General features: G+C 42.3%; 1 protein-coding gene across 1 annotated transcript; it reads left to right on the top strand.

Annotated features, from left to right (window-relative positions):
• Positions 1-13,974: 13,974 nt before the first annotated feature.
• On the top strand, positions 13,975-44,114 carry LOC307154256 (cytosolic phospholipase A2 gamma-like; the record flags this gene model as incomplete). The annotated part of the gene is made up of 14 exons (XM_079899027.1): positions 13,975-14,209; positions 14,902-15,032; positions 15,132-15,155; positions 15,354-15,421; positions 36,995-37,106; positions 37,185-37,327; positions 39,355-39,568; positions 40,216-40,318; positions 40,473-40,613; positions 41,134-41,199; positions 41,823-41,894; positions 41,984-42,138; positions 43,704-43,869; positions 43,951-44,114. The coding sequence occupies 14 exons, from the start codon at positions 13,975-13,977 to the stop codon at positions 44,112-44,114; spliced, it is 1,794 nt and encodes a 597-aa protein (XP_079755153.1).
• Between the last annotated feature and the right edge of the window lie 27,975 nt (positions 44,115-72,089).

The following is a 72,089-nucleotide window of genomic DNA, read 5'->3' as shown; positions in this document are numbered from 1 at the left end:
CTACTTCACTTTGCTTCGTAGAGAGAGTCTGGAATGGCATAATAGAGAAGTGTTTTCTCTCGCGCGGGGGGGCGCTTGTCTGAAGTTTAAAATCATTGGTTACCCGTAAGCCAATCACATAACGTTTGGTTATGGCGTGTGTTATGCGCATGCTCAGCCGCATCTAACTTCCACTGTAAACACATGTATGATGCAAAAACTAAACCATCAAGCGAAATACCGGAGTGAACATGGCTGTGAACGACTTTTGCAGATTATGTGAAGTAAATCTACGCATCCACCATGGTACAATCAGCGTCTACGTCACGGCTCTCAGCCCGCCCTCTGTTCGTTGATTGGCCCGGCTGTTTTCAGGCCGGTGGAAAACTGAAAGATACGCTGCTATCTCAGACTGACTACAGGAGCGAAATGAAATTAGCGGAAGTAGGAAGTCTGACGTAGTCAGGCTAGTGAAAATCAAGCTGACTGCTCATTCAGATAAGACAATATATTGATTTAAAATTTGTAAGACGTGTTTTGTGTGAGAAAGCTTTATGCAGGGAGGCGTAAACGCATCCTGAATATGTATGGTTTTCACACCTGAGAAAGACAAAGACCCTCCCCTAATGGCCCTATTAGGAGCTATCAGGCCCTGTCATTCTGAGCAACCTTGCACAAAGAATGAGATGATTTAAAAAAAATGGCTTTTTGATTGTTTGGATTTATTTAGTCGCTTTGGATAAAAGCGTCTGCTAAATGACAATGTAAATGTAATGTAAATGTATTTACAACACAACATAATCCAAAGATACACAATAAATGACAAAAAAGCACATTATTGAAAACAATGATCCAAAGACAGAGATCTTTGTGCCATTCCTAAAAACATTGTACATACCTTTCATTTCCAAGGTGTTTGATTTTCACTTTACCATGTTCATGTACAGAGACTCATGTGAATGTTGAAGTCAGCAGGACTCCTCAACTCCTCAGTGGGGCATCTGATCCCTGTAAAAAAAAACAAAAAAAAAACAACAACAACCTGTGAACATGCTGATATCAAGATAAACTATAGGGCTGCACAATTTTGGGAATAGATTTGAGATTTTTCTGGTAAAATTGCTTTTTAAAATTCACAGAATACACACAAATGTTTCCAACAATAATGAACACCAGGTTTGTTGTGCCTTGTAGGCATAGGCTACGCACAGTGCTGCATAAAATAATAATAATAACAATAACCTATAGCAGCCTATAAATCTTTCAAAGGAACACTTCAGTAACACTACACTAGAGAAAAATATATTGATTCAAATGTTTCCATTCGTTATGATGTTATGAAATTAGATTGGAGTAAAAAAAAAAGCCTAATGTTTGGTACATTTAGCTTTTCAAAAGCACAGCGCGTTTTGAATATGAAACATTCAAATGCACAGCGCTTTAAAATATGATACATTATGGTTACTATAGTATAGCCTACATATCTACGTTTGAGCAGATATCCACACAGTATTTAACAGTAAACACGGGTCTAAATATTATAATATTCACCATATATCTAGCAACAGTTCAACTGCAATGTAAAGTTTATGCAACAATAACATTAAAGGTATAGCGGAGGATTTTCCCGAATTTTAAAAAAAGAACCGCCCTCTCCACTTTTTGAAAAAATGCACATGCGCAACACTCTACCAGCTCCCGAGAGGGAACGCCTATTAAACGTGTGCACGAGAGAGCATGCACGAGCCTAGTTCTCCTCGTGCATGCTCTGTTTACAAGTTGCTGTTGGCATGGCTCATACAAGCCTACTTTTCTTTACCTGTCGAGTAGAAACTTCGTGACTGAGGCATCAGTGGGAAGCCCAACCTGTGCTTTTAGCGCATGCCAGCATGTTAAATATTCTCCCAAAAACACTCTGGTCTTGTTTCTTTCTTCAGAGGCCTTTCTCTTCTTGTCATACAATTTGTAGACACTTTTTCTCTTGCGACCCTCAGACATTTAAAAAAAAACACGGTGAGAACGGGTGAGCTTCAATGAATGGCTGAAACCGTAGCTCACCACACACATACACCCGAAAGTGCGCATGTGCAGAAAGCGAAAACTACCTAGGGACGAGCGCGTACGACGGCCTTATGTAAACATATCACCAGAATGATTGACAACTAAGAGGACCAATAGTCTTGATGATCCACCTGGAAAAAGAAAATCCTCCGCAATACCTTTAACTAATATAATTAAGAATTTCTTACCTTACATCTTTCGCATTCTTCTTCTTCTTCTGAGGTAAATCCAGTGTAAGCTTACTGCGTGTCTTCCAAACTCGACGAAAAGCAGAGACTTATGAATTTTGGTGCTTTGTTTTTGAGGTAACGAGCACATTCGTGTGAGGCATGGACGATTTGCATGTCAATCTCTTTTGCGCGCGTGGTCGTGGTCAAATTAAAAATAATGAGCAAGCGCTTGAGAAACTGGACATCTTGTTGGTTTTATACAAATTACTTAAGCAGAGAATATTTGTTTTCAGTTTGAATCCGATAATTTAAAAGTACACACTTAAATGTTTATAAAGATATATGGCTCATAAATGATTAGAGAATACTGTTATGACCCTCAGTCATTTGTCATTTGCTCATTGATTCCATTCTGTCCTGTATTATTGTCTCTGTGTATGTGCTTGATTTGTGTTACAGGTGGGCGGAATCTGGTGATAATTTGTTTGAGGCTGCGATTGACGCATGCACAAAATTCATTTGCGCATGCATCACGACTAAGCGTTTGTCTGTGTTTGGAGCTCCGTCGAATTGATTCCTAATCCTTGATTTTCTTTTCACATTTATTTATAAATCAAAAGTTTCTCATTTAACAAGCGTGTGAACATATCTCCGATACTACTCTTTATAAAAAACAATCAGATTGCTTTAATATCGCTACTTATATCCAACTTTCCGAATTTCCTCTACTAGCCTTAGCCCGCTAGCATTGCACGCGTGGTCTCGCTTATCGATCGTCTTATTTACACCCGTATCACTGAAAGCTATAATTCGGATATAATAATATATAATATATATAATATATAGGATGTGTGTCTAACGTTACCTTTGAGTGCAGGTGAGGACAAGTTCGAGCTGCATTCGGTGCAGTTAGAGCTTGAGTCCGTCGAGAAGCAGATCCGCGACCTACTAGAGAGGCAGGCCGAGCTGCGAGATCGGCGATCCGCGCTTGAAACATCACGTGCCGATGCTCACAAGTCAGTGGTTAGTATTTTTTTGACTCCGTCCTCATCTACTCTGTGTGTTTCTCTGCACAGGACCCGAGCACCTAGGACGTGATCATCCCTGGTTTCATTCACTCCGGCACCGACACAACACCACGGACCCTGGGTGATTCCACAGCGGAAGACGCGAGCCAGGACCAGAGCAAGGACCTCTCCGCCCCTCCCGGTCTTCGAGATCTCCACCTGGAACCGCTTCTCCCCTCTACATGAGACAGAACGCGACGCTGTGATCATCGGCAGTTCCATTGTCCGGCATGTCCACGCTACCTCAGGTAAAGGTAAGGCGCGCACTCACTGCTTTCCTGGTGCTCGTGTTCTCGATGTAGCTGCGCAGGTTCCCAAGATCCTAAACGGTGACGAGCGCGTCGGAGCTGTCGTGCTGCACGCGGGAACGAACGACGACATCAGGCTGCGGCAGACGAGGTTCTGAAGAAGGACTACAGGAGCCTAATCGAGACGGTACGCAGCACATCGCCTGAAACAACGATCATCGTGTCTGGACCGCTTTCCATGTACCGACAAGGACATGAAAGGTTCAGTAGATTATTTGCTCTAAATGAATGGCTAATGACATGGTGTAATGAACAGAGACTGCTCTTTGTAAATAATTGGAATCTGTTCTGGGAGCGACCTATGCTCTTCCGTGCTGATGGCCTTCACCCCAGCAGAATCGGAGCAGCTCTTCTGTCGGACAACATCTCCAAGGCGTTACACACCATATGACTAGTAAGTCAAAGTTCAAATCACAGTCTTTGCTGTCCCAACTTAATTGGTATAAGTACCAATGTAGAACATTATATAGAAACTGTGTCTATTCCTCGTTTAGTGAGGTCAAACATTAAATCTACTGTAGGATCTAGGAAAAATCTAATTGTGATTAAACCAGAAAATCTCAATATTAGTGAACAAAAACAATTTATAAAGCTAGGTCTTCTAAACATTAGATCGCTCACACCTAAGGTGGTTATTGTAAATGAAATGGTCACAGATAATAGTTTCGATGTACTTTGCCTTACTGAAACCTGGCTTAAACCAAATGATTATTTCGGTCTTAATGAGTCTACTCCACCAGGATACTGTTATAAGCATGAGCCCCGTCTGATTGGTCGTGGCGGCGGTGTTGCAACAATCTATAGAGATATTCTCAATGTTACTCAGAAAACAGGTCACAGGTTTAATTCGTTTGAAGTACTTGTGCTAAATATTACGCTCTTAGATGAAAGAAAGAAATCCCTATTATCTCTAGCCTTGGCTACTGTATATAGACCTCCAGGGCCCTATGCTGATTTCCTAAAAGAGTTTGCAGACTTTCTGTCACGGTATCAAATGAGGAGAAGGATTTGCAGGTTAACAGTGTTTAATAAAAACATAAAACTCACAGCCGTACACAAAGTGATAATCCAAACAGGTGACACAGAGAAGGCAACAGAACAACCAGTGACATCAAACAATGAACCAGCAAAAGACACACACAAAGACACAGCTTATATATGCAGGTTAATGGGAAACAGCTGGTGACAAATGATCAATGATTAACAGACAGGAGTATGGGAAATGCAGTTCATGATACATATGACAGTGAGGGGAAGAGACATCTGGTGGCAACTCAGGGAACAACACTAATACAATACAATAAACACAAAACACAGTCTCACACTGTGACAGTACTCCCCCCTAAAAGGAGTGGCTTCCAGACACTCCATAAGACCAAGCACAAAAGTTCAGGTGGGTGGAGGAACGGAGGTGGATCTGGGGGAGGGATGGAGGGTCTAGAACCCCAGGGCAGGGCCGCAGGCGGTGCAGGGAGCCAGGGCGGGGCCGCAGGCGGTGCAGGGAGCCAGGGCGGGGCCGCAGGCGGTGCAGGGAGCCAGGGCGGGGCCGCAGGTGGTGCAGGGAGCCAGGGCGGGGCCGCAGGCGGGACCAGAGACCAGAACGGCGCTGGAGACCAGGGTGGTGCTGCAGGCATCTCCAGACACCAGAGCCGAGCTGCAACCCATGGTGGTGCTGGCGGTAACAGGAACCTGGGCAAAGAAGCACAAGAGGCTCTATGGGCCAGGTTAGCTAGGGCAGACAGTTCAACTAGCTTGGGGTCGGCCATCTCGGGCCAGGCAGAGAGTTCAAGGAGCTCGGGGACGGCCATCTTGGGCCGGGCAGAGAGTTCAAGGAGCTCAGGATCGGCCATCTTGGGCCAGGCAGAGAGTTCAGGGAGCTCGGAGTCATCCATCTTGGGCAGGACGGAGAGACTTTCAGTCGTGACAGGAAGTGCAGTAGACTCATGTTCAGACCTCTCAGCTGTGACAGGAAGTGCAGTAGACTCAGGTTCAGACCTCTCTGCCGTGACAGGAAGTGCAAGAGATTCAGGTTCATATTCCTCAGCCGTGACAGGAAGTGCAAGAGACTCAGGTTCATCTTCCTCAGCCGTGACAGGAAGTACAGTAGACTCAGGTTCATATTCCTCAGCCATGACAGGAAGTACAGTAGACTCAGGTTCAGACCTCTCCGTCGTGACAGGAAGTTCAAGAGACTGATTCAGACTTAACGGCCGATTCAGGTTCATGGGCTTGAGGGGCATCTTGCTGAACAGAAGAGCAGAAAGCAGACCACACACACCACAGAGCCATGGTAAACACAGGAAATACTGAGTCCAATGAACATACCTCTGGTGCCTTCCTGAGAACAGGTGCAGGCGTGATGATAGCCCTCCTTAGAACAGGTGACGCTGAGACAACAGCCATCTGGAGTGTAGGGGCAGGTATAACCCCAGCAGTCTCAAAAATAGGTGCAGGCATAGTGACAGCCATCTTGGGTACTGCTGCTGGCTTGGCGGCGGCCATTTTGAGGACGGGTGCAGGCTTGGCAGTGGCCCTCGTGAAAACCGGCACCGGGGTTGGAAGGCCAGCCCTCTGCACTGACCTTAATGGAGTCTCTGCCAGACTAGACCTCAGACGCTGGGTTCTGGCATGGATAGGAGAGAAAGGTGAGGCAGCCATCCTGTGAAGTGGCTCTGGTGCGGCAGCCATCTTGTGAAGTGGCTCTGGTGCGGCAGCCATCTTGTGAATAGGCTTGGGTCTCCTCTCCATCTCCCTCTCTCGTGGCCGACGCTCGGGAAAGAGTGAAACAATCATGTCTCTAGCACTCGCTACATCCATAATTGGCTCGGGTGTGGTAGCCATCTTGTGAAGAGGCTCAGGTGTGGCAGCCATCTTGTGATATGACTCGGGTGTGTATTCCCGCAGGCCCAGAGTCCCAACACACAACGACCGGTGCGCACTACCTCCCCTCAAAAAATTGCTTGGACGGGGTCTCCTCCCTGACCTCCGAGAAGAATTCACCTTAGTCTTGGAAAAGACCCGAATCATCTCCCCGGTAAGTGCCTTGAAAGAGGCACAGCATGGGTCCCGTCTCTCCCACACCTCTGTTCCCCATGTGGCTGCTGGACCGGTCAGCAGCAGTAGCACGAACGCTACTTTCGATTCCTCAGTTTCGAAAGTCCTGTGATGCATATCTAGATGCAGAGAACACTGATTAATAAAGTTTTCACATAACTTAGGCTCACCAGCGTATCTCTCAGGGAAGTCCGTGCTAGGCTCCGGCTGACTACTCGACTCCGTGGGGTTGGGGGAAATGGATGGTGTGGGCGACACGGAACCACTCTGCAACAACAGGAGCTGTTGTTGCAAATCCGCCACCCTGGTACTCAGTGCTTCTCTCACCCGCTCCAAGTTGCTCTCCTGTGTCAGATCCATAGCAGTGATACAAAAATAACTCCGGCTACAAATAACTCCTGTGGCTGATAACCCGCTCCTTCCTTAATGGCTGGTTCATTCTGTCACGGTATCAAATGAGGAGAAGGATTTGCAGGTTAACAGTGTTTAATAAAAACATAAAACTCACAGCCGTACACAAAGTGATAATCCAAACAGGTGACACAGAGAAGGCAACAGAACAACCAGTGACATTAAACAATGAACCAGCAAAAGACACACACAAAGACACAGCTTATATATGCAGGTTAATGGGAAACAGCTGGTGACAAATGATCAATGATTAACAGACAGGAGTATGGGAAATGCAGTTCATGATACATATGACAGTGAGGGGAAGAGACATCTGGTGGCAACTCAGGGAACAACACTAATACAATACAATAAACACAAAACACAGTCTCACACTGTGACACTTTCTCTCAGATCTATTGGTCAATGTCGATAAAGCATTAATTGTTGGAGATTTTAACATACACGTAGATAACACAAATGATGCGTTAGGAGCTGCGTTTACAGATTTATTAAACTCCTTTGGGGTCAAGCAAAACGTCACTGGTCCCACTCATCGTCTTAATCATACGCTAGATTTAATTATATCGCATGGAACCAATCCAACCGATATAGATATTATACCGCAAAGTGATGGTGTCACTGATCATTACATGGTAACTTGCATATTACGTACTGCTGAAATTTTTTCATGTTGCGCCACGTTATCGACCAGGCAGAACAATCCTTCCAACCACTATAGATAGATTCTCAAATAGCTTACCTGATCTAACTCAGATGATCAGTGAACCCAAACAAACAGATGAACTAGAGGAAATGACTAGCACTATGAGCACCATTTTCTCTAGCACATTAGACATTGTTGCACCAATTAGATTAAAAAAGGTTAGAGAGAAAACTAAAGCACCATGGTATAACAGTGCTACGCATGTTATCAAGAGAGAAACTCGTAATTTAGAGCGTAAATGGAAACAAACTAATTTAGAGGTCTTTAGAATCGCGTGGAAAGACACTGTAAAAAAACGACAACTCAAAATTGTTCACCTTACTAAGATTTTTGCATTCACTGACAATAAAATTGCTAGTTGGAACTTGAACTATCTGTTGTAAGCCACTTGAACTCACTTTCCGACGTTTCTGAGGAAAAGTTAATCTTATTTTATAAATTGAGTTGATTTTATTTTAAAGTTGTAGTTGACACCCAGTTAGAGTGAGGTCAACTTATCTACGCATGCTCATTTGAAATTTGTCATGGCAACCGTCTGCGACGGGGTTTCCAAGGATTTCCCAGGAGCTCCCTTCGAAAGTTTGAAAGTTTGTGTCCGCCATCTTTGCAAGCACACACACAAACTCGTGCACATACTCAATGAGACGCGACTCGCGAGCACACACACACACACACAAACTCTCCGCGCACATATTCATATGAGACGCGAGCACACACACACACAATACCTTAAAGATGTGGAAAAGTCGATCAAAAGTGTGGGTACATTTCTCCAGGCTCGATGCCAACAGCGCGCGGTGCAGAATTTGCGGTAAAATAATTGCTGCAAAGACCGGTAACTTACCATGACAAATATAATGAAGACCTTGACAGTGCACGGAGTAAACATAAGAGCAGAAAATTGCTCCGTCTTCGACTGGTAAATGAAGAGATACCTTGTTGATCACTCTGACAGTGTTTATATTGCAATAAATAATAACCTACTGAATGTACACTGCCGTTCAAAATGTGTTGGTTAGTCAGAATTTTTTTTTCAGTAAGGATGCATTAAAGTTATCAAAGGTGACATTAAAACATGTGTAATGTTACAAAATATTTCTTTTTTAAATAAATGCTGTTCTTTTGAATTTTTTATTCATCAAAGAATCATGAAAAAATGTACATCATAGTTTCCAAAATATTAAGCAGCAAACTGTTTTCATATTTCTGAAGGGTCATATGACACTGAAGTAATGATTTTGAAAAATCAGCTTTGACATCACAGGAATAAATTGGCTAATTTCAAAGTTCAGATAATTCAGAAAGTTCAGATAATTTGGCTTTTTCAGGTGGGGATTTACACATTTCTGAATTAATACTTAGGCACTATACAACTGTTTATCGGTCATCTTTGGCAATATTGCATTATTTGTAAGGTCTCAACAAGAGTCGGAAAGTAAAAAAAAAACTGCCCATATTACGGTTCTGAAACCTGATGTATTTGCTTTGGGTATAAGATTAGCCTACTTGTTTACATTGCCCATATTATGGTACTGAAACCTGATGTATTTGCTTTGAGCATAAGATTACTTGTTTACATTGTGGAATTGTAAAGCTGTTTGTACCAAAGTCGTTCAAATAAACATGCATAAATTAACTGGTTTACTGTCAGTGGATGATTTAATGTGGTGATGGTAATGATGGTAATCAGAACTCAAAATAGTAAGCTTTTACAGACTTGAAAGTTCCAGTAACTTGAATTAAAAAAAACGTAGTTGTCATAACTTGAAAAACTTAGCTGACGCAACTTAAAGGGCACCTATTATGCAAAATTCACTTTTACATGGTGTTTGAACATAAATGTGTGTTGGCAGTGTGTGAGCAAAACCACCCTAGAATGATAAAAATCCACCCAGTAGTTTTTTTACTATCTCAATAAATCATAAGCACTGTCTCAGAACACCCTGTTCTAGATTTTCCTCACTGTGACGTAGAAATGAGCTAAGCCCCACCGACGTGATTTGATTGACATCTGGTTTTGGCATAGACCCCCCCTCGGTGATCTGCATCCTCCATTGTTTCAACGACAGCCGGTAATGTCTCTTAAGAAGTGTGTTGTGGGATGTAAGAATGGACATACTAGTCTTCACTGACATCAGAGCCACTGAAAACGCAGCGGATGGATTTTATTTATGAAGAAAAGGCACCACTTAAACTTCCTAAATACGAGATTCATTTTCTGACTGTTTAGTGAACGAGGGTCAAAGTTAATCCTAGAGTGTGGATCGTTGCCTACAGTTCGCGATCCAACGTCACCTCCAGAAGAAGTAAGTGTATTTTATTATTTTTGAGCAAATAGTCATTTCAATCGATGTCAGCAAGTTCAACAACAAATGCGTCTAAAGCTATTTATTGTCGTCGTCATAGGATGTCTCAACAAACAACGTCAGACAGTTTTATGTCACGTAGGCATTTTTTTGCAGCATTTACAAATGTAAATAAATTAAGGTCTGCTCTATCTCCATAGACAGTAGGCTATATAAACGTCTATCTCCCTCCCCTTAAGAAATAAATAAAAAAATTCGTTTGTACTTCACACTAGTGTGTGTGTGTGTAGTTTCAAAAAATTGCGCGAACGTTATCACAGTTCGTGTGTGTGTGTGTGTGTGTGTGTGTGTGTGTGTGTGTTTTGCACATCCATAATGGCAAAAGGGACGCGATTAAAACTTTGTAAGTACATAAATGTATCAAATAACCATTCCGAGACGTTTAGTCCATTTTCATTCGTGTTTATTCTGTGCCGGACTCTCTTCATCATCTAGGTCCAGCAGCAGGGCGGGGATATGCAGCTCATTTACATTTAAAGTGGTACACGACAAAACAGCTCTTTTTAAAACAGGCCCCAAAAATGACATTTTCAAATGGTTATAATAAATTAACTGTGGCGTATTTTGTGCTGAAACTTCACAAATGCATTCTGGGGACACCCAAGACCAATATTACATCTTCTAAAAAGGGGCATAATAGGTGCCCTTTAATAATTGTAGTTCTTCAAAACTTAAATTAAGTTGATATCTTCAACTCAAAAATTCTGTGCAGTTGGGCTTTTGGGCTGAGCATCTCCGCAAACTAATAGAAAATAACCAAAATAATCCAAGGTTTTTATTTAACAGCTGTCAGAATGCAGGCACGGAGACAGAGGTAAGTGAATCCAAACACAGCTTTATTCAGGTAGACAATAGTGCAAGGTGAGTATTCAGGGAGTTCAAGTGCAGATTCGGTGAAGATCACTCGGTGCGGGGCAGACAACAGGTGAGCACGTTCTCTTCAGGTTAGTTAATGTCAAGCAGTCACAGTTCATTAATACTTGTCTCTTCTCTTTCAGATGCAGTCGCTAGCAAGCAAGCAAGCTCGGAGGAAACACAGGAATCTCGAGAGGATGCAGGATCACAGGTAACATGGAATCGAACAGGAATTCTGGAGACAGCAGAACAAAGATACAGAGGTTACTGTTTCACAGGTGAGTATACGTTACTTCTTGGAATCTTGATGCATCAGAGACTTGGGAGACAATGGATCATGGACTGTTCCTGTTGGAGGCTTGACAAAGACTGAAATCACAGTGAGCGTTTTATGAGTTGGCTGATGAGGTAATTGATGATGAACAGGTGTGTGGGATTAATATTCTGGAGAGAGTGATCTTTGAGTGGTGGATTTAAACGAGCTTGATTGATCCCTGACATTACCCCCCCCCCTCCAGAGTCCGCGCCAGCGGACCTAGGACCCCGACGTCGTGGGGGTCTACCTCGAGGTCGTGGAGCAGGTCTTTCAGGATGTTGTACATGGAATTCAGTGAGTAGAATGGGGTCGAGGATGTCCTTACGAGGTACCCAACACCTCTCCTCTGGTCCATAATCCTCCCAGTCTACCAGGTATTCGAGTTGACCACCTCGACGTCGGGAGTCCAAGATCTCCCTTACAGTATAGATGGGTTCAGATTCAATGGGGGGTACCGGGGGATTGTCATCATGAACTAGGTCTGTAGAGGGAACAGGTGACTGATGGGACTTCAGAAGAGAGACGTGAAATGAGGGGTGGATGCGATGCTGGGCCGGTAGACGGAGCTGGTAGGTAACTGGGTTAATTTGTCTTACGATGGGAAATGGACCAATGTATCTTGGACTCAGTTTGCGACAAGGTAGTCTTAAACGAATGTCTCTGGTCGAAAGCCAAACCAGTTGTCCAGGCTGATATTCAGGAGCATTACGACGATGAACATCTGCAAAGCGTTGTTGACGGTTCAGGGCTTGTTGGAGATGATGATGAGCTTGGTTCCATACCCTCTCACTTTCTTGGAACCAGGTGTTGACTGCAGGGACTTCTGATGGCTCACCGGACCATGGGAACAATGGTGGTTGGTAACCCAGTACACATTGGAACGGCATTAGATTTGTGGAGGTTTGTCGAAGAGAGTTTTGAGCGTATTCTGCCCACACAAGATATCGGCTCCAGAGATGTTGATTAGAATGGCGGTACGAAGGTACGAAGGAAACGACTGACATCTTGGATTGTCCGTTCTGCCTGACCATTTGATTGTGGGTGATACCCTGAAGTTAAACTCACGGTTACATTCATTAAAGCAAAGAATGCTCGCCACACCTTGGAGATAAACTGCGGTCTCCTGTCCGACACAATATCCTCCGGAATGCCGAAGTTCCTGAAGACGTGCTCCATCAGTAATTCTGCGGTTACAAATGCTGTAGGTAAGGTTTTCAGGGGAATTAATTTGCAAGCTTCAGAAAAGCGATCAATGGCCACCAGGATACACGTATTCTCGTCTGAGGGAGGAAGGTCTGTTACAAAGTCAACTCCAATGTGCGACCAGGGTCGTTGCGGCACAGGTAAAGGCATGAGTTTCCCAGTTGGTAAGTGACGGGGATTTTTGTTCATGGCACAAAGAATGCATCCCTGGATAAAGGTCTTGATATCTTGTAACATGCTGGGCCACCAGTAGCGAGTCTGGAGAGTGAAACAGGTTTTGTTTATTCCAGGATGACCAGTGCCAACAGATGAATGTGCTGAGGAGATTAGAGAGGTACGAAACTCTTCGGGTACGTAAATCTTCCCGACTGGACACTCTGGAGGACTGGGTTGGTGTTGGGACAATTCAAACAGTTGTTCATTTAAATCCCACTGAATGGGATTGACAAACATCTTTTCAGGTAGGATATTCTCAGGTTCTTCGTGGGAAATTTCAGGGGCATGGAGACGAGACAAGGCATCCGCTCGGACGTTCTTCGAACCAGGATGATAGGAGATCTGGAAATGGAAGCGAGTAAAGAAGAGTGCCCATCTGGCTTGGCGTGGATTAAGTCTCTTTGCTTCTTTCAAGTACTGAAGATTTCTGTGGTCTGTGAGAACCATAAATGGATGTTTGGCTCCTTCTAACCAGTGTCTCCACTCTTCTAGAGCAAGCTTAACCGCCAGGAGCTCTCGATTGCCAATATCGTATTTTACCTCTGCAGGAGATAACTTGCGGGAGAAGAATGCACAAGGCATAGGTTTGGATGAAGAAGCCGAATACTGTGACAGAACAGCTCCTACTCCTGTAGTAGAAGCATCAACTTCAACAATGAACATTTCTTCAGGATTTGGATGTTGGAGTAATGGAGCTGTGGTGAATGCTGTCTTGAGAGACTGAAAAGCATGTTCTGAACACTTCTCTGCTTTCAGGAACAGGGAGAATTTGCGTAGCCGTTGGAGTACTTGAGACATGTCGTTGATGTTCCACTGGGTTTCTGGAGAAGATTAGGATATCGTCGATGTAGATTATTACAAAGTGATTCAGGTAGTCTTGGAACACTTCATCCATGAAACTTTGGAAGACTGAAGGGTACTGTTACAACGTACTGTTGCATGGCTTCTTGTTCAGGGATAGACAGAGAGTAGATTCGACCCTTGGGAATGGACTCTCCGGGAATCAGATTGATGGCACAATCCCAAGGTCGATGAGGTGGTAACTTGGCAGCCTCGACAGGATTGAATACATCGGAATATTGAGAGTAGCAAGAAGGAATGGACACCGACAGGTTTTCTATGGGACTTTCAATGGAAGTTGAATTCACTGGGATGGTGTCGGGCAAGTTAACGATGGACGAGACTGAGAGTTCAACATCCGTGGAAGAGCACATGCAACCCCATTTCAATAACTTACCAGACTTCCAGTCGATGTTAGGTTGATGTCGTATAAGCCATGGGCGGCCAAGGATAATATCAGTCTGGCTATTCTCAAGTACGAAAGGTTCAAACAGTTCATGGTGTGTGTCTTCAATACAGATGAAACCTTTATTGATGATTTCACCAGTTACTGCATGGATGGATTATGGTTTGGCGGTGGTGGATTTCTGGAGCTGGAGCTTCTGACAGAGCTGTCCGGAGATGAAATCTCCTGCCGACCCGGAGTCCACAATGGCTGTAGCAGAGACATGGAAATTCATGGATTTTAGAATCACTGATATCGTTAACAGAGCTGATACAGAGACGGACGTAAGAACAGAACTCACAAGCATTCTAGGAGGTCCTGTAGGGCATGAACGAAGAAAATGTCCTCCCATTCCACAGTACAGGCATAATTTTAACTCTCTACGTCGAGAACGTTCAGCTTGAGACAGTCGATAGGTATCCACCTGCATCTTCTCTACAGTCGATTAGGAGGAACATTCAGTGGAATACTGAGGTGGTACAAAAGTGGGTTGTTGAGCTTCGCGATAGCAGCCTTGAGACCTTTGATGCACACGGAGAGCTTGTTGTATGAATTTCTCAAGTCCCAGACTATCATCATAAAATCGCGAGTTGGAGGCGAAGAGCAGGATTTAAACCACGTCGGTAGATGGAGAGGAGAGCTTTATCATTCCACCCACTTGCGGAGGCTAGAGTGCGGAATTCCAGTGAATAATCAGAAACTGACTTTTTGCCTTGATGTAATTGTAACAGTTTATCACTGACGGATGAATCTTCTACTGGACGCCCGAAAACTTCCTTGAAATGGTTTACAAACTCCTGTACCGAAGAAGTAACGGTAGATTCCTGCAGCCACAACGTTTCAGCCCATCTTAATGCAGCTCCTGATAACTGTTGAATAATAAAAGCAACCTTCAATTTTTCAGTGGGATATAACTGGACCTGTTGTTCCAGAGCGAGTGAACACTGTAATAGGAACCCGTTGCAATCCTCCACCCGGCCGGAGAACGGCGCTGGACGGGAAGTGGGAACCAGAGAAGAAGCGGAGTTTGTGGAAGTACTGGGTGCTGGCTGACTGGGATTCACAGTGGCGACTGTAGGTTGTGCAGGATTATCTACATCAATGGCAGATTCCATCGTTTCTTCCTTTTTGTAGGTCAAGCCTTCTGTCAGGATGCAGGTACGGAGACAGTGGTAAGTGAATCCAAACACAGCTTTATTCAGGTAGACAATATTGCAAGGTGAGTATTCAGAGAGTCCAAGTGCAGATTCGGTGAAGATCACTCGGTGCGGGGCAGACAACAAGTGAGCACGTTCTCTTCAGGTTAGTTAATGTCAAGCAGTCACAGTTCAGTAATACTTGTCTCTTCTCTTTCAGATGCAGTCGCTAGCAAGCAAGCAAGCTCGGAGGAAACACAGGAATCTCGAGAGGATGCAGGATCACAGGTAACAGCGATCAATTGCTCCTGTCTGCCTCGCTGCCTGCTGTAAGTGTGTTTGCCTTGGTGCTGTAAGCTCCGTCTTAGCCTCGTATTTCCTTGTTTTGAACCATCATTTACTACAATTTCTAGTTGTTTATACTACTACTAAATACAGCTTACCCAACATCTCAGATTAACCTGACATCGCTAGCTTCCGTTACTACGAGCACAACACGCTAGTAATTCGCTAGCCTGTTAACGCGCCACCCGTGCGCTCAGCTATTTTTATTTATTTATTTTTCTCTCGCGCACCCGCGCCTTTGAGTTCATAAAAAGCTCAGGTGAGTAAGAATCAGTCAACAAACACGGTGAGTAATGTCTTGTCCTGTTATTGTCACCTGCACTTCATGTCACATGTTTAGCATAGCCTTCTCTGTTGGCAATATAGGATTTATATATGATAAATGCAAGGAGACAGTTAGGCTGACAGAGAAGATTTCAGAACTAGAAACACGCATCCAAACTTTAATTGAGGATAAGTAAGAGTGCTAGAGCTTTAGATACTATTTTGGATGCGCCTAGCATAGTGAACTCTTTAAATGATGCGGTTCCAGCTGAATTAGAGCCTGCACAGCCGGGCAAATGCTAATCGTAAATTCTCTAAGATCATTATTCACGTCGGCACTAATGATGTTCGACTCCGCCAGTCGGAGATCACCAAAATGAATATTAAAGATGTGTGTGAACTCGCAAGTACGATGTCAGGCACTGTAATTTTCTCTGGCCCCCTTCCTGTTTGCAGGAGTGATGAGATAGTCAGTAGATTGTGTTCCCTTAACGGTTGGCTGTCTAAGTGGTGTCCGCAAAATAATATAGAATTTATAGACAATTGGAAAAGTTTTTGGGGCAAACCTGACCTGTTGAAAAGAGATGGTATTCATCCCTCCTGGGATGGTGCTGCTCTTCTCTCTAGTAATATGGCACATAGGGCCCTATCTTGCACCCAGCGCAATTGACTTTGTACACCGACGCATGTTTCATTCTTATTTTGCACCCACGCAAAGCGCGCTTTTCCCTCCACAGAAGCACGTCGCTAAACTAGGGAATGAACTTGCACTCCCTGGGCGGTTCAGCGCAAAAAAGGAGGCGTGTTCCGGCGCAAACAATCCCTGGTGCTATTTTACTGTTCCATAAAACAATTGCGCCACTGGCCAGAAAAAACCTAGTCTAAAGTCAGTGGCGCGTTGCGCGTTGTTCATTATGCTATTTTAAGGGAGCGTGCTTGACCATAATGTATAGCGTGCACAACGTGCATACACTTTGATTCTCTAATCTACACAGAAGCAGCAGTTTTCATTTTTGCAAATCATATTATTACAAACGATAGATAGATAGATAGATAGATAGATAGATAGATAGATACACTTGGGTGTGTTTCTCCATCCCCAATGTCACTTCTCTCTCTTTTACGGCCATGACAAGAGCGTTGCTCTCCTCGGCTGTGAACCGCTCCTGGCGCGCGCCTGGCAAATCCGCCGTTATAATAGCAATACGCCAAGTAAAAAGCGTGTCTGCTCTTAAAGGGAATGTGAGATGATGCTCTGATCGGTTTATTTCACGTTACGCCCAAACCACACCTATGAATAATGAAGCTACTTCAGACCAACCCCTTTTAGATTTGCGCCGGGCGCAAGATTAATTTATCCCGCCGGGAAAATAGCAACAGCGCCGAGACCCGCCCACAAAGTTACTTGCGCTTTGCGCTTTGACACTTGCGTTTCAGACCGTTAATCCTCTGGAGTCTGAGCGGTTTTCTGGGCCCTGGAGGTGTTCTGACATGCTCTGACATTTGTGCTTTTTTCAGTTATTTATAAACATGTTAATGGCAAAGGTGTAAATTCACTCTATATAGCACAAACAGGGCTACCAAAATATGTGATCATCATGCATGTATATTTTTGAATTTTTAAGAGAATAATGTTTATGCGTGGTTATTGAAAAAAATACAAATGAAAGTTGCTGAAATAAGACCACAAAACTCATAATAAATATGTGTCAATAAGACTTTTGACTAATGGATGTTGTCGCTTCGAGTTCTGGCTTCAAAATTATGTGAAAATAGTCTTGCTTTATCGTTCACATAAAACAATATATTGATTTAAATTGAAGTAAAAGGTTTTGCTTGGAAAGCCAATATGCGAGGGGAGCGTGAACGAGGAGTGGTTTACACCTGTATCCCACCCATTATGCGTAATGAGCCATTCATTCAGGTCTGACACTGACTACGTTTACATGCAGCCAATATCCGGGTTATGGTCGGGTTAAGGTCACTATTTGGGTTTCTGAAACATTCGGAATAACCCGTTTACATGCGTGAGCAGAGAGAGTTACTCCTGTATACATGGAATTTGTAATCAATTGGTTAATATCCCGATGTAAACGGCGACGCACGGTTAGCGTCTGGACGTACGGACAACCTTAAGACGCAATATGCGTCATTTCCGATTCTTCTTCATGTATCCAAAGACGACATCAACAGCAGCAGCACGCGGATAATGAATAGTTCGGGGCAGATAGCGATCGCGTTTGTTTGCGCTTTCCTCCTCGCTCCAAAAGTGTGTTGCTGTGCTGCGTCTCGCCATGTTTACCTCTACTTCTTGTTTACTTCCGGTATACTGCACACGGGTTTTTGTATGCGCTCTACTCAAAAGACCAAGATTCCTTGCGAATAGAACATGCGCAGAACACAAATCAATGTTCCTTTTGATGGGGATATGCCGATACGCGTTTACATGACCAAATATTCAGGTTAGAAAAGGGGTACCCCAGGTATAATATCCGGGTTTTTAAAAACCGGGATATGAGCATATCCGGGTTTTTGCCGGTGTTTACATGGCCGTGCGCGACCGGGTTATTTGCTGCATGTAAACGTAGTCAATGACTGAGCCACAATGCAAGGACAAAAGATATATTTAGAAGACTTATATTGACCATTTAAGATTTTGCTTACATCTGTCTTGTAAATATGTTTTGCTATTTTATTAAAAAGGTTACAATTACAACAATAATTACAATTTCAACAATATGTCAAGTGTACTCTTTCTTTGTAAAAAAAAAAAGATTATAGGCCTACATTTTATCTATGTATTCATTAGTTTGAATATAGCCAACATTGGAACAGCTAACATCTTAGTTGATGACTTTATTTTTGACAAAAATAGTATTTTATATATATAGAAATTGCTAAACAAAAGCTTATTTGATGTGGCAGTATATTCTACAGTAAAAACTGTACCCAAATCTAGTCAACAAAATGTTGTCTTTCATATTTCGCCTGACTGTAACGTTGTTTTTATGAAATATTAGGGCATATAAATGTTAATTTGCAGTTTAATACGTTGCTTATACAAATAGCCTACATTTTATTTCAACATATTTCAGTCGATTTTTACTCATCTCAGTATAGCAATACAGTTTGCTAAAACATCATTCATTCACACACGCGATTTAAATTTAAACTGTCTTTTTGCGAGCTGTGGTAAACAGCGCGCATCTCTGCCGTTCATTCATTCACAAACAGAAACCCGATTCACGTGAGAAGGAAAAAAACGTCTCGGTTACTGATGTAACCCTCGTTCCCTGAAGGAGGGAACGGGAGACGTAACGTCGACGTGACGACGTAATTGGGATCACTTCAGGGAGCCCTATCAACTTCGAGTGTCTACAGAACGAGCCAATGAAAGTTGGCATGCGTGAATCGCGTCACGCGCCCCCGCCCCGCAGCGCGGGTATAAACAGGAAGCGGGCGCACGCACACATTGTTTTTCGCTGAGGAGCCGAGATTTGTGACGGCCATGCAGCGATGGTCAGCAACGGTGGCGACGGGACGTTACGTCTCCCGTTCCCTCCTTCAGGGAACGAGGGTTACATCAGTAACCGAGACGTTCCCTTTCAGTCGCTCACGTTCGACGTAACGTCGACGTGACGACGTAATTGGGATCCCATGGAAAACGCCACGGTTGCTGCCACATCCAGCGCCCTACGCAAGACTCTCAGACCCCCAACTGCTGGGGCGGAAGACCTGCGTAGAGGGAGTTCAACTGCTGTTCCATTATACCCCACACAGCGGAACTCTTGGATAACACTGGGAAAGCGTACCTCTCCAGGGGAAAGAACGCTGCGGAGCCACATCCTGCCCGAAGGGAGGTAACATGTGGAGAATACACATATGGACTGGCCGAAGGGGCAGTGCGACATATGGAATGTCACTGGGGTGGCTCCACCCGAAGGGGGAGACACACCGGACAGTGACGGCAGAGCAGACTCTGCCAAGGGAAGACACGGGCTCACCGCAGGGAGCTGGTCGTGGAGGAATACACATATGGGATCGCCGCAGGGATCACCACATATGGAACCCAGCCTAGCACAAGTTACACAAGCATACGAGCACTAGGCCTGGCGTCGGACGCTCCGCAACCTCCGCACTCCCGAAGGGGTGCGGAGGAACTCACAGGGTTCGCCAATGGGGAACTCGACTGGAGTAAAAAGCGCACGTATCCGTTCCTAGGAAGGGAGTGGCGCAGCAAGCCGACACTAGAGCGGGAACTTCGGTGTTACCGGCTAGTAGAAGCGAGCACACAGGAAGAAACCGGCTCAACACGTAAGCTATAAAACCTAGCGAACGTGTTAGGTGTCGCCCAGCCCGCAGCTCTACAGATGTCTGTCAGCGAGGCGCCGTGAGCCAGCGCCCAGGAAGAAGCGACACTCCTAGTGGAGTGGGCTTTCAACCCAGGCGGGCAGGGCACGCCTTGGGCTTCGTAAGCCAAGGCGATGGCATCCACTATCCAGTGGGCCATCCTCTGCTTGGAGACAGCCTTCCCTTTCTGCTGGCCTCCGTAACAGACGAAGAGCTGATCTGAGGACCTGAGGCTTTGCGTTCTGTCCATGTACAGACGCAGAGCGCGAACGGGACAGAGAAAAGCCAGGGCTGGGTCTGCCTCCTTCGAAGGCAGCGCTTGCAGGTTCACTACCTGGTCCCGGAAGGGAGTGGTAGGAACCTTGGGCACGTATCCGGGCCGGGGTCTCAGGATGACGTGAGAGTTATCCGGGCCGAATTCTAGGCACGATTCGTCGACCGAAAATGCATGCAGGTCCCCTACCCTCTTGATAGAGGCCAATGCAACCAGGAGTACTGTCTTACAGGACAGAATTTTTAACTCAGCTGATTGCAGAGGCTCAAAGGGTGGTCTCTGAAGTGCCGAAAGGACCAGAGACAAGTCCCAAGAGGGTATAGAGAGTGGGCGAGGAGGATTCAGTCTCCTCGCTCCCCTCAGGAACCTGACGATCAGGTCATGCCTTCCCAAAGACTTACCATCAACAGCATCGTGATGTGCGGCAATAGCGGCAACATACACTTTAAGGGTGGAGGGAGACAGCCTTCGCTCCAGCCCTTCTTGCAGGAAGGAAAGCACGGCTCTGATCGAGCAAGATCGGGGGTTCTCCTCATGAGAGGAGCACCAGTCAACGAACAGGTTCCACTTCAAAGCATAGAGGCGCCTCGTAGAGGGGGCTCTAGCGGAAGTGATGGTGTCAACTACCGCAGGGGGTAGGTCACTTAGAACCTCCGCGTCCCGTCCAGGGACCAGACATGGAGTTTCCAGAGGTCTGGACGCGGGTGCCATAGGGTGCCCCGTCTCTGAGAGAGCAGGTCCTCTCTCAGAGGGATGGGCCAGGGAGGGGCTGTCGCGAGGAGCACTAGTTCCGGGAACCAGGTCCGGTTGGGCCAATACGGCGCAACTAACAAGACCTGCTCCTCGTCCTCTCTGACTTTGCACAAGGTCTGTGCAAGAAGGCTCACTGGGGGAAACGCATACTTGCGAAGGCCCCGGGGCCAGCTGTGTGCCAGAGCATCCGTGCCGAGGGTCCCCTCGGTCAGGGAATAGAACAACTGGCAGTGAGACGTGTCCGGGGCGGCAAACAGATCTACCTGTGCGGTCCCGAAGCGCCTGAAAATCAGCTGGACCACCTGGGGATGGAGTCGCCATTCTCCCGGTAGCACCTGCTGCCGTGAGAGCTCGTCGGCTGCACGGTTGAGCAGGCCCGGAATGTAAACGGCACGAAGCGACCTCAGATGCTTCTGACTCCAGAGGAGGAGATGGCGGGCGAGTTGTGACATGCGGCGGGAGCGTAGACCACCTTGGCGGTTGATGTACGCAACGGTCGCAGTGCTGTCCGTACGGACCAGTACGTGCTTGCCTAGTAGCAGCGTTTTGAAACGGCTCAGTGCAAGACGTACTGCTAACAACTCGAGGCAGTTGATGTGCCAATGCAGTTGAGGCCCCGTCCACAGACCTGAAGCTGCATGCCCGTTGTACGTGGCCCCCCAGCCGGTGGTAGAGGCATCCGTGGAGACCACAGAGTGCCTGGACACTTGTTCCAGGGGAACACCTGCCCGCAGGAACGAAGGGTCCGACCACAAGCTGAGAGTTTGGCGACAGTGCGGAGTCACTTGGACCCGGCACGAGCCGCTCTGCCACGCCCATCTCGGGACTCGATCGTGGAGCCAGTGTTGGAGCGGCCTCATATGAAGCAATCCGAGCGGCGTAACCGCGGCTGCAGATGCCATATGCCCCAGGAGCCTCTGAAACAGTTTCAGTGGTGCCGCTGTTCTGCGTCTGAGCGTGCTCACGCAGTTCAACACTGACTGGACACGGGCCTCGGTGAGGCGTGCTGTCATGTTGATCGAGTCCAACTCCATACCAAGAAAAGAGATCCTCTGCCCGGGGGTGAGTTTGCTCTTTTCCCAGTTGACCCGAAGCCCTAGGTGGCTGAGGTGACTGAGCACCATGCCCCTGTGTTCGCACAACTGCTCTCTCGACTGGGCCAGAATCAGCCAGTCGTCGAGGTAGTTGAGGATGCGAACACCACGCTCGCACATGGGAGCAATGGCCGCCTCCGCGACTTTCGTGAAGACGCGGGGCGACAGGGCCAGCCCGAAGGGTAAGACCTTGTACTGATATGCCCGTCCCTCAAACGCAAAGCGGAGAAACGGTCTGTGTCGAGGGAGAATCGAGACATGAAAGTACGCGTCCTTCAGGTCGATCGCTGCAAACCAATCTTGGGGACGGATGCATTTGAAAATGCGTTTCTGCGTAAGCATCTTGAACGGTAGCCTGTGAAGGGACCGGTTCAGGACGCGCAGGTCCAAGATTGGTCGTAACCCACCACCTTTCTTGGGTACAATGAAGTATGGGCTGTAGAAGCCGGTCTTCATATCGGCTGGAGGGACCGGCTCGATCGCGTCCTTCGCCAGTAGGACTGCGATCTCCGCCCTGAGCACGGGGGAATTGTCCGCCAGAACACGGGTGAACAGGATGCCCTTGAAAGCAGGGGGGCGCCGGGCGAACTGAATCGCATAGCCGAGTCTGATGGTACGGATGAGCCAGCGAGACGGGCTGGGAAGCGTTAACCAGGCTCCCAGAGACCGAGCAAGCGGGACTAACGGCACCACAGACGTACCCGGAGTGGGGCAGCGCGGCGGAATGCAGGGACCCGACTCGGACGGCACAGCGGCCCGAAGTGGGGTCTGAGTGTGTGGTGCAGCACATACCTGCTTCCGTCGAAGGGCAGAGTGAGTGTGTGGAGGCGACAGCACGTCCGGAACACAGCCACTGCTGCTCGCTGGCGATGAAAGAGGGGCTCGGGAGTGACAAGGCATGGCGGCGTCGTCGACTGCCAAGCGCGCCCTCTTGGGGCCCAGAGGTTTCAGAAATTGCTCTTTTTTTGAAAATGTGGGTACCACTGACCCGTGGGTCAGTGGCGGAACAAAAAGAAAGGAAACAAAAGATTCTCCGCCCGGCCCTCCACCGGGGGAAGGAGTGGCGCCTTCGCCATCTCCTGAAGAGCAACTTGATCCACCTCTGGGCCGCCCGTCTCAGGGTCGTTTGCACCGTCGCTTGCCTCCTGGTTTGGCAGCGGCCTGGACGGGCGGGGTCGACTTCCTGCGGCTTGCTCCGCGCTGAGGCCTGGACGATGGCTGCTGCTGCTGGGGCCTGGCGGGAGCGGAGGACGCCGCAGAAGGCCGACCTCGGCGACGAGTAGACGGAGGGTCTGCGGCCGGCGGACGGGTGGGAGCGGCAGCGGTCCGCCGGGGCAGGATGTGTCGGATGGCCTCCGTCTGCTTCTGTGCGGCCGAGAACTGTTGGGCAAAGCTCTCGACCGCGTCGCCGAACAACCCAACCTGGGAAAGAGGGGCATCCAGGAACCGATATTTATCGGTGTCCCTCATATCCGCCAGGTTGAGCCAGAGGTGGCGCTCCTGGACCACCAAGGTGGACATCGCCTGACCGACTGAACGTGCGGTTTCCTTCGTCGCCCGGAGGGCAAGGTCGGTTGCCACACGGAGCTCCCGGAGGAGCTCTGGGTCAGAACCACCCTCGTTCATGTCCATGAGCGCCTGGGCCTGGTGGACCTGCAAGAGCGCCATGGCATGGAGGGCGGAAGCAGCCTGTCCACAGGCCTTGTAAGCCCTCGCCGTTAGACCGGACGAAAACTTACAGGCCTTGGACGGGAGGCGTGGATTACCCCGCCAAGAGGAAGCGGACGCCGGACACAGTTGCATCGCGACGGCCCGCTCCACTGGGGGGATATCCACATACCCCTTAGCTGCCCCGCCGTCGAGGGTGGCGAGGGGTGAGGAGCCACTAGAACGGCTTCGGGCACTATACGGTGCCTTCCACGTCCTAGAAAGCTCCTCATGCACTTCCGGAAAGAAAGGTACCGGGGCGGCGCACTGAGAACCAGCACGGCCCGCCCCGAGAAACCAATCGTCCAACCGAGAAGGTTCGGGACGTGGTGGAGGATTCCACGCAAGCCCGACCTTCTCGGCGGCCCGGGAAAGCATAGCAGTCCATTCTGGATCTGGCTCGGACAACGCTACACACCCCGAGGGGGGCAACGCAGCCGAGTCGTCATTTCCAGAGGACAGCTCCCCCTCCGATGCTGCGATCGACATCTGATCGTCAGCTGGGGCCCCAAAGGAAACGGTTGGTCGTTCCGGGGAAGGACCAAGACGTTCACTAAGGGGCTCCAATGGCAACAGCGTATGTGAGGCATGAGGGGCCCGCGGAGAATGACTCGACGGGGAAGCCCTCACGGTAATCCTCAGATCACCCTGGTCATGCGCCAAAGTAGGTCTATTCTATGCAGGGCAGAATAGACTCTAGATCGGGGCATAGGCGAGGGGACTGCACCTCCCTTGAGGTAAGCGAGTCTCGATCTTAACGCTGTGATAGTCATATTCCCGCAATGGGAACATGAACTATCCACAAAAGCTGCCTCAGCGTGCTGAATGCCCAAACACGAGAGGCAACTCTTGTGGCCATCTGCTGGCGCCAGGGAACGACCACACCCAGAAACGCACAAGCGGAATGACATCTTGAAAAAGACGCAGGGTCACGCTTGTGTTGCTCTTTTAGTTGAAAATAAAAAAGGATTTGAAAAACTCTCTTTGTGTTGAGGCACCCAGGGGTAGCCGCAGTGTGAATGCACACACAGGGGAAACGCCCACCGAACCGACACACACACACACAGACACAAACACAGTGCTGTGAAAACAGCAGTTGAGAGCTGCAATGCTCGCGGCCACCACTGATCGCGCCGTCACACCAACACAGCAACAGAGAGATGATCCTCTTTTGAAGTCTTCAAACAGCTGATTCTGATAGACAAAAAGTCTCATAGAAGCTCGGCTCCGAAGTGAAAGACAATGTGTGCGTGCGCCCGCTTCCTGTTTATACCCGCGCTGCGGGGCGGGGGCGCGTGACGCGATTCACGCACGCCAACTTTCATTGGCTCGTTCTGTAGACACTCGAAGTTGATAGGGCTCCCTGAAGTGATCCCAATTACGTCGTCACGTCGACGTTACGTCGAACGTGAGCGACTGAAAGGGAACTTACTACAGTATTCCTCAGCTCAGTCGGATCCTTGCTCCTCGATATACCCGCACTTCTGAGGGACATTTTCCATTATTATTATTCCTCACAGCGCTGCGAGACGGTGTAAACAAGTAATGATCTGAATAAACTTGTGTTTTCTCGAGCTGATATGGGGGTGTTCACAGGTTTGCGTGGATTGCCTCAGACATTTGCGTTTGAATAGCGCGCGCTCTCCGTGGGCGTGTCACATTACATTTGAATGAGCTGTAATGAGCTCGACTGGAATCGCTCTCTTTTAATACAGATTTCACAAGATGAGAATATTTGTTTTTATATAAATTACTTCATTTAAAAGAAGAGAATTCAAGCTTCATGCCTGTGTGTCTGTATGCCTGTTTGACTGAGTATTCGCTGAGTTATTGTTCATTTTCGGACGCGTTTCAGAATGGACTTCACTGGCAGAGAGAAGGCAGAACTCGCTTCGTGTTTATTTTTCTTTATTTGGCAAAAAGCACAACACTTTGTTTTTATTGTGAGTATACACAAAAATAATACACATTTAACAGAATCGATTGATGTATGAAACTTGTTTGTAATATCAAAGTCAACAGAGCAAAATGAATTCTTTTGAACTGATAAAAAAAAAAGCGAGCTGGTATCGCCGGCGATACCGCCGACCCCAGGGGGTTAAAATAGGGCCCATAGTCTTAGAGCTCAAACATGACAATCTGGGGCTCAGGTCAGGAAGCAGACAGACTGGCTAAACCGACCGTCTGCTAGCGGCCTCGCGTCACCCAGGTCAGATAAATCCCATCACATAAAGCCTCTTTCACCTAGCTATCATCATGTAGACTGTGTCTGTTCCCCGAATTTGGAAATCCAAAAAACGTTTTAACTCATTTAAGGTTAAAAATTAATTGATGTTCAACAAATAAAAAACAGCTATAATACAGATGAGCAAATGCTAAAGCTTGGGTTGCTGAATATTCGATCGCTTACTTCAAAAGCACTCATTGTTAATGATATGATTTCAGATAATAACCTAGATGTGCTGTGTTTGACAGAAACCTGGCTAAAACCAAACGATTACATTACTTTAAATGAGTCCACCCCACAAGATTACTGTTATAAACATGAGTCTCTTCTGAAACGCAAAGGGGGAGGAGTTGCTGTAATTTATAGTAATATTTTCAAAACCACTAAGAAATCAAGTTTTAAATATACTTCTTTTGAAGTGTTGGTGCTTAATGTAAAAATATATAGTATAAATGATAAATCACGTTTGAGATTTGTGCTGGCCACTGTATACAGGCCACCAGGGCACCATACAGACTTTATCAAAGAATTTGAGGACTTTCTATCATTAATATTGACTGCAGATAAAGTACTAATTGTTGGTGATTTTAATATACACATCGATAATGAAAAAGATGCATTGGGATTGGCATTTAAAGACATTGTAAACTCAATTGGAGTTAGACAACACGTGTCAGGACCTACTCATTGTCGTAATCATACTCTAGGGGCCCTATCTTGCACCCAGCGCAATTGACTTTGTACACCGACGCATGTATCATTCCTATTTTGCAGCCGCGCAAAGCGCGCTTTTCCCTCCACAGAAGCACGTCGGTAAACTAGGGAATGAACTTGCGCTCCCTGGGCGGTTCAGCGCAAAAAAGGAGGCGTGTTCCGGCGCAAACGTTCCTTCTTGCTATTTTACAGGTTTAGAAAACAATTGCGCCACTAACCAGGAAAAAAAAGTTTAAAGTCAGTGGCGCGTTGCGCATGTTATTCATAAGATATTTTAAGGGCGCATGCTTGGCCATAATCAATGTAGCGTGTGCACAACGCGCACTTTGATTCTCTCATCTACACAGAAGCAGCAGTTTTCATTTTTGCAAATCATACATTATTACGATAGATAGATAGAGATAGATAGATAGATAGATAGATAGATAGATAGACAATTTATTATAAAAGCATACATCTAGCTTACACATTTACACAAATTATCATACGCCTTTTTAACCGAAGTTAATTTGGGTGGGTTTCTCCATCCCCAACGTCCCTGACGAGAGCGTTGCTCTCCTCGGCTGTGAACCGCTCCTGGCGCGCGCCTGGCAAATCCGCTGTTATAATAGGAATCCGCTTTAGAACAAGCGCGCCTGCTCTTAAAGGGAATGTGAGATGACGCTCTGATTGGTTTATTTCACGTTACGCCCAAACCACACCTATGAATAATGAAGCTCTTCAGACCAACACATTTTAGATTTGCGTCGGGCGCAAGAGTCATTTATCCCGCCGGTATAATAGCAACAGCGCCAAGACCCGCCCACAAAGTTACTTGCGCTTTGCGCTTTGACACTTGCATTTCAGATGGTTAAAATAGGGCCCCCTATCTAATATTATCACTCGGAATAGATGTAGATGCCGTTGAAATTAACGCATTATAGTCCTTCACGTCTATTGCGATCTCAATTCCGGCCAGTTGATAATACCTAGAATATCAATATCGACTGCTGGCGGAAGATCCTTCTCCTATTTAGCACCAAAACTTTGGAACAGTCTTCATACCATTGTCTGGGAAGCAGACACACTCTGTCAGTTCAAAGCTAGATTAAAGACACATCTCTTTGACCTAGCATTCACATAATACATTATAGACTTCTATAATTCAGTGTTAGGCTGCATAGATTAGGTCAGCTGGAACCGGGAACACTTCCCATAAATCCTGATGTACTCGTTACATCATAAAAAGAATGGCATCTATGCTAATTTTAGTGTCTGTGTTTATCCCAAGGTTTTCCCGCAGCCTGCTGGATCCAGGCCGTATACAGATCTGATGAAGGACCTTCGCCTGGACCCGATCCAACGCAGTGCTGAAGTGCCAACTAGTCTCTCCCTATGGAGGATCCCTTTTACCACTCTACAGATAAAGCGTTGTTGGGAAACTCAATTCACGTACCTACCCCGAAGTGATAAAATAAAATAAAATTCTGTATAAAAAATTATAAGGAAACGCCAGTACTTTGTTTAGGCTTGGTTTGTAGGGAATTCCAAACCTGCGCACATATATTCAAACGCACATAACTATAGAACCAGTTCTTAATGCGCATGTGAACGCCATCAGCGTTTCTCACAGGTTCGCATTTAAAGTCTGTGTAGAGAGAATGGTGTCATCTTAGCGGCCCCTAATTTAATAACAAATGATCATTGCGACGGAAGCGAACCAATCAAAACTAACTTTAGCTGGAAAATAACTTTATTAAAGAACCGCTATAAAGCCAAAACAATCTCTGTTACCTTAAATTATACGTTTATCTCTGTAAAGCTGCTTTGAAACAATCTACATTGTTAAAAGCGCTATATAAATGTCTTGATGACTTGACTTGACGTAACATGAATCGAACAGGAATTCTGGAGACAGCAGAACAAGATACAGAGGTTAGTGTTTCACAGGTGAATATACGTTACTTCTTGCAATCTTGATGCATCAGAGACTCGGGAGACAATGGATCATGGACTGTTCCTGTTGAAGGCTTGACAAAGACTGAAATCACAGTGAGCGTTTTATGAGTTGGCTAATAAGGTAATTGATGATGAACAGGTGTGTGGGATTAATATTCTGGAGAGAGTGATCTTTGAGTGGTGGATTGAAACGAGCTTGATTGATCCCTGACAACAGCGTGGCTAGACTAACAAATAAACAGATATCACCTAAGCAAAATATTCCGTTACAGTTTAGTAGTAATGATTTTATGAATTTCTTCACTGAGAAAATAGAAAGCATCAGAAACACAATTGTAAATGTACAATCTTTAATGGTGTCTTATGATTCAGCCTCAATTATCGCCCCTCAAGAACAACTACACTGCTTACAACTATAGGACAGGAAGAGCTAAATAAACTTATCATCACATCTAAACCAACAACATGTTTATTAGATCCAATACCCACTAAACTATTGAAAGAAGTGTTACCTGTAGTGGAAGAGCCTCTCCTCAATATTATTAACTCATCTTTATCTTTAGGTCATGTTCCAGGAATATTCAAGTTGGCAGTTATAAAACCTCTCATTAAGAAACCACAATTAGATCATAATAACCTAGCAAATTATAGACCCATTTAAAATCTTCCATTTATGTCTAAAATACTAGAAAAAGTGGTGTCCGCTCAATTGTGCTCTTTCTTGCAAGAAAATGATATCTATGAAAAATTTCAGTCAGGATTCAGGCCGCATAATAGCACAGAAACTTCGCTCGTTAAAATTACAAATGATTTACTACTAGCTTCTGACCAAGGCTGTATCTCAATACTAGTTTTACTCGATCTTAGCGCTGCGTTCGATACTATAGATCACAAAATACTCTTAGATCGACTACAAAACTACACTGGTGTTCAGGGACAGGCATTAAGCTGGTTTAGATCGTACTTATCAGACCGCTACCATTTTGTCTGTTTAAATGGGGAAAATCGAAGATAACGTCAGTAAACTCATAAACGCCAGAGGAGAACTGGCCCCCGACTGAGCCTGGGTTCTCCCAAGGTTTTTTTTTCTCCATTAGGTCACCTGATGGAGTTTTTCGGTTCCTTGCCACTGTTGCCTTTGGCTTGCTCAGTTGGGGATATTTGGGGATAATTGGGGATATTTAATTTAATTAATCAATCAACGATACTATTGATCAGCAATACCAAACGTGGACGTTCCACTAGAAACAAACATTGATGTATTGTTTTAATTTATTACTGTGAAGCTGCTTTGATACAACCTATGTTGTGAAAAGCGCTATATAAATAAACTTGACTTGACTTGACTTGACTTATACTATAGAGTGCCGCAAGGATCTGTGTTAGGCCCTCTGCTATTCTCAATATATATGCTGCCACTTGGAAATATTATAATTAAACATGGAATTAATTTCCACTGTTATGCTGATGACATTCAATTATATATTTCATCACGACCAGATAAAAACACTAAATTATCTAAATTGACAGAGTAAAGCTCCAATATGTAATATTTTTTCACCACAAGAGGGCGCAGTTTCCAACAATAACAAAGGCGAAGCTTGATGACGCTATGAAGGAGGTGATGATGGGAGATGTCGTTTTTAATGTGTTTTCACCATCTAGCGATGTATCTAAATGGAATTAATGAATCATGATCACGGATGAGGTAATTTATTCGTTTTTGTATTACCTGTATGTCTGATCGTATTATTTTATGTCATCATAATTAATGAACTGCAAGGAACGTGAAATGTTATGCTATATTATCCCGTTACAACTTACAGCTATTTGTCAAATGATTTGTTGGGTTAATGTTGTGCAGTTTTACGTGTTTATGGTTAATGCCGTGTTGTTTAACGTGTTCAAACCAATCGTTCTAAAAGTAAATTTGAACGAACATTTGCAAGTAATGACTAAATATATATTTTTTAACAGCACATATCCGATTGTATTTAATTGTACTGCCATAATCTCGGTCACCACAAGTGATAAAAAGCCTTACCGAAGTACAAAGAGCAATATAACTTACTTGTACAATAAAAAAAAGATTTGCTTACCTGTCTATCAATACACTTGCGAGTGTCAAGTCCAAGATTGTCGCGCAGCTCTCTCAATCTCGAAAACGCCTGGCCGATATTTATCTGGGTTTTATCCCTCCGTTTGTCACACAGTCTGCGTGTATCCGAATATGGACGCTTTCGTTTTGTTGGCACTTCAATACTCGCCAAAGAGTAATCGTGATCCATAACAGCTATAACCATACAGTCTATGGCTATAACGCTATAACCACCACTTCCGCATTTGACCATGTGATATTCCGGTGTGGTAGCGATGATGCGGCGGCACCCATATTGCGCCAGAACGCCCACCACACACCAGCTTACTGGTGGAGAGGAGACAGTGATGAAGCCAATCAGTATATGGGGATGGTTAGGACAGTGGTTCTCAACTCCAGTCCTCGGGACCCACTGCTCTGCACATTTTGTATGTCTCTCTTATCTGACACACTCAGTTCAGTTCATGGAGTCTCTCCTAAGGAGCTGATGATCTGATTCAGGTGTGTTAAATAAGGAAGACATATAAAATGTGCAGAGCAGCGGGTCCCGAGGACTGGAGTTGAGAACCACTAGGTTAGGAGGCCATGATGGACAGAGGCCAAGGGGCAAATTTGGCCAGGATGCCGGGGTTACACCCCTACTCTTTTTCGAAGGACATTTTTAGGATTTTTAATGACCACAGAGAGTCAGGACCTCGAGGCCCAGCAGTCTTTGAAATTGCTTTACAGTGATGGCCTGGCCTAGCTTTATCCCGGACACCATGGCCAGGATGGACTCGATATGCGTGGGAGACATTGTAACGCGAGCCTGGCCAACCTTGTCAAAGATAGCCAGGCGGGAGCGCAGCACTCTGATAGGGAGTGATTCATGTAAGGGTGGAATTCCTGCAGTGGTTCAGTCTGCAAGAACTGCCAAATGACTAAAGAAACGTTATTAGCAAGATGGTAGAAAACTGCACATTTCCTGTCTATTCCACCCACTGCCACTTATACGGAAATAAGCGCAGTTACAATAGCTTAATATTTGTGGGAGAGCGTTGCTATAGAGAGTGATGATATTGTATTGCAATATGTAGCACTTCAAAGTCAATACCAAATCAAAGCTAGTTAGCTCATTAGTTGTAATTGAAATGGTTTAATGACAAAATATGGTTATGGTTACACTTAAAATAGTTACAAAATAGATGTATGAGATGATGATAACTTATATTATTAATTGTACCCAGCATATATGAAAAATGTTACCTGAGAGAAAGAGAGAGAGAGAGAGAGAGAGAGACAAAGAAAAGAGGAGCCAAGAATAAGAAGAGAGCCCCAAGAAAGAGAGCCAGAGCATCAAAGAGACAGAGCAACAGTTTCCAACGTTCTTTTATGCTTTCCTAGACCATGTTACTAAAACCCAAATGTGAGACATTCAAACTGAACAATCAGATAATTACACTTCGCCCACTGTACTAAAGGTGTGACGACCCCCAAAGTACAAACATGTTAGCCTGCAGGCCTAGATCACTATCAGAAACCTCTGTGCCTTTAGGAACTCCAAATGGTCCTTGTGGTAGGAAGAGGGGGTAGAAAAACAGTCAAGCAAATATCTTTGTTCATTTAAAATATCTTGGATTATTTTCAATTCTACATTCACAATGACTGCAAGCAGCTCCCTCGAGAGCTTCCCGGGTGTGCTGCACTTCCAAAGAATAATACACACGAACAAATAAGTCATGTGTGTCCCCACCCGTAATGTAAGTTCATGTTTATCACCCCCTCCTCCCACGATGCTATCTAGACCTTCAAAGTCCTATAAAAGAGCCTCTTCAGTCTGATCTGAGAGTCGACGGCTGCTGTGCTGATATTGGTGAAGCCTCACGATTTTACAAGACTACACAAGAACAGTGAGTATATCATATATGTCTTAAAGCTTTTACAGGGCAATTAATATATTAAGTCTATAGGCTTACATTTATTATATTGTGACAACAATATATGAATGAATCCAGCCTTTTTCAAATTCTAATTTAAACTTGTCTGATACCAATGACCTGCACACAATTAATTAACTAATGATGTGAGTGCAAAGTTGTAGGGGTGAGCGGGACACAAACTAACGCGGGGCTAGTTGTAACCCATGGTTTAAAAGTTTCCACTCATGCCAGCATGACGAAACTTAGTGTATTTACTAGTTGCCATATCAACACTATACAGAGAAAAAATGTATTGCCAAAATTAAAAAATCTTTTGAAGATATCACTGAACATTTATTTAACCATAGCAAAAGTAAATGAAAAAATTAAGTTTTTCATCTCAGTTTTTTTGTGTTTATTTAAAATTAGACAAACATGATATTAATTTATTATCTTATATCCAGAGCCGGCTCTCCCTATAAGCGAACTAAGCGGCTGCTTAGGGCCCCGCCGCCACTAGAGGGCCCCCTAACTACATATGGTACTCGTCGGTGTCGCCGCGGTTTAACAGTCAACCAACCGTGTGAAATCGTTTTCTTCCCTGGACTTGGAAATTTGACCGCAAAAATACGGTGGCCCAGTAGTGCACAACACAACGAAATGTAAAAAGCAAACATAAGTTCACAACACAACGAAATAAAGCCACAACACAACGGAAATAAGCCACAACACAACGGAAAATCCACAACACAACGAAATAAAGCCACAACACAACGGAAATAAGCCACAACACAACGGGAAATCTACAACACAACGGAAAATCTACAACACAACGAAATAAAGCCACAACACAACGGAAATGCTCCCGACCACTAGAGGGCTCTTGGAGCCCAGTAAAGTTAGTTTTCCAAGCCATTGTTCTATAGAGTCAGCAGTCTTTATATACCACGATTAGTTTTAACAGTGTATATCAACATACAATATTACTTAAAAATAACCTACATGAATTATAGCTGCGTATTTGATTTATACTCGAGAATGCTTGGACGCGCTTCCACAGCGCAGGGCACGTCTGGCAATTCCACCAAGTGGTTAAAACGTATAATTTATTATAATATAATTTGATAAATAAAAATAAAAACCATTTGGTGAAATAGGAAGGAATTGGCACAATTCCACCTATAATAAGTCAGTCTGGTCACTAGGAACATGATAAAAGAAAAAAAAACTTTTACAGAAATTTCCTAAAAAAAATAATTGTTAATTACTGTGTAAAAACATGAAGGGTATTGGAAAAAAGTCATTATTAAGTCATTATAAAAGTCATATTAAGTCAGTCTACTATCAAATACAATCAAGCTTTGGATTTTGAATATGTCTGTTTTTGAATGTTAAAAGTAATTTTAATTAAAACAAATTATACGTTTTAACAACTTGGAGGAATTGGCAGACGTTCCCTCAGGGATAATGCGCTGTGGTAGCGCGTCAAAGCATTCTAGAGTATAAATATGCAGCTATAATGCACGTAGGTGATTTTGAATTAATAAATGTCGATAAACAATGGTTAGCTACATACTGTTAAAACTAATCGTGGTGTTGATATATTTTTATAGACTGCTGACTCTCTAATGAACAATGGCTTGGAAAACTAACTTTACTGGGCTCCGAGAGCCCTCTAGTGGTCAGGAGCATTTCCGTTGTGTTGTGGCTTTATTTCGTTGTGTTGTGGCTTATTTCCGTTGTGTTGTGGCTTTATTTCGTTGTGTTGTGGCTTATTTCCGTTGTGTTGTGGCTTTATTTCGTTGTGTTGTGGATTTTCCGTTGTGTTGTGGCTTGTTTCCGTTGTGTTGTGGCTTTATTTCGTTGTGTTGTGAACTTATGTTTGCTTTTTACATTTCGTTGTGTTGTGCACTACTGGGCCACCGTACAAAAATGAAATCGGGTGCAGAAAAAAGGGGAAAAAAATCCCATTATAGCAGAGCTACTACTCTAACGAAATCCACATTTTAAGAAGTTTTTACTGTAGAATTATTTTTGCATGAATTTTTGAACTTGGCACATTACACAATGCACAAAGAGCTGCCTATTGCATTTTCTGCACAATTCGCGGTGCTATTTCACAGCAGCCTCGGAGGGTGTGTTAAATTGGACATTATCCCATAGAGCTACTACTCTAACGAAATCCAAATTTTAAGCAGTTTTTACTGTAGAATTCTTTTTGTATGATTTTTTGAACTTGGCACTTTACACAATGCACAAAGAGCGGCCTATTGCATTTTCTGCACAATTCGCGGCGCTGTTTCTCGGCAACCAGACGGTGCGTTAAAGTGGACATTATCCCATTATAGTAGAGGCACTTCAACGAAATCCACATTTAAGCAGTTTTAACTGTAGAATTATTTTTGTATGAACTACATGTAATGTGCAACAATGACTCTGTAAAATGTAAAACGTGTTACCTAGAGTTTTTATTAGATTTATGTAGCCTATTTATAACTAAACATTTGATATACACATTTGGCTAATGATTGTTCGCTGAAGTAGTATTTTTGTAGTTGGAATATATAGAAAAATAAATACCAACTCAAACTAGAATCTTTTGCAGAATTTTTAATCTCTTTGATACATCAATATAGAAGAATATGTTTTTAATCACTTTAGAAAGAAGCAAAGAAATTAGCCTGGTTCAACTTCTCCTTCTTTTTAAAGTGTGGAAAAGGGAAAAGTTCAAATATCGAGACTCCAGCAACACCTGTAGTAGGCCTATATGCAACAACTTTATTGAAGATTTTTTAATACTAAAATCTGTAATCTTTACTTTTACTGTTTCAGTGAGTGTACTTTAATAAGCAGTAAAGTAATTGTGGGCAATCATGTTAAAAGAGGTACAGATGAAATGTGTAAGGGTTGTATACAGTTGCTGGTTTGCGGTGGCAATACTCCATTATTCACTGCAAGGCAGGGCCCCAAAATTATCCTGCTTAGGGCCCCCAGATTTACAGAGCCGGCCCTGCTTATATCTGTTATTTAACAGTTGAGATAGTTCTTTAATGCTGAACTAACCAGCAGAAGACACTAGTCGGGTTTAAATCCCAGTTGTGCAGACGGGGCATGTTGTCACACTGCGTTACAATGAGCCCCTATTAGAACTATTGCTATTTTACTCTATACTTGTATGAATTCTATTGAAAAACCATGAGAAAAAAAAGTGAATAAAGACTGAGAGTCAATGTTCAGAAATGATTCATTATTATTATGTTTTGAACTATGCTGTATAGCTGTGTTTTGTGGTTTTTGTTGTCAAACTCAAAAAATCAATTTATTTTAATTATTAAAAAATGCCCTTATTTTATATGAACAAGTTAATAATTAAATTTAATTGAGAAAATATTTTGGTTTGTCTTGTACACTTTTTTTTATTAGAACATTTTAATCTGTCATGTTACAGTGTACCTATGGGGCATGTTGTCACATTTCACTTCCATTCAGGGTAAATCAAGAAAAAAGTATACACTGTATTAATGAAACAAAATCACATAATTGTTCTAGACATGTGTGAAATAGGGAATAAATAAATACTCTGAACCACAATTTTTGTGATTTTACACAAACTGAGAAAGTCAAACAATGTTCTCCCCTAGTTCTTAATATAACTTATGTTTAAAAACAGTGGCTTTATAATTAACATTTGACTTAATGGAAGTTCAGGATTGACTGAATGAAATAAACAATGTTATAATATTATTGTTATTTTTAGGTTTTCCCCTTTGTGTCTTTCAAATGATAAATTAGATCTTTAATGTTGAATCTATTGTTTTAGATGGGCATATGTGGATCCTGGCCCTGCGAAAGGTATGTAATCCTGCTCTGGATAATTCTGAGAATATAGGATCAATAAAGATTTTATTGGCATTGATGGTTCCGCCTTTAACATTCATAGAACCTTTATAATGCACAAAATGTTCTTTAAAGTAGAACAATTTTCTTCAGATAATTAAAATGTTTTTCACACTAAGATTTTTAAAAAAAGACCTTAAAGGTTCTTTGGGGAACTAAAAATGGTTCTTCTGTTGCAGCGCTGCAAAAACTAAAACATTTGAAAGCTTTATTTTTAAGAGTGAAGTGAACCACAAAATATTTAAATCTAAAAAGTATATATAAGTATATATTTGTATGTGATTGTTAAATTCTGTCTGTAGTTCGGTGAGAATCGAACACTCTCTGAATAAGAAAGAGGAGAAGTTTGTAGCCAGAAGGAGAAAGAAAATTCAGAAAAGCCTGAATAAACTCAATATACCCTGCAGTGATGAGGTACTTCGTTTATTTGCCTGGATATTTACAAACTGATGAACATCAATTGCTTGCTAAATTAAACTGTGTGTGTTTCAGAACAAAGTGCCAAACATTGCATTACTGGGATCTGGAGGAGGAGAAAGAGCCATGGTGGGTTTGCTGGGATCCCTGGATCAACTCCAGAAAGCAGGTCTTCTGGACTGTGTGCTTTATCTGAGCGGAGTCTCTGGATCCACCTGGTACACACACACACATACTCACACATGCACACTTACTCACACACACACACACACACACACACACACACACACACACACACACACACACACACACACACACACACACACACACTGTCATAGGCTAGTAAGAGCTGTGTGTGTAAACCTCACTCCCCTGGGGCCTCATTTATAATATCCAAGATCATTTCTCAAATGTGCGTAGGTGTTATTCCGAAAAAAAACAAACATAAAAAAAAAACGTGCGTAAGCCTGTCTTACAGATGTGAAATCTATAAATCGCAAATGATCTTGAAACTGTGAGGAGCTGAATGGAAACTGTAAAGGGTTTTTGTTTTTGTATTTGTGTATACTCGCAATAAAAAATAAATATGGTGCTTTACAGTTTTTTTTTTACAATTGCTAGGACACATTTATCCATACTTAGTTTAGTTACTTTTTTAAACTCTTCACAGTCAAGCAACGTTCAGCTTGACACAGCAGTTCATTTTACATTCAAAAAACAATTAAAACACTTCATTCATGTCTCAGATCAACTTATCCTTCCTGCAAACACTAAAGGTTTCACCAAACAAACACACTCATAAAAAATACATTTAAAAAAACATCAGTATATTTACATTTTCTTTACAAAACAAGAATGACACTCTCTGCTGTTTAGGTCTATACTGTATGTTATGGTCAGGGGTTGCATTACAGTACAGTATTTCTTACAGTACACAAGTTTCCCCCATTTGATGGATGGTTACATCTAATTGCTTTGATAGTATTTGATTATTTAGATTCAGAATATTTTTCAATATGGTATTACTGTAGAAATGGTGCAAATTATATCTTAATAATTTTTTTGTTGTGTTAGGTTTTGAACTTATGCTTAACAGTTTTGAAGTATGTAATTATGTGCAAATTGGCCTGTACATAAAGTTTGCGTCTAAGTGAGAAATTGGAAGATGTCAGCATTGAATGCCTTTTGTGCTTAAAGCAAAGATAAATGATCCACAGTTTAGCTCACATTGACTGCTGTTGTGATCACTGTTTTTTTTAAGTGACCTAAGTATTGAGAAATGTGTCCTAGCGATTGTAAAAAAAAAAAAAAAAAAAAAATGTTATTTGTAAAATAAACAAACATGATGAACTTTCAGCCATCTCGGTTTCCTTTGATTCGTCACAAAAACTGACCTAAACTCGTAACCTACACTTGTCGCAGTTTTTTTCTTTCGTTTTGTTAGTGTTAATTATTTGAGTGAAACATTCTGTGTAAGCTTATTTATTTTATTATTTTTATAATAGTAAATTGTATGTGTCTGATAGCCTATTCTGTTGTCTGATTTTTTCACATGTAAAACGTGTAATAATAATAATAATGGTTCACAGACATTTATCTATTTGAATTAGAATATATTTATCTATCAGGAAAATTTACTGAAATGCACATCCCTAAAAATAATAATAATATTACTAATAACTATTATTATTATTATTATTATTATTATTATTGCTTATATTTCCAAATACCTGCAGTACTCCGACTCTACCACAAGGGAAAGTTTGTACACTGCTCAGTGTCTGGCGTGGCGCTAAGCACTTTTCTACGTAAAAGACTGTTTTTATAAATATGAAAGTTGATGTGTATTTAGCGTATACTCTGAGATCAAATCTGCGCGCACGCACATTTTATAAATGAGTTTCCTGATCTCAAGAGGTACATGACTGATGCTAGAGGCTGCGGTCTTTAGCCTCCTTGTTAGCGCGCGCGCCTCCCACGCCGGAGACATGGTCGAATCCCGCTCGGAGCATGTCGTGTAGAACCGGTTACACACACACTCTCTCTCTCTCTCTCTTTCTCTCTCTCTCTCTCTCTCTCTCTCTCTCTCTCTCTCTCTCTCTCTCTCTCTCTCTCTTCTCTCTCTCTCTCTCTCTCTCTCTCTCTCTCTCTCTCTTACACACACACACACTCACACAAACACACACACACAATCTCACAGATGGGTTGAATGTTATAAATGAGAGCATATGATGTTCCTCTGAAGGTGCATGGCCTCCTTATATCAGGAGCCAGACTGGTCCACCAAACTAGAGACTGTGAAAGACAAGATCGTCCAGAGACTCAGCGGTCCTGCAGTCAGCTGGGGAGATGCTTTTTACAAACTGATGCAGTATTTATTTCAGACACTTTCTGACCCCAAAAAACTCAATTTAACTTACTTCTGGGCAGCGATGGTCGTCACAACATATGTGAAAGAGGTCTGTAACAATTTATTACACAGCTCTTCATGACTTGCATGATTTATATGATATTATGTAAGATAATAATTTAATAATAATTTATTATTTTTAATAGATTGTTGATAACAGGACTTGCCCTTGAAGCTCAAGGGAAACATTACTGTAACACTACTGTAACATTGATCTGATAACAAACTACTGAAGATCAACCTCGCCGGAAACATACACAGATCTGAGATTTATAAATCTTTTTTTTTATCCTGGAAATAAACAATGTTTCAATTCACAGCTACAACTGAAGATATCAGTGAGAGTGTGAACAGTCATGCATGTTCACTTTTAACCAACAACGTACCAAGAATTGAGAGTTTAAAATTTAGACAGCAGAAGATATACTTTAAAATCAGTTTTTTGGGAATCATAAAATTCTCTATAATAAAATCTCTCATTGTAAAATGAAGTGATACTACAGGCTCCATTTTGGGTTTCCCAGATTGCCATACTGCCACTTTATAAAGAGAACTTAGCAGTGAACAAGTTAGGTTTTATGAGTAGGTTTTATCACTTGAAGTTGTTGATAATTGAAGTTGTTGATAATTGAAGAAATTTAATGTCTTACAGCTGTCTTACAATAACATGATGCTGCAAAAAAAAATTTTCTTCAGATAGACGAACGCACACTCTCAGGTCAGTGGGACCAGAAGAGTAAAGACCCGTTTCCCATCTACACAGTGATCGACAAGCAATGCAAACAGAACAATGATGGGGGTAGGTGTGTGTGTGTGTGTGTGTGTGTGTGTGTGTGTGTGTGTGTGTGTGTGTGTGTGTGTGTGTGTGTGTGTGTGTGTGTGTGTGAGAGAGAAAGACAGACAGAGTTAATGTGTGTGTTTCAGCTGTTATATGGATGTGTTTCTGTCTGCAGACCCCTGGTTTGAGTTCACTCCATGTGAAGCCGGTTATTCCGTCATTGGAGCGTTTGTGAAAACATCCAAATTTGGCAGTCAGTTTGAAAATGGCCGTAAGATCAAGAACCAGCCTGAGATTGACATGCTGTACCTGCAAGGTAACAAACTCTGTTACAGGAGAGTTTATTTGATTCTTATTGTTAATATTAGATTCTACAGATTCTCTAGTACACTGTACGTTGAAATGAATTAGAGAAAAGTCTAAAATAGATCAATAGTTGTGATGTATTGATCTGGAGATCAGGGCTGTAGTATTTGATAATTTTCAAAACTGAAATATTAACAATAAAATTAAAATTATAGATGTTTAAAACTCAGTTCAAAAAAGCAATTATTCCTGCTGAACATTTTAAGGGCTCAAATTACATAATTTTATGCATCAGACTGCTTCTCATTATCAGAAAAACACAAATTAAATGAATGTCCAGTTCAAAAAATATTAAATTCCTCCTCAGTTCAAATCCGTCCTTTTCTTGAGCTGTGTCATAAAAATAGTGGAGTCAAAATAAGTTGTGGCAAAATGTGGTGAGGACACGTCCCACCCGTCTCCACTGTAAAAAAAATGTACAGGCTGTTTTTCCCCCAATTATTTTTAACACTTAACTGTGTTTTCTGCAGCTCTGTGTGGCAGCGCTATAGCTGATGGAGACTTTAATGAAAAGATGCTCTGGGAACAAATAAAAGGTGCAACTGATATAATTTGCTTAAACATAAAAGACAGATCAACTTATCAGTAAATAAAAGAAATTAGAAATGCTAATAAGCAAAAACACAAACTATAATTCTATGTTGTCTGATAAGAAGCACTTAATAATGTTCTCTTCTTTTACAGAGTTGTCTGGTTTGAAAAGTCATCTGGATAATGATTTTGTGGATTTTGTGGCTTCACTGCTGATGAACTTCCTCAAAAATGAACTCAACAAATATCTTAGCCAATTAATAGGTTTTGGCCCTAGTTTAATCTTCTGCCCATTCGATAGGTTGCACTGTCTCTAATAGTATGCAAAAAGTTGGAAAAAGTTGGTTAAACGCATACATTTACCCACATCTTCATTTACACACAATCTCCGAGAGGAGGCCCCTTCGGTTTCCAGACATTTCAAGTGAAACACAAAGGCTGATACTGCTTTCCACCAAGATGTTTTTATGTTCTAATTCCTTAGAAACCAAACATGTAATTTCCAAAGAACCATATTGTCAGTTGACAGAAAATATACAGCCAAAAATGGTATTTAATTAGAACCATAAAATAATCAAGAGGTTATTCTTAGAATAATCCTTTATTCTGATGAGTGTATTTGTTGTAGGCACTACAGATGTTGACCTGCAGAAACTGTGGATCTGGGGCAGGAACTATAACTTCCTTTACGGCATGAAAGGTGAGAACAGACTCATTCGTTAACTAGCAATTCAGTGAGAATAATAAACACTCATTTCACACTGTGATCTCTCACTCCACTACTGTCAGATGAAGCAGTGCCCGACGCTCTTCAGGAAAGTGAGACGAGAGACTATATAGACGCCGGAGTGTTGCTTAACTCACCCTACTTCTCAGTGCTGAGAGAAGAGAGAGACATCGACCTCATCATTTCACTGGATTTCAGTGAGGGTGATCCTTTCATGGTATTATATAATTCTCTCTATATAATAATGTCCACATACTCTCATAAAAGCTGAGGAATGGATCCACTATAAATGTAAATTCAATCATCCTTTATTTGCACTCATGTTGTTCCAAACCTGTAAAACTTTCTTCAGTGGGGCACAAAAAGATGTTTTTTTATATTGACAAGTTATTACAAACACTGTTCATGATTTACAGTAAAAACAAGAAAGAAAACCATTTTCATTTTAGCCATTTTTATGTGGCATAGTTCTAGGCCTAATACCTGGAGATCTTATTTCCATTATGGAATAAAAAAAGTTTAAAATGTGGCCATGTTCACAGAGCAGAATAATACGATTGTCACTCAGTACTGTATGAGTCCTTAATACGGTTACATTCACACACATCTCAGTTATTTACAGGAGTGATAACTGCATTCTATGGCTATGTTCACACTGTCATTTTTGACAACCGCATTTATTACAGGTGTGTGAGCCTCAAAATTCCCTGATCTTACAGTAGCATCTCAAATACTGTCTGTTTGGATCTAAAGACTGGATCTGAAACCTTTAGATGACACACAGCTCATATCTCCATCACTGCAAGTTACCGAAACCACACATGAAAACCCGCAGCACATGGTAGACACATGTTCCCTATCACTCAGTAATGTTCGACATTACGTCAGAACGACTGATGAATTGGGATCTCACAATAACCTTCGAGTGGTAACAGAACACTGTGAGATTTACATCGCAAGCCGCTCCCTCACTTCCGGGTATATAAGGCAGCGTGCAAACACTCACACCAAGCCTTCGCTTCGGAGCAGAGCAGAAGTTGTTTCAAGAGGCTGAGACAGAATTTGCACATTTTGCATGTCTTCCTCACCTAACACACCTGATTCAACTTATCATCTCATTAGTACAGACTGCAAGACTTGAACTGAGTGTGTCTGATGAGAGAGACATACAAAAGGTAAAGCGGCAGGGAGTCCCCAGGACAGGTTTGAGAACCACTGCCTTTAGGGACTAAAATACAACCATATAGATCTTATTCAGAGTGCCATCATGACAGGTATGAAAGAGAGGTTGTGAGGGATAGAGTCCCTGTAATTACTTATAACTTTTCACCGTCTATGTTGTCTGAAACTCATTGGCAAGACAGAACAATCCAAAATACATTAAATAACAGTACAACCCACCGAAGAGACGAATGTCAATCCCTCACAGCCTCGCTTTCATTACCATTAAAAATCAGATGGCGCTACAGTGAATAAGGTTGATTCTGCTGCTGTGTGAACGTGGCCATTGCAAGAGAGCCGCTCTGCGCAGTGCAAACGCATGTCTACAATGTGTTGTGGGGCTTTTTATGTGTGGTTTCAGTAACTTACTGTTACTGAAGTAACTGTAAGTTACTGTTCTTCACCGGAGCTGCTCCCGTCAGTTTTTTTTTTTGTGCTCACTTAAATGCTCAAATGCTAAAAGCTATGTTCACACTGTCCGTTTTTGGGATTGACAAGCACATTGAAATGTTCCATTCACACAACTCCTCTAACCCTTTAAGTAATACATTTCAACCACAGACAGTGAAGGAAGCTGCTGAGATGTGCAAGAAACTAAACATCTCTTTCCCTGAGGTCAACATTCCCAATGGACACTCAGAGAAACCGAAGGACTTCTATGTGTTCAAAGGCCAAAACACTCCAACCGTGATCCACATCCCTCTCTTTAATGTGGCCAACTGTGGAGGCAAGTTATGATCTTACAATGTCCTGAATAAAACTGAAATATCAACTGTGTTCTGATTTAAGTGTGTTAATGTTTCTTCAGGTGAAGTTAATATTAAGCAGTGGTGGAAAGAATATACGACCTTTCAAGGTCCTTACAGCGCTGAGAAGATCACTAAACTGATGGAGTTCGCTGGACAAAACATCACAAACAACAAAGACAATCTGCTGGAGGAGATTCGTCTGGCCACTAAAAAAAAACTGTAAATAGATTTAATTAAAAGATTTTAAAAGATTTAGTTTAATTAAGAGGTTTTATTTAGAGATACCATTGGTAGTTCCCAGCATGCTTTGCATATGGCTGGAAATGGAGAGTAAATAGCACAACATTTTTTACAGTACTTTTTTATTGAACTAATGAGAATCTGAATATAGGCTAAACTGCTCTTCGTGTCAGTCATTTTCACATTTACATTTATGCATTTATTACATTGCAATGTAATGCATTTATTACATTCTTTTACATTTATTTGATTTTGGCAGACGCTTTTATCCAAAGCGACTTATTGCATTTCAAGGTACACATTTACATTCTTATCAGTTTTATAATAAATAGTTTCATAATCAGTAGCCTACTTAACATACGTTAGCACTATTACTTTTTTCTGCAAAATGTGATTTGTGTGGAAATATCAGATGTTAATCATTTCTGTTTAAACAATATGCCTCATATGTTAAAAATATTTATGCTTGCAATTTGGCCATTTTTTCTTACGGTTACTCAAAGGTTACTCAAATGCTAAAATTCACACATTTTTCCACTAATTTGCATAAAAACAACTTCTCTGTCACACAACATGGTCATTCTGCCTGGCTGCAAAACTGCACTGTAAATGACGTCAGCAGTAGTTTCTGCTCAATAGCCTGGCACAAGTCATGATCGCATGGTAACAACACACACACACACACACACATATATGTTACTAATTTATACCTATAAGTGACCAGTTAGGTAGCATGTTAACTAATTTTCAATATGCCAATATATCAATGTATCCATAAGAAATACATAAAATGTAATTGTTCAATAATATGTTGTATTCAGTAAATTGGATAATAAAAATTTTTGATAATGCTTGTCATTTAGCAACTTTTAGCAACAAATCTGCCAGCCTGTATTTGGAATACCGTATCAATCTGCTTCTGTTACATTATATTAATAAACTGTAGAAACAAGGTTTTGTCTTCGTCATTTAATATTATACAGCAAACAGAAGAAATTCTCATTGTTATAAACTGATGGTTTTGGTCCTAGATGCTGATTGGACAATCCAGAGTTTGTAATAAAACAGCTACTGTGTATAAGCTATTACTTATTATAATTGCTTATATTTATTTAAGTTATTTCCTATTGACACTTTGTTAGCATTTTGGACAATATTTTAAATATGTGGTCTTATTAGTTGTTTCACAAGCATCACAATTTTAATTCTTTAAATAATATCCCATTATAAAAGTGTTCAATACACTAAAAAAAAAGAATCATGGCATATATTTGCATGTATTTGATTTTAAATAATCATGTTTGCAAAATGCATTTATTCAAATTCCTTAGAAACAGCATAACTCTGTTCATTGTGAAAACAATTAAATCAGTTAAAAATTTGAATGGTTTAAATATGTCTTGCTGTGGAACAAGCAAATGCATGAGACTTGTTTAATAAATGATTTAATGATAAATATATAAACCTGTTGATTGTGTATTTAAAACGTTCAGTTTATTATAATAATGAAGAAACAGAAGAAACTGAGACAGACTAAATCCAGAAGAACTGCGGGAACGTCTCCGAGACGCTTGAAGAAACCTTCCTGCAAAGCTACAGGACTGTGAAAAGCACTGGCACTCGTGTTAAAATGCTGTAAAGTGAGAATGCTTTCAAAAATAAAATCACAAATTGAATTTATTTATGATTTAACTTCTATTAACTAATTCAAATCAATATTTGGTGTAACGACTCTTTGCGTTTAAAACAGCTTTTGTCCAGGTACACTTGCGCATAGTTTCTCAGGGAGCTTTGCAGGAAGGTTTCTTCAAGCGTCTCGGAGACGTTCCTGCAGTTCTTCTGGATTTAGTCTGTCTCAGTTTCTTCTGTTTCTTCATGTAATCACAGATGGACTCGATGATGGAGAGATCAGATCATACCGGCTGTTGTCAGACTCCTTGTGCATACACAAATCTCACTGGATTATTACAATTAATGGCAAAAAGAATGTTTGGAAATGTAAACTGATATTTCCTACTGACACACTACAGCAAAAGATATAAGGGGGGGTATTAACATGCCTAAGACTTTTGCACAGTACTGTATAGACTCAGCAGTCTCACCTCAATCCATTGACAGTTTAGCAACATCCCTCCACCACTCCTTTTCCACACTTCTAGCCCTAACCACTTACATACGGGGGGGGGGGGGGTACTCTGGGTTCGGGCCGAACTCCAAGCTCGAAAGCACGCTAAATACACATTAAACTCTTTTTAGAAAACACCTTTAGAGGATACATTACTTTTCTCATATTTTGGAACTTCTTTTAGCTTTTCCTTATGGTTGGGAGAATGAGACCATTTTACCAGGCGCACTGAGACACTTTAAATGATATCAAACATACATAGATACTTCTTGTACATACTTTACATTGCATAGGTTTTCAGTGTATTTCAGGTGAGGAGGAGGGGGAATGAAGGGGAGATTGTGTGTGTGGAGTGTGAACTACACTGTGTGCTGCATCTCGAGATCCCTGTTACATATGCAGGAGATAGTTCAAGTGTTAATGTCCAGGGGGGCCTTTTGTTCCATCTAGGGGTCGACCAGACATACTGGCAGCAGCCTTACATTTTCCTGACAGAGACACACAGTGATGCGTCAGGGCTTTCCAACAGGAAAACACTGGAACATCACTGTATGGGGGATGCCTGGTAAAGAGTCCCAAAGACTGCTCTGACACCCATCCTTAAATACCCAGAGGAGAAAAAAAGGGTTATACAAATATTGTTTAGAGTTGTTTGGGCCAATCCATTTACACCTGGGGGGTAGCACCTGCTTTCGGGAGATATCTTGAAGAGACATCACCCAGAGAGGAGAAACAGGATTCTCCTCATTTCTCAATCTTTCTCATTAAACCAAAGACTGCACTGAAATTAAGACCATTTTACCAATCGCACTGAGACACTTAAAATGATACCAAACATGAAAAGGAAAAAACAACATATTCACAAGATACACCCTTTGTGATATATAGACATTCTTAATGAACTTTCAGTGACTTGAGGAGGGAGAAGAGGAGGGAGAGGGGGATGCAGAGATAAGGAAGAAGGACATTTTGGACAGGCGATGTCCTGTGCTCTGTCTTTGCTATCTGCTGTCCAGGGTGCATTTTATGCCTTTATAGCAGGGTGCGTTTTGTTTTAGCAGGAAAATCAGTTCTTACAGTGTAACAAACCACATCTGCTCGTGCAAATCAGATAAATCTGTTATAATCACACTGTAGCGGCCCTTCAGCTTCGAAGAAAAGAAACAGAGAGTTTTCGACGGGTGCCTTCGATTTCTTTTTAAGATGCAATAAACTTCATTGCTGAAGTATTCGTTGTCTCAATTCTTTGTTGCAAATGTTCTCCATGCATCACAACACTGTGTTTACACATTGACTTCAAGCACCCATAACAATTGCATCACAGCACGGTGGCACCATAAAACTACAAAGAAAACATAAAAGAAACAATACATAAATATCAAAGCATAATATACTCAAACAACATTCACAATATAAACAAACATTCACTACACATATTTAACATTGTTCAAATTAATCAACAAATGGTACCAAAGAAATACATAGAAAACAAACTAAACATACCTCGCTCTGCTTGCCAAAGGGATACTAAAGCTTGAACCATTTTCTCAAGCTTGTTAGCTCAAGAACAAACGTGAAATACTTTTGCTCTGTTTCCTTTCCCTTATATCCAATAAATGTTTTTCGTCATCTAGTGGTGACGCCAAGCAAAACAAATGAAAGGGGAAGGCCATTACAGATATATTGTCACTTTTTAAGGGTGAGCAAAAACGCAACGTTTTTGTGTCTGTCCCTTTAAATGCAAATGAGCTGCTGCTCCCGGCACAGGGGACGGAGCTTCAATTAACTTTTAGAATTTTATGTTCAAACTGGAGTCAGACGATGATGGAGAGACTCAAGAAGAAGTGACAACATGTAGAAGCAACAGGACATTTCTGAATGGTTAGTTGATGAATTTATGAAGCTGATGTGTAGTTATCTTCTAGTCATTGATAAGCGTATTCTAAATTTTAGGGTTAGTGCTGTCACTAACCCTAACCGGGAGGAATGTCGTGTAGTCCAGCCGTTTGTTGTAGTCCTTAAAAAGCGATTTCTTTGAAAGCAAATATCTCCCTTTGCTTTGAACTTTGAGCGTTGTAACTTGGCAGATGTTGTTTATGCTCAAACAGCAACATTACACACTAACTAAAGTTAGAAAAGTGAAATCATAATCAACCACCCCTTTAAAATATCTTGAATGTAACTCGACACCCTTGCCTCATTTAGTATATGCAGTTCTATGAATATGCAAATGAGCCCCGCCTCCACTCACTCACTCAGCTCAGAGATCCACTGGTTGACGATCACACGTTGATCTGATTGGTTACAAGGTAGTTTGTGACGTCAGAAACACCAACGATTTCAAAGCGTGTTTTTGAGACTGTCTTTGGTTCACTGCAGTTTTAAGGAGGAAATACTCAGCAATGCTGTCGACTTATGAATTTACACATGCTTTGTCTTAAACGGACAGTATGGCATTTTTCGCCGCTAGGGGTCGCTAACCTATTTATAATAACAAAGGCGTAGTTTGATGATGCAACATTTGCTAAGAATTATGGATTTTGTCGTCAACGTCAAGCCGACCGATCTAATAATGTTTATGGATGACTGAATACATCGATGCTTTTATCATGACTGTGATATGAAGCAGTTCAGGATTGCTAAGAGACAGCTATCAGCTCCACACGCGACGCGAGTCCCGCGGATATAAAAGGAATATGGACATTTCATTCTACCGAACTACACGCAGAATTACAACTCACAGGTCAGTTTATTAGACAGATTAAACTTGTGAGGTAACGCAGCGCTGTTTCACTTGGTCTAACATTACACTAGCACACTAAACTGCATTTCAATGTGTTAGTTTGTCTGTATGAGACTAGCAGTAAGCTAGATCAACATTAGAATAACATACAGATCATATTCTGACATTTTATCATTGTTGAACTATATAACATTGATCAGTTTTATGTAAATGTACTCACCTGTTTAATAAGTACATGTAGGAGCGGTCGAAGTCTCGGACGTGGAGCTCTCGTTTATATACTGTCTATGGGAGCTCTCGGCATCTCGAAAACACCGCGCTGATATTGATTCTCGTTTTAGTTCTCCTTTTTTATCCAAAGTCTGCTTGCCATAGTCCATAATGTTTGAATGAAACAACAACAGTGTGCAAATAGACATTGCGAACTACAACGTTGTCCGCGTCTGTCGCCTTGGTTACTATCAGAGGGCTCTGGTTGCTATGGCAGCACGAGCGGAAACCAGGGACAACGCGGATATGACGCCATTGACTGCGACAAAACGGAAATAAAGAAACGGGACGTTTCTCGAATTAAATTACAAATTTCTCCTGGTTTGAAAGTTGTTGGAAACAGTCGGATAATGTCAGTACACAACTAAAAAAAATATATAACATAGATATAGTGATTTTTGCTATTTTTAAAGCAAAAAAGATACATATTGTGCCTTTAAAGCATATTAAAAACACCGCATAGACATATAAACAATATTAAAAGCTGGATTTTCAGCACAGAGGAATTTATGTACTTTATGAACTTTAACTTTACATCATGTTTCTCAACTGGCGGGTTGTGAATTTTTATTCATTAAATTGGAACAGAAGCAAAGTAATACAATATTTTATTCAGCAAACATAGTTGTAAATCAGTCTGTGTTATTGTCGATTTGATAATTAATGATCAGCAATTTATTGCTTAATGAACTGACTAAAACATGCAGAAACATTTTTAACATATAAAGCACTGAAATAAATGGAAAAGCTATCGGATAGCACTCTTTGGGTATCATAATACAGTTAAATGAAAACTAAGGGTTTAAATACGCAGACAGAATAATTAAAGGAACTACGAACAGGTGAGGAACTAATGAATAATCATGGAAACTAACAATCTCTGAGAACTCAGACAACACTGAACATGGCAATGATTGAAAATGAAATCAAAACAGAACAAGACCAGTACATATGTACAGCATTTTTAATTATCTGTTAATGTGTTTAAAATCCTGTACATTTTAGGTTAGTGTGAATTCTGGTGGTCAATAAGAATGAAAAAAGCAGTAAGATTATTATAAAAAAAAAAATCTCTTGTGTTCTACAGAAGAAACAAGTCATGGGTTTGGAATGACATGATGTGTATATACCGAGAAAGGTTCAGTTCCACTGAAATCCAGTGAAATGATGAGGTCAATGTTTCTCTCTTCTCTCAGCACTGGGAAATAGGGGGAGTTGAGCAACAGTCCAGCGTCTTCATAGTCTCTCGTCTTACTTTTCAGGAGAGTGGAGGGCACTGCTTTATCTGAGGGATCACAGCATTATTATATTATTCACAATGAATTTCCAGTTAGCATCTGTCTATGAGTTTCTGTTCTCACCTTTCATGTTGTAAAGAAAGTCATATTTCCTGCCCCAGATCCACTGAGCCATGCATTTAAAAATACTCGCCCAAAGACCTGTAAAACATATACAGTGGTTCTTAAATTCAGTAAATATTCTGATGTTGTTTTATATTCTGTATATATTTTTAGTTGACAATATGTTTCTTTGGAGAATAAGCTTTTGATGTTTCATTATAGTTTCTTCATTTTTAATCTTTAAAGTACCTTATTGGATGTCTAAAGGTTCTTCTGTGGCATCAGTCTGTTAAAACCTTTTTTATTAGTACTAATTAGGGATGCACCGATACCACTTTTTCCAGAACGAGTCCGATACTTTCATTTTTGGCACTCGCCGATACCGTTACCGTAACCGAATACCTGTATTTTCACTGCATTTGTAAATTTTATTGTGGAGAAATGTGTATTGGTACTAGTGAAACCAAAAGTATATAAATCATATTAGTTGGCTCAATTTGTTCATAAAATATATATTTGCTTCAGTTATTTCCATGCTTTATTAAGCCTGCTAAAATGCATGGTATGAGCTTCTGTTACTTTTACTGTTCATTCTATTCTATCATATTTTATCTTTAATTAAATAGTACAGCACATATTTATAGCAGCTCCAGCAGGGCTCAGTGTTGAGGATTGGGTCAGTGGTTCAAATGTTTAGACACAAGTGAAATATTAATTCATTATTACTTTTTTGATGCTACAACAAAAACTAATTAAATTTAGTTGGATATTTTTGTAAAGTTACGAAAGAATAGCCTATTCAGTCAAGAGCAGCGAGTAATTTATTTGTCCTTTGTTTGATTAACATTAAAGGGGGGGTGAAACACTCAGTTTCAGTCAATCTCCTGTTAATCTTGAGTACCTATAGAGTAGTATTGCATCCTTCATATCTCCAAAAAGTCTTTAGTTTTATTATATTTATAAAAGAAAGATAGGCTGTACCGAGTCTTTCCGGAAAAAAACGAGCAGCTGTAGGCGTGCCGTGTGGGCGGAGCTAAAGAATCACGAGCATACATACTGTATTGTATTGGTATTGTACAGCTCCTGTCTGATCGATTGCTCCTGATCGATTGCTCCTGTCTGCCTCGCTGCCTGCTGTGAGTGTGTTTGCTTCGGTGCTGTAAGCTCCGTCTTAGCCTCGCATTTCCTTGTTTTGAACCATCATTTACTACAATTTCTAGTTGTTTATACTACTACTAAATACAGCTTACCCAACATCTCAGATTAACCTGACATCGCTAGCTTCCGTTACTACTAGCACAACACACTAGTAATCTGCTAGCCTGTTAGCTGCTAAACGCGCCACTCGTGCGCTCAGCTATTTTTATTTTATTTTTTTTCTCTCGCGCGCGCTCGCGCCTTTGAGTTCATAAAAGCTCAGGTGAGTGTCTTGTCCTGTTATTGTCACCTGCACTTCATGTCACATGTTTAGCATAGCCTTCTCTGTCGGCAATATAGGATTTATATGTGATAAATGCAAGGAGACAGTTAGGCTAACAGAGAAGATTTCAGAACTAGAAACACGCATCCAAACTTTAATTGAGGATAGTAAGAGTGCTAGAGCTTCAGATACTATTTTGGATGCGCCTAGCATAGTGAACTCTTTACATGATTCGGTTCCAGCTGAATTAGTGCCTGCACAGCCGGGCAAATGGGTGACAGTGAGGGATCGCTCTAGTCACGGATCAAAAAACCACTCATCCGTTCCGATTACCATAACAAATCGATTTGCCCCGCTCAGTGAAACTGTATATTTTTCTTGGCCACAGAGAATAATTGTCTTGTTCACGAGATTATTAACTGGTAGGTCACTCACGAATTTATCGAGCTTGTAACTATAAGATCGAACACATTTAAGAGGCTTTGTTTCGTGAGCAGCAAACAGAGACAATCAAGAGTATAATCAGTTTTAATAAAATGCGATTATAAAGGTAACGTTACAACTACATCTAACAAAGAATATATGTGACAGTAAAATGAAAGTAAAATAAACAGAAAGGAAAAACAGCAGACTGCAGAGTGGTAAACAAATCACAATGTATAGCCTTTGAAATGTAATACGCATTTAAATCTTGGTAAGAGATCAAAAATACTTGCATTGAAAACCTTGTGGTTGGAGGTGGACGGCGAGTAGCTGATGCCTGCGTGTCCGTTTGAAACGGTCTTTGGTTCTTCCTGAGTGCGCGTCGGAGCGGGAGTTTCAAAACGGTTCACGTGTGAGCTGCTAAGACTTGATTTAAGTTCGTTTCACTTTGAGGTGTAAGTGAAGGAACACTAGACTATTAAAACAAGAAGTCGGAGTTACGACTAAAACAAAACAAAGTTTAAGTAAAATAAAATGAAGAGACTCGTACGAGAAAGAAAAATAACGAAAAGCAGGAACAAAACAAGACGAAAGAAATACAGAACAGAACTGAACGCGGAGTGTAACCGCTTTTCTAGGGTACAGAAATTTCACTCCTCCCTGGACTTGGGCCAATTGTAACGCGAAATTCCAGGCGGGAGAAAAGTTCTTTGTCTCACTATGAGTTTGATTTGCATGTTTTATGGCAGTCTTAGGATCATGCCATTTCTACGTTAAACAATTATAACTGTAGTAAAAATGCATTTTATCATAATTTGATACCCATATCTTTCCTACGGGTATATGGACGTTCAATTCAAGACCAAATTTGGTATGTTTAAAAGCTACGGCCTAGAAGTACCTTCTTACTCTGTAAGATAAGTATTAAAAATTCGATTAACAAACTAGGAATAAGACTAACCTAAAATGTGATGTACATTGGTAAATGGGAATGGAGATTTGGACTTTAAAAAGATCCACATGGCATATCTATGATTGCAACAGTGTGCACATCTGAAACATTATTCCTTTAAGGTTTACAAGAATACAAAAACCCATCACAGAGAAGAACAATCGTGGAAAAGAGAAATTACATTCAGGTTTACATATTTCTTCAATGGTTATACATATAACATATCTAGGATGAACACTTTATTTCTGCTCCTCTGCCAGAATCTCAGTGAGATTCCTGGCTTGTTGACATTCCGTTAGGGTTATACAAATCTTTATCAACCTAACCAAAGTGGGGAGGGGGGTCTGATTACCCGAGGATGCCGGCGAACATTCTTAAACTAGAACATTTATAATTCAAGGCTATGCATTAGAAAGTCACACCTCTATTATAAAGCAAAAACTAATCACACATGCATATAGGAATGTACATACATTAGAAGGTGGTTTCTATTCTAAATTACATTCAAAGGACGTGTTTGTAGGTGAGTGTGTGTCTTTGTGTGTTGTGTGTGTGTGTGTGTGTGTGTGTGTGTGGACAGACCACCTGGGCCTCCGTTTGCAGGGAAGGGAGAAGATTGATACCAATCTTTGTGGTCTGCCAGTGAGGATCCTAGCCATGTTCTGTTAAATTTCATGCTGGCATGAAAGTGTCAGAAAGCAATTTGACCAAGGTTTTCGGAGCTCTTCGGGGTCCATTTGGTGTTATTCTTTGCTTTCTGGGGAGAAGTGCCCTTAGGACCGTATAAGGAAATTCCGCCCCATCTGACGTCACACAGACCCATACTCGAAAAAAACTTTCCGAAACTTGTGACAAACCAGAAGGAGTATTTTTGGTACAGAAATACTCCATCAAACGTACAACTTAATTTTTGAAACTTTTTCCATGTTTAGTATGGGAATCCAACTCTTTAACTGTGTAAAAAACTGAGTATGCATGAAATAGCATTTCACCAAATCAAGCTTTTAATGTTGTTTATATGTCTAAGCTGTGTTTTTAATATGCTTTAAGACAGATCATGAGCAAATTCATAACACCATTCATTGTCATAACACAAAAAGTCAAACACCATTGCTGAGTATTTTCTTCTTAAGACTGCAGTGAACCGAAGACAGTCACAAAAATCGCTGGTGTTTCTGACGTCACAAACTACCTTGTAACCAATCAGATCAACGTGTGATCGTCAACCAGTGGATATCTGAGCTGAGTGAGTGGAGGCGGGGCTCATTTGCATATTCATAGAACCACGTATACTAAATAAGGGAAGGGTGTCGAGTTACATTCAAGCTATTTAAAGGCAAAACATTTTTTTTAAAGAAAAAAGTTTTAAGTGAGTTTAAATGAGTTTTAAGGGATAGCCTACAATTATTGACTACAGCGGGACTTTAAGCACATTTCGGTTTATGCATTAATCTGGCTTGAAAATCTAAAAAGTAAGTACATTATACAAATCAACATTGTAAAGACAGTTCAACCTACCTTTATGTTGCTTGAAACTGAAGCAATGATTCAAACCATTACACACATCCTAAGTGTATTGTTTCATATACTGTTTTGCAGCTACTTTATCAGTGAGATTCAGTTTTCTCTCCAGAAAAATCAGCTGATGTTTGCCTCCAGAGATGTGAAAAAAGTTATTTTTATCTGATGCAGGTAAAACTAGTTTGTGTCTTTTATTACAGTTTTTGTTGGACAAAACAGATGTTTTTGCATGTTTTTGTATCCATACAGTTGTTTCATCAATTCGTCTGTAGTTTGTCTTACTGTTTAAATGTTGCTGAATAGCCATTAAAGATACATTTTCTAGCTCACTTTAGGAAAATCTTACCGTTTAGCTTAGTTCTGATGGATTTATCGTGAGCAGACGGATCTTTGCCATTCAAAACCGAGAGATTCATGTCCACGAGATCCATGAGCACCTGGTGACATTTGTCTACAGGTGGGGAGTGTGGATCTTCTGAAAACACATTGAACACAGTGCAAAATGTCTTGAATGCAAATGCTTTCCATCCCCAGATTTATGACTACCAGGTGTTTTCAGGTGATCATTATTATAGCTCACTTTTTATTTTTCATCATTAAAGAGTTTAACTTTTTATTCATCAGTAGGTAGCATGAACAGGTCATTAGACACATCAACTTTGTCAATAAATAAAAGCTGTAAAAAATGCTTTACCTTTCCTCAACTCCAATTCGATTAGTAGTAAATGTTTTAATAACTCTGGTGGAAAAATCAAATGTAAGTAAAGTTCACATGATAATGACTCTCAGCTTTAGACAGAACTGCATCTTGAGAACAATATAGTTGCACCTTTTATTCGTTTCCAGATGAATTTACGGATCTCGACTCGATCAGCTAAAGCGCTGCCACACAGAGCTGCAGAAAACACATTTAAGTTTAAAAGTGTCAGGTTGAGTGAAGGGAGCAAGTACTCAATTGCAGGAGAAATAAAGGGCTTTATTAATAAAACTGAAAACACAAACAAAAACTGCCCTGTGGGGGGACAACAGGGCAGAAAGACTTGACACGGCACGACTAGAGCAGGGAAACACTCAAGGTCGGGCAAGTTAATCAATAATCAGGTAACAAGATGGGAAGGGCTAGACAATCAACAGGAGAGCACATGGCACAAGGAAACACATGACAAGCCATGTACTCACACCAAACATGACTTGAACACAAGCACATCGCCAGTAAAACGGCCCTAAAAGCGGCCAGGGCTGAGCACCTCCGCAAACTAATAGAAAATAACCAAAACAATCATAGATTTTTATTTAACACCGTGGCTAGACTAACAAATAAACAGACGTCACCTGAGCAAAATATTCCGTTACAGTTTAGTAGTAATGATTTCATGAACTTCTTCACTGAGAAAATAGAAAACATCAGAACCACAATTGTAAACGTTCAATCCTCAATCGCGCCTTATAATTCAGCCTCAATTATCCCCCCGCAAGAACAATTACAGTGCTTTACAACTATAGAACAAAAAGAGTTAAATAAACTTATCACTTCATCTAAAACAACAACATGTTTATTAGATCCTATACCAACTAAACTACTGAAAGAAGTGTTACCTGTAGTGGAAGAGCCTCTCCTCAATATTATTAACTCATCTTTATCTTTAGGTCATGTTCCAAGAACATTTAAACTGGCAGTTATAAAACCTCTCATTAAGAAACCACAATTAGACCCACATAATCTAGCAAATTATAGACCCATTTCAAATCTACCTTTTATGTCTAAAATACTAGAAAAAGTTGTGTCCGCTCAATTGTGCTCTTTCTTGCAAGAAAATGACACCTATGAAAGGTTTCAGTCTGGATTCAGGCCGCACCATAGCACTGAAACTGCGCTCGTTAAAATCACAAATGATTTACTTTTAGCTTCTGACCAAGGCTGTATCTCAGTACTAGTTTTCCTTGATCTTAGTGCTGCGTTCGATACTATAGATCACACAATACTCTTAGATCGACTACAAAATTATACTGGTGTTCAAGGACAAGCATTAAGCTGGTTCAGATCGTACTTATCTGACCGCTACCATTTTGTCTATTTAAATGGAGAAAAATTTATCATAACTCCAGTAAACTATGGAGTGCCGCAGGGATCTGTGTTAGGCCCTCTGTTATTCTCAATATATATGCTGCCACTTGGAAATATTATAAGGAAACATGGAATTAGTTTCCATTGTTAAGCTGATGACACTCAAATCTATATTTCATCACGGCCAGATGAAAACGCTAAATTATCCAAATTGACAGAGTGTGTTAAAGATATAAAAGATTGGATGACGCGCAATTTTCTTTTATTAAATCCAGACAAGACAGAGGTAATACTTATCGGTTCAAAAAACCGCCCACAGAACCTCTCACAATACAACTTTAACATAGTAGGATGCCCTGTTACTTTATCCTCTACAGTAAAAGACCTGGGTGTTATACTAGACTGCAACCTGTCTTTTGAAAATCATATTTCATATGTTACAAGAACAGCCTTTTTCCACCTTAGAAACATTGCTAAGCTACATAACATGCTATCAGTTTCTGATGCAGAAATGTTAGTTCATGCATTCATGACCTCGAGACTAGATTACTGTAATGCTTTATTAGCCGGTTGTCCTGCATCCTCAATAAACAAGCTACAGTTAGTCCAAAATGCAGCCGCTAGAGTTCTAACTAGATCAAGAAAATATGATCATATAACACCAATTTTATCATCTCTACATTGGTTACCTATAAAGTTCAGTATTAATTACAAGGTATTGCTACTGACTTATAAAGCCCTAAACGGCTTAGCTCCAGTCTATTTAAACGGCTTAGCTCCAGTCTATTTAACTTCTATCGCCCTATAATCCATCGCGCTCTTTAAGATCACTAAATTCGAGGCTTTTGGTCATACCTAGGATATCTAGGTTCACCAAAGGAGGGAGAGCATTTTCACATTTAGCTCCAAAACTCTGGAATAGCCTTCCTGATACTGTTCGTTGCTCAGACTCGCTCTCCCAGTTTAAAACTAGATTAAAGACGCATCTCTTCAGCCAGGCATTCATATAATACTTTTAATCTTACAGTTAAATCCGACCTCTAGTTCATAAACGCCAGAGGAGAACTGGCCCCCGACTGAGCCTGGGTTCTCCCAAGGTTTTTTTTTTCTCCATTAGGTCACCTGATGGAGTTTTTCGGTTCCTTGCCACTGTTGCCTTTGGCTTGCTCAGTTGGGGATATTTGGGGATATTTAATTTAATTAATCAATCAACAATACTATTGATCAGCATTACCAAACGTGGACGTTTTCCACTAGTAACAAACATTGATATATTATTTTAATTTAATACTGTGAAGCTGCTTTGATACAATTTGTATTGTGAAAAGCGCTATATAAATAAACTTGACTTGACTTGACTTGACTTAAAACAAATCACAAGCCATGTGCTCACACAAAACGCGCAGCTAATAGGCTTGTTCGACTTCATGCAGCTCTGCACAGACCGATCGGTGGCTGACTTGAAGCAGTGCATGCCGGTTAGGAATTTTGTCCGACTTGATACAGCACCGACGCCATGTGACTTTGACGTATGCCCTCAAAGTAGCGCGAGAGCGATTCGAGAGTAGCCGGAGAACTCAAGAGCGGCTGCTCGAGCTCTGATGATGACACAGCTCTTCCTCGATTGGCCGGATTCACCGCATGACAATGATCACGAGTGTTTCATGTTTATTCTCACACCTTTAGTTCCACTAAAGCTCACAAATCAGGTTTTTATAACAGTAAACACTCTTTTCATGTAGTCGCGATGTTGTATTGTGTCATGTTTATCAAAATAAAACTGATTAAAAACGTCGACTCCACTTCATTGATGGTAGCTTATGTTGAACTTTATTCTTGTTCAAACAGACGCTGTATGAAGCAGTACATAAAGTATTGAATGAAAATGTCTCTGAAACATCTGTGTATTTGGCAAATATTGCATTTATTTCACTTCAGCTGTGGTAAAGTATGCAAACACCACGTGAGCGGTCACTACGGGAACCAGAAAGTGTCTAGGTGTGTTCGACATCGGCTGCGGCTGGATGTGAGCAGTCACTACGGGAACCAGAAAGTGTCTAGGTGTGTTCGACATCGGCTGCGGCTGGATGTAACCGATCAGCGAGAGTAGCCGCGTGCAGGCGGGGAGGAGGTGCAAACGGAGACGTGAAGTCGGACACTTTCTGGTTCCCATAGTGACTGCTCACGTTTTTTTGTTTTTTTTTTCAAAAATTATTGACAATCAGACTCCAGATAATCTTTCTGCACTGGTTTGGTTCCGATAGGGCGAAAAACCTAAGATTCAGAAATCTGAAATACACAAAAAATTTGCAGATAACGATCGAATCTGAGACATGTGTTTTGTTCGTCTTGAGCCAAGGATTCCTATGATATAAGACACGAGCCTGCGACAAACAGAGTTAAGAGTTATGAGCCATTACGTACTTTTGATTGCTGTGGTGCAACCGTCAGGCCGATTGACGTTGTAGACTGTGTGAGTACTGCCGTCCCTGAAAGTTTCAAGTCTCTACAACATACAGTTTGGTCTGCCCAATTACTTTTAGGGGAGATTGCTGATCCTTGGAAATTCTAACAATTACAATAGGGGAGAGTGGGGTGAGTTGTGCCAGTTTTTACTCAAAGTGACTTTAAAGTGAGGCCATGGCAGTAATGCCTTCAACTTAAGGATGTACATACATTTCAGGATGTGGTGCATCCCTGAGAACAATAACTTTGGATCTGAAATAAATTGTTTCAGAAATATAGCTCTTGGAAAAAAAGTGGTCTCATGGCACAACTTGCCCCTGGTGCGGGGGAAGTTGTGCCTTTGGGGGAATACATTGGGGGTAAATTGTGCCAGTGATTTCTGAAGTAAAACAGAACATTTTAATGTTATGAACCATACTGCTATATGAAAGCAAGATAAATTCAATACAAAATTACTAATTCAAGGTTTATTTAGATATTGTCACCCTGGAATACCATAGCATGCGTTTTTCCTACTATGGTCAATTGCATAGGGATATTGTATTGAACATAACACTGGATCACAGTGTCATAGAGATAAGGGGCTCATTTTACTCAGACGACCAATAAGTCTCTCAGGATCATTGTGAAGCTATCAAGCTACACCCTAGCAACCATTTAGAGCACCACAGCAACACAATATATGATATTTGTGAATCATTTCAGGCAAAAAGGCTTTGGCAATAGATGCCTGTTGACATAGCGCTGTCTGTCAATTATGTAACAAAAAAGAATAAAGTGACTAGGCTAATTTCTAAACATCCTATTGTGACATAGGCCACTTAAAAACGGAATAAAACTTCTCTTTAATAACATAGTGCAAACTCAAAACTGAAATCAGTGTTAGCTAAATTAAACAAATAACAGGCAGGCCCAAGTAAAACAATGATGAGGCATGCCCATCTCCTCACTTCTCAAGATTATCCCCTGTGAATATGTAGGTGTAGGTGGTCTGGATCTGGCACAACTTAACCCAGACCCTTTGGCACAGATCACCCCAGACCCACAAGTTTGAAAAACTAGCATGATCCAGCACTTAAGAGCTAATATCATGCTAACTGTATAGACTCATTGTGTAGACTACTAAAGCACTAAAACATGTGTGAAATGTTTTCAAACTTGTCTATAATTTTTCAGACACTACAATCAAAAAACCTTAATCATAGAAATTTTACTTTGAAAGGGAAAAAAACTGTTTTTTGCACTAAAATATGCTTAACTCTCATGCCATGTGTCTCTCTTCTTTGGAGGATGAGTAAAAGTGATTGCTTTTCAAAATTATGTGGTCACATGACCAATTTCTTCTATGGTTTTCCAGAAACAAGGGTGGAACTACTTACCCCCCTGGCACAAATCACCCCACTCTCCCCTACAGTTTTTGCGCTACATGCCTGAACCCCTAATTTAAAAAAACTTTCCTTTAAAACAGAATTTGTTACCTTGCAGGTACAGCATGTCAATCTCAGGCTGGTTCTCGATCTTACGGCCAGTTTCCACAAACGCTCCAGTGAGGGAATAACCGGCTTCATGTGGAGTGAACTCAAACCAGGGGTCTGCAGACAGAAACACATCCATATAACAGCTGACACAAACACATTAACCTTCTGTCTTTCTTTCTCTCTCTCTCTCTCACACACACACACAGACCTGCATCTTTGTGCTGTTTGCAGTGCTTGTCGATCACTGTGTAGATTGGAAACGGGTCTTTACTCTGCTGGTCCCACTGATCTGTGAGTTTTTGTTCATCTATCTGAAGAGAAAAAAATATTTTGCAGCTGTTGTTTTTATGTTAGTGTAGGGGAGACCTGGGGGTGACATACCCAGGTATGTTTAAGGGTAAGTAAGCAGATAACCTCAACTTTCGGTTCCAAAAACGGGGTTACTTTCAGGGTGTGTAAGTATGCTAATAATTACAAGAACGTTTCCCATTATTCCGATATAGTTTCTTTTATTACGAGAAAATAACAGATTACACGAGAAAGTTTCTCATTATTATGACATAGTCATTATTATGAGGAAGTTTCTCAATATAACCAGAAACTAAAAGTCTATAATGAGATAATAACTAGAGCAGTCATATGAAGGTCGTGTGTTTGATTCTTAACACTTGCAGGAAATGACCGAGGTGCCCTTGAGCAAGGCACCTAACCTCCCCGGGCGTCGAGGTGAATGGCTGTGTGTGTGTATGTGTGTGTGCCCACAGTTTGCAGTTGCAGTTCCACTACTCACTGCTCCTAATGTGTGTGCACTTGAATGAGTTAAATGCAGATGAAAAAAACAAAACAAGTATGGGTTGCCATACTTGGCCATCACGTCACTTCACCTCATAATTATGAGAAAGTTTCTTATCATTATGACTTACAAAATCATATTTTTTAACCAAGTGTGGCGTACATATCAATATACCACTAGAAATATAGCACTTTCTAAGACTGTGAGCACTTCATTAAGATTGTATACATCATTGAGGGGTTGTTGTGGTCTGTGGTACAGACCTCTTTCACATAATCCGTCACAAACATCGCTGCCCAGACGTCAGTCAAGCTGAATATGTCTTTCTCCTTGTAATATTTCTTCAGTTTGTCATAAGCCTCTCCCCAGCTGACTGCAGGACCGTGTGTGTGAGAGCTTCCGGTTTCCGGTCCGACGCTGGCCCACAGCAAACACTAAAAACATCTCGCCCGTCGTAACTGCCGCCGAAAACGCAGAAAAAGATGTTTAATGTGCAGTTAAGAATACTCTACATAATGTGCTTAATAACAACTCTGAAAGGGACCCTGAAAGAAGCCCGCAAATCTGGCAAAATACACATACAACAATGGCGCACCTATGACCCGGCGTCTCACCTGGTAGAAGGAGCGGATAACCCGGGAGAGTTCGGCGGCTACGTCCAGCGTCTTTCCCATGAGGAATGGCTGCGGTTCGAAGCAGAAGAAAGAGCTTTCCGAAAAATCCTGGATACGAAGTTGATCGACGATAGACAGAGGATAATATTTACTGGAACAGACCCGACACAGTGGAATAAACTCATGGCGATCTTAAATGGAATATACCACAAAAACGGCACGTTTTCTGCGCATCATCGAAACGGCAGACCTTATGGAATACCTCTTCTCAAATACACAGCGAGGATTCTCACCAAACTGCCGAACACTGACAAGCTCCCAATAGACAGAACATCGGAGGCTTTGACAGAGTGGATAGAGAAACAGTTCCGCTTTACGCGCGAAGTCATTCAACCAGCGCTCAACAGAACAGCGAGGACGCAGCAGAAAAGGCCCCCCAGAAAGGTAAGCTGCGATGAAATTGCCTATCTCTGGAATAACAACAAGACTAAAGCTATTAGAGTCATTCTTAATAACTGTATCTTCACAGAACCTCCGTCAAGCACGAATGATATAGAGCGGGTTTATAACTATTATTGCGATAAAAATCAAGCAGATGTTACTGGTGAACGCCTCGCCACGTCCCCCTTGCTAGATGCGCTAGAGTTAATTCCCCCTACCGAAACACCGAATACCTCGCTGTTTACATCTCAAGAGGTTTTAAGGGTGATTGAAAGCCTACCAAACAACAAGGCGTGTGGTTCCGATGGCGTTACATATGAAACACTTAAATCCACGAAACAAAGGACATGTATCGCACTAACGCAAATATTTAATGTCTGTCTGACCAATGAGAAAGTACCAAATTCGTGGAAAGGAGCCCTTATTCACAGAATTCCGAAAAAAGATAATATACCCGATAACCCAGAAACATGGAGAGACATCTCTTTACTCCCTACCATTTACAAAGTTCTTATGAAGTGTATCCTGAATCGCATCCTGCCATGGCTCTGCGAAATGAACATATTGTCGGAAAAACAAAAAGCCTATATTAATCGTCAAGGCATGAACGAGCACGTTTTCTGCCTGAAAACAGCAATCGATGATTTTAAGCATGAATCCACCAAGTTTTATGCAGTCTTTTTAGACTTCCGTGATGCATTCGGCTCATTGCCGCATGGCGTTATGATTAAAGCCTTAGACGAAATCAACCTACCCAAACCTTACATCAACATGATTAAAGATATCTACAGAAACTCCTTTTTCCAAGTGATCTGTGGAGACCAACTGACTAGCCCAATCCAACTAAGAACCGGCATCAAGACAGGCTGCCCATGGAGCGCAGTAAACTTTATTCTAGCCCTTAACCAGTGGCTCAAGTGGCTGTGCCTCTGCTCCCCCTCGCACATCAGATCGCCAAACCCTGTCCAGGCCTATGCAGACGACGTTCAGGTGTCATCCAGGGATGAGAAAGTGATTAAAACCATGCTCTCCCACACTGATAAATTCATGCGGTGGTCTAGACTAGAGGTGAAAAACACCAAGTGCGCTGTGTTTTATGAGAGACGCAGCGGAGGCAACAGGTGGTACCAAGCCAAGAAAGACAAGCCACCTTCCTTTTCCATCATGGGCAATGAAATTAAAGTGTATGCGTGCCATGAAACCTATTGTTACCTTGGACACCGGTTCAATATCGCGGGCGAATGGGAAGAGCAAATACACGAACTTAGCAGTGAATACTGCACAAGGCTGGACATGGTGGACTCATCCCCCCTCCCTGTCGTAATGAAGCTACAGGCCATAAGAGAGATTGCCCTTTCCAAAATACAGCATCTCTTTGCAAACATACATATTCCTAAATGCGTCTTAAATGAGCTGAATAATTAGACTGTAAGCCTGGTAAGACGCTGGATAGGACTAAATACACATTCAACAAGAGATGTCCTGTTCCACAGGTCCAGAGAGGGAGGGCTGGGCGTCCCTCATATAGAGTGGGTGTATGTTGCCGCCAGAATAAGCAACCTGTTAAGGATGTTAAATAATGATGACGCAGCCGTGCGCGAGCTTGCCCGAGCCTCACTTCTATTACATCTGGGGAAACGCAAGGTCCCTCTTTCTACATCAGATGATGCCAGCTTCCTCGGGTTCAGAAGAAAACCCAATGGAAAATTGGATACCAACACAGCAGGCTTTGGCATGCGCTCGGACTGGCTGGACCTGAACGACCTCTGCAACCGCGCTAATATCCAACTGCGCTGGAGGAACACAGTAGGACAGTCGGCGGAAGCGAACAAGAACATCCTCACGGATTCAACCATCATGGCAGAGGCAACCATCACAACTAGCGACAACATCCAACTCCTTGACACTCAAAACATCAGAAGGACAGTAATTGATCACTTCCATTTGCGTATGAGACAGCACTGGACGGGCCTTCGCCTACAAGGACAACTGGCCTGCCTGCCCTGTGCCGACCATAACGTATCACATACAGTTCTGAAGAACACAGCCCTACATGAAGACATCCACAGATTCACAATTAAAGCTCGTCTTCAGGTACTGCCAACAAAGTTCAACTTAGCAACATGGTTTCCATCTGCACGAGCCGTTTTGCCTGCAACATCACAGCCGGCAAAGAGAGACGATGGCGCACATCCTTAACGGCTGCTCCGCCTACAAAGGACTGTACATCGCGCGCCACGACCGTATAGTTGCACTATCAGCGAAGGAGCTCAGAGACAATGTCAACCTTACCACAATCCATTGTAATGAAAAGATCAAGACAGACTGGTTCTACACCACACATGAACAGTGCGCTACACTGGAAACTGCCATAAATCACTTACCAAATACACCTGATATAGTTGTAATTAATGAACACACCAAAGCCGTTACAATAATAGAAATTGGTTGTTCTTTCGATGCTTATATGGACACCTGCTATGCTTCAAAATTGTTGAAATATCAACCATGGTATAATGTTTTCAATAACTCTGGCTACTCATGCAAAGTTATTGCCCTCATTTTCGGTAGTTTAGGCCATGTGCACAAGTTGTGTGTAAGAGGCCTGCAGATCTGTGGACTACATAAGAACAAGGCCAAAAAACTGACGAGATATTGTTCTGTATCAGCAGTACTTGGTAGCCTCTACATTTGGAGGCGCAGGTGTTACCTTTACCCTTAATGTGCATAATGGACTGAGATACTGGCTGCTGTTGTACATCTTTCTGTCAAATTTGAATTATGCCATGATATATGCTTATCTTCTAATTCAAATAAAGAATTTAAATGTGTGGGTGTGGGTGTGTGTGTACCAGGTTGTCACAGTGTGAGACTGTGTTTTGTGTTTATTGTATTGTATTAGTGTTGTTCCCTGAGTTGCCACCAGATGTCTCTTCCCCTCACTGTCATATGTATCATGAACTGCATTTCCCATACTCCTGTCTGTTAATCATTGATCATTTGTCACCAGCTGTTTCCCATTAACCTGCATATATAAGCTGTGTCTTTGTGTGTGTCTTTTGCTGGTTCATTGTTTGATGTCACTGGTAGTTCTGTTGCCTTCTCTGTGTCACCTGTTTGGATTATCACTTTGTGTACGGCTGTGAGTTTTATGTTTTTATTAAACACTGTTAACCTGCAAATCCTTCTCCTCATTTGATACCGTGACAGAATGAACCAGCCATTAAGGAAGGAGCGGGTTATCAGCCACAGGAGTTATTTGTAGCCGGAGTTATTTTTGTATCACTGCTATGGATCTGACACAGGAGAGCAACTTGGAGCGGGTGAGAGAAGCACTGAGTACCAGGGTGGCGGATTTGCAACAACAGCTCCTGTTGTTGCAGAGTGGTTCCGTGTCGCCCACACCATCCATTTCCCCCAACCCCACGGAGTCGAGTAGTCAGCCGGAGCCTAGCACGGACTTCCCTGAGAGATACGCTGGTGAGCCTAAGTTATGTGAAAACTTTATTAATCAGTGTTCTCTGCATCTAGATATGCATCACAGGACTTTCGAAACTGAGGAATCGAAAGTAGCGTTCGTGCTACTGCTGCTGACCGGTCCAGCAGCCACATGGGGAACAGAGGTGTGGGAGAGACGGGACCCATGCTGTGCCTCTTTCAAGGCACTTACCGGGGAGATGATTCGGGTCTTTTCCAAGACTAAGGTGAATTCTTCTCGGAGGTCAGGGAGGAGACCCCGTCCAAGCAATTTTTTGAGGGGAGGTAGTGCGCACCGGTCGTTGTGTGTTGGGACTCTGGGCCTGCGGGAATACACACCCGAGTCATATCACAAGATGGCTGCCACACCTGAGCCTCTTCACAAGATGGCTGCCACACCCGAGCCAATTATGGATGTAGCGAGTGCTAGAGACATGATTGTTTCACTCTTTCCCGAGCGTCGGCCACGAGAGAGGGAGATGGAGAGGAGACCCAAGCCTATTCACAAGATGGCTGCCGCACCAGAGCCACTTCACAAGATGGCTGCCGCACCAGAGCCACTTCACAGGATGGCTGCCTCACCTTTCTCTCCTATCCATGCCAGAACCCAGCGTCTGAGGTCTAGTCTGGCAGAGACTCCATTAAGGTCAGTGCAGAGGGCTGGCCTTCCAACCCCGGTGCCGGTTTTCACGAGGGCCACTGCCAAGCCTGCACCCGTCCTCAAAATGGCCGCCGCCAAGCCAGCAGCAGTACCCAAGATGGCTGTCACTATGCCTGCACCTATTTTTGAGACTGCTGGGGTTATACCTGCCCCTACACTCCAGATGGCTGTTGTCTCAGCGTCACCTGTTCTAAGGAGGGCTATCATCACGCCTGCACCTGTTCTCAGGAAGGCACCAGAGGTATGTTCATTGGACTCAGTATTTCCTGTGTTTACCATGGCTCTGTGGTGTGTGTGGTCTGCTTTCTGCTCTTCTGTTCAGCAAGATGCCCCTCAAGCCCATGAACCTGAATCGGCCGTTAAGTCTGAATCAGAGTCTCTTGAACTTCCTGTCACGGCTGAGAGGTCTGAGCCTGAGTCTCTTGCACTTCCTGTCACGACGGAGAGGTCTGAACCTGAGTCTACTGTACTTCCTGTCATGGCTGAGGAATATGAACCTGAGTCTACTGTACTTCCTGTCACGGCTGAGGAAGATGAACCTGAGTCTCTTGCACTTCCTGTCACGGCTGAGGAATATGAACCTGAATCTCTTGCACTTCCTGTCACGGCAGAGAGGTCTGAACCTGAGTCTACTGCACTTCCTGTCACAGCTGAGAGGTCTGAACATGAGTCTACTGCACTTCCTGTCACGACTGAAAGTCTCTCCGTCCTGCCCAAGATGGATGACTCCGAGCTCCCTGAACTCTCTGCCTGGCCCAAGATGGCCGATCCTGAGCTCCTTGAACTCTCTGCCCGGCCCAAGATGGCCGTCCCCGAGCTCCTTGAACTCTCTGCCTGGCCCGAGATGGCCGACCCCAAGCTAGTTGAACTGTCTGCCCTAGCTAACCTGGCCCATAGGGCCTCTTGTGCTTCTTTGCCCAGGTTCCTGTTACCGCCAGCACCACCATGGGTTGCAGCTCGGCTCTGGTGTCTGGAGATGCCTGCAGCACCACCCTGGTCTCCAGCGCCGTTCTGGTCTCTGGTCCCGCCTGCGACCCCGCCCTGGCTCCCTGCACCGCCTGCGGCCCCGCCCTGGCTCCCTGCACCGCCTGCGGCCCCGCCCTGGCTCCCTGCACCGCCTGCGGCCCCGCCCTGGCTCCCTGCACCGCCTGCGGCCCCGCCCTGGGGTTCTAGACCCTCCATCCCTCCCCCAGATCCACCTCCGTTCCTCCACCCACCTGAACTTTTGTGCTTGGTCTTATGGAGTGTCTGGAAGCCACTCCTTTTAGGGGGGAGTACTGTCACAGTGTGAGACTGTGTTTTGTGTTTATTGTATTGTATTAGTGTTGTTCCCTGAGTTGCCACCAGATGTCTCTTCCCCTCACTGTCATATGTATCATGAACTGCATTTCCCATACTCCTGTCTGTTAATCATTGATCATTTGTCACCAGCTGTTTCCCATTAACCTGCATATATAAGCTGTGTCTTTGTGTGTGTCTTTTGCTGGTTCATTGTTTGATGTCACTGGTTGTTCTGTTGCCTTCTCTGTGTCACCTGTTTGGATTATCACTTTGTGTACGGCTGTGAGTTTTATGTTTTTATTAAACACTGTTAACCTGCAAATCCTTCTCCTCATTTGATACCGTGACACAGGTGGATCCAGAGACTCCGCTCAGGTAAAGCACACAGTCCAGAAGACCTGTTTTCTTGAGTTGATCCAGGGATCCCAGCAAACCCACCATGGCTCTTTCTCCTCCTCCAGATCCCAGTAATGCAATGTTTGGCACTTCAGTCTGAAACACACACAGTTTGATTATGCAAACATTTGATGCTCAACATTTGCATCCTCAGTACTCCCGCTGGGCCTGCTACACATGCAGCCCCTGCAGTACTGGCTGAAACCCCAGGTCCAAGCTCATGCTTGGCACTCAGGTCGTCTCCACGTCAAGGTGGATCATGGCCATGTCAAAGCCCTGGCCTTGGAAGGACCCCAATCGTTACCAAAGTGGCATGAACATGGGGTTGGTCTTGAGGAGGAAGGTGGTATTGACATGGAAGTGGTGACCTAGTGGTGTCCTACATAAACCACCAAGGTGGACTCAGATCGAGGCCTCTGTACAAACTAGCCAGATGCCCGCTCACTGAGAGCAGTGCATGTGCTGGGCAGACTACACTTAAGTGGTCTGTTTTCTCCAACTGGTGTACAGATCGGAACCAAGGCCCAACCTCCTGTGACGTACCGCTGGTACTGTCTTTTCTGCAAGAGATAATGGACACGGGTCGCACCCCTTCCATGCTCAAAGTCTATGTGGCGGGCATAGCAGCACACCACGCTCCTTTAGCCGGCCAGTCTCTAGGCAGGAACAACCTGGTTGTTCGCTTTCTAAAAGGGGCAAGGAGGCTCAGAGTGAGCTCAACCCGCTGATATCTCCCTGGAGACTCCGACCCAGGGTCTGAGCCCCTTCTCTGTTGGGTGAATAGTCTGCCCTGCACTCAAGGCCCAAGGCTCAAGGTTCTGCAATCATAGCACAGCGTGATTGGATTGTATCCCAATCACACTAGGTACGCAATACAGTATCGATAAGGAACGTACTCATTACTAACGTAACCTCGGTTCCCTGAGATAATGGGAACAAGTATTGCGTAGCTTGCCGTGCTATTATGCTACACGACTAGGCGTTTGTTGCTTCAGTTGAGTTAATCTGAATCCTATGGCGAGATGAGCCCCATTTTATAGAGGAATGCTCCACCCATTCTTGCGGGCAGCCTGTCGATTGGTTCGCACGCATACGCTATATAAAAAGGCTTCAATATTCCAGGAAAAAGGAGTTTTTCCCCATCGTGTCTAGCGATTAAATTCTAGTTCCCATTATCATTAGTAACCGGCTACGTTTTACCTCACAGCAGTGTATCTGAAGATTCTTCAGGCTTTGTAGAACATCTTTTCTCCTTTTGACTACAAACTCCACCTCATTCTTATTCAGAGAGTGTTCGATTCTCACCTCACTGCGGAGACAGTCAGACAGACAGACCAGTGCTGAATTTAACATCACATACTGCTATTTCATATATTTTGTTTGTTCATAGATTTAAATGAGTCTTAAGTGCATTTTGAACAATATTTTCAGAATCATCCAGTTTGTAATAGACATTACATAATGCAGTACAGTACAGAAGCAGTACAGAGCAGAATTACCTTTCCTGGGGTTTGGATGCATTCATCTATAAAACAATAGAGTCGACATTAAAGTTAAAATCTATCATTCCAAAACTAATGGAGAACATCATTATAAAATCTTTTGATAAAAATGTGTTATTGGCTACTACCTCAAATGTCAATTATTAAGCCATTGTTTTTGTTTTTAATGCAAGTTGCTAACAGTGGAAGTTATAATGTTTACTAGTTTGCATCTGGTCATTGGTTTTGGTGAAGTTTTAATTAACAATTAAAGCTCTTTACTGAAAAATTCTGGATTCATTCATATACTGTTGTCACTTATAAATATAATAACTTTAAGCCTATTAATTGCCCTGTTGCAAAAGGTTTAGAAACATATACTCACTGTTTTTGTATAGTTTTGAAAAATCCTGAGACTTCACCAATAGCAGCACAGCAGCCGTCGACTCTCAGATCGGACAGAAGAGGCTCTTTTATAGAACTCTGATAGTTTACATTTCAACGTGGGAGGAGGAGGTGATGAACCTGAACTCCAGAGGATGGAAAAAGTTTTTTTCCAGTAATTTCCTGGTACAGATAATATTTTCCTATCTACCATGTCCTCCACCTGAGCCCCCTCTCTCGTCTGTTTGACTATTATGGCTTGAGGACACATAATGTAACGATTCGCCCAAGGCTTGCTGCCTCTCCCCCTCATTTCTAGAGAGGAAGTCAGCTACAGCCATCTCGCCCCCTATCTGTGGACCACCTTCAACTTAAACGGCTGTAAAGCTAAATACCAATGGGGGATCCACACGTTGGTATCCTTCATAAGGTGAAGCCACTGAGGCGCCCATGATCCGAACAGAGATTGAATTCCAATCCCAGGAGGTAATAACAGAGGGAAAGAACGACCCTTGTTCAAAGGTGTTGTATCTGGCTTCTCTGTTTTAAGTTAAAGTTTAAATCAAAGTTAGGAGAGTGCCACCGCACAGGGCAGCCTTTACTTTGGTATTGGCCTGTTGGCACAGCTCCATCCACTGGACCAGATCTGCTGCTTCCTTGCTTTTAGTGAGATCAGTAAGTGGGCTGGTGAGCTTCGAATAATTAGGAATAAACCTCATATAAACCTCCAGCCCCAGGAACTGTCTCACCTACTTTTTGGTCTTGGCACTTGGGCAGGCTGCAATCGCAGCTGTCTTATCAATTTGGGGACGCACCTGCCTATGTCCCAAGTGGAAACACAGATATTGTACCTCCACATGCCCAATTGCACACTTCTGCAGGTTCGTCATGAGTCCAGCCACCCTCAGCGAACTCAGGACAGTGCACACATGTTCCAGATGCCGTTGCCAATCATTACTGTAGTAGATAATGATGTCGTTGAGGTAGGCAGCGTCATTCGCGGAAGGGGGCCGGAGGATTTTGTCTATGAGACGCTGAAAAGTGGCGGAAGCCCAGAACAACCCAAAACGAAAGTGTAATAAATTGGTATAATCCGAATGGCGTTGTAAAGGTTGTTTTTTCTTTTGATAATGCAGATAAGGATATCTGACAATAATTTAAGCATGGATACAGGTTTGATAGATATGGCGACAGTTGAATCCTAGAGTGAGAGAATACACGTTTTACTCATACCTGCATAATTCATATTCTAGCCCTTAATCACTCTTTGGGGTCAATATGACCCCAATGGACTTTTCCTTCATTTTTTTAAAATGTTACCTTCATCTCAGGGGCATGAAACTCTGTGACTTTTCCTAAATAATCTATCTAAACATGCACAAAAAAACTGGGCTTGATTTGGTTGTTCTAAAGGTGTGTAAAAAATTGTTTACCTTTTAAGGTCCTTGGGGTCAAAATGACCCCACATTGAAAATGAATGGGAAAATGAAAAAAATGACTTTTTTTTATTTTGTTTGTCAAAAAAATTAAATTAAATCCATTATAAATCTGAAATTTTCTACATATAAACCAAGGTCTGGTCCTAGAGCATAAATAAAAAGTAGAACGAACTTTCTATCTCATACAC

The sequence above is a fragment of the Squalius cephalus genome (assembly GCF_949319135.1).
Source record: "Squalius cephalus genome assembly, contig: scaffold_78, whole genome shotgun sequence".
NCBI lineage: Eukaryota > Metazoa > Chordata > Actinopteri > Cypriniformes > Leuciscidae > Squalius > Squalius cephalus.
The sequence above is the reverse complement of the archived record's forward strand: the minus strand, read 5'-3'. Positions and strand labels throughout refer to the sequence as shown.